Raw genomic sequence first — 72089 nt, forward strand, 5'->3', positions numbered from 1 at the left:
TATTGTCTCCTAATCTCAGGAGTGATGTTGAGCGGTGTTACTTATTATAGAAGTACAGTATATGTCTATGCTTATTGTCTCCTAATCTCAGGAGTGATATTGAGCGGTGTTACTTATTATAGAAGTACAGTATATGTCTATGCTTATTGTCTCCTAATCTCAGGAGTGATATTGAGCGGTGTTACTTATTATAGAAGTACAGTATATGTCTATGCTTATTGTCTCCTAATCTCAGGAGTGATATTGAGCGGTGTTACTTATTATAGAAGTACAGTGTATGTCTATGCTTATTGTCTCCTAATCTCAGGAGTGATATTGAGCAGTGTTACTTACTATAGAAGTACAGTATATGTCTATGCTTATTGTCTCCTAATCTCAGGAGTGATATTGAGCAGTGTTACTTATTATAGAAGTACAGTATATATCTATGCTTATTGTCTCCTAATCTCAGGAGTGATATTGAGCGGTGTTACTTACTATAGAAGTACAGTATATGTCTATGCTTATTGTCTCCTAATCTCAGGAGTGATGTTGAGCGGTGTTACTTATTATAGAAGTACAGTATATAGGCCCCATCACACTAAGCAACATCGCTAGCAACATCGCTGCTAACGAACAACTTTTGTGACGTTGCTAGCGATGCTGCTGTGTGTGACATCCAGCAACAACCTGGCCCCTGCTGTGAGGTCGTTGGTTGTTGCTGAATGTCCTGGGCCATTTTTTAGTTGTTGCTGTCCTGCTGTGAAGCACAGATCGCTGTGTGTGACAGCGAGACAGCAACAACTAAATGTGCAGGCAGCAGGAGCCGGCTTCTGCGGAGGCTGGTAACCAATGTAAACATCGGGTAACCAAGAAGCCCTGTCCTTGGTTACCCGATATTTACCTTTGTTACCAGCCTCCGCAGCTCTCACTGTCAGTGCCGGCTCCTGCTCTGTGCACATGTAGCTGCAGGACACATCGGGTTAATTAACCCGATGTGTGCTGTAACTAGGAGAGCAGGGAGCCAGCGCTAAGCATTGTGCGCTGCTCCCTGCTCTGTGCACATGTAGCTGCAGCACACATCGGGTAATTAACCCGATGTGTGCTGTAGCTAGGAGAGCAAGGAGCCAGCGCTAAGCAGTGTGCGCTGCTCCCTGCTCTGTGCACATTTAGCTGCAGCACACATCGGGTAATTAACCCGATGTGTGCTGTAACTAGAAGAGCAGGGAGCCAGCGCTCAGTGTGCGCTGCTCCCTGTTCTCTGCACGTGTAGCTCCGTGCACTGGTAACCAAGGTAAATATCGGGTTGGTTACCCGATATTTACCTTAGTTACCAAGCGCAGCATCTTCCACGCGGCGCTGGGGGCTGGTCACTGGTTGCTGGTGAGCTCACCAGCAACTCGTGTAGCCACGCTCCTGCGATCCCTGCCAGGTCAGGTTGCTGGTGGGATCGCTGGAGCGTCGCAGTGTGACATCTCACCAGCAACCTCCTAGCAACTTACCAGCGATCCCTATCGTTGTTGGGATCGCTGGTAAGTTGCTTAGTGTGACTGGACCTTATGTCTATGCTTATTGTCTCCTAATCTCAGGAGTGATATTGAGCGGTGTTACTTATTATAGAAGTACAGTATATGTCTATGCTTATTGTCTCCTAATCTCAGGAGTGATATTGAGCAGTGTTACTTATTATAGAAGTACAGTATATATCTATGCTTATTGTCTCCTAATCTCAGGAGTGATGTTGAGCGGTGTTACTTATTATAGAAGTACAGTATATGTCTATGCTTATTGTCTCCTAATCTCAGGAGTGATATTGAGCAGTGTTATTTATTATAGAAGTACAGTATATATCTATGCTTATTGTCTCCTAATCTCAGGAGTGATGTTGAGCAGTGTTACTTATTATAGAAGTACAGTATATGTCTATGCTTATTGTCTCCTAATCTCAGGAGTGATATTGAGCAGTGTTATTTATTATAGAAGTACAGTATATGTCTATGCTTATTGTCTCCTAATCTCAGGAGTGATATTGAGCAGTGTTACTTATTATAGAAGTACAGTATATATCTATGCTTATTGTCTCCTAATCTCAGGAGTGATGTTGAGCGGTGTTACTTATTATAGAAGTACAGTATATGTCTATGCTTAGTGTCTCCTAATCTCAGGAGTGATGTTGAGCAGTGTTACTTATTATAGAAGTACAGTATATGTCTATGCTTATTGTCTCCTAATCTCAGGAGTTATGTTGAGCAGTGTGGAGGGATAGAAACAGTTGCGCAGGTTTTCTGTTACCCTGAGAAATTTTTGAATAGTAAAAAGAAGCATCAAACGAATACGAGAGGATTCGCGTTACAGAACGGAGGAGATCGGGAAGACTGGAGTGCGCCATCACAAGTGGAAGAGGACATAAGCCGATGGGAGGCTGAAGGGTAAGTTATTTTATTTATAGTTAGGATTCTGGAATGATCTGCTATAATTTATTTATTACAATACTCCAAATAATATATGGTACATTATATCACTTTATGGTCCCAAAATACATTTCTTCAACATTTACCTGGAACATTACAGAGCTTTTCCCAGTAATATATATTGATGCCCTATCCATCAATGAACCCTATTTGATCAGCAGAGCAAAGAAAATGAATTGCAGTATTAAGCACAGACACTGATTAAGGGTTAAAAAGTGAAAAATATTATAAATAAAAATATTATAAATGATGTCTGTTAGAGTCGCCATTTCCTCATAGGTTAAAAAATACAACACATATGGCAACTTGGTAGCAAAACCCTTGACATGCCGCAATTCAGAGCAGAAGGACTTGGGGACCATAGATCTTGTGAGTGGCGATCATCTTACGTAACACGTCTGGTTATATTAACCCCTTCACGACCATGGACGGATCTTTCCGTCATGGATCGTGTCCCGGTAAGCCCCGCCCCCTGCCGCGGGCAGGCGGCGTGGATCGGCACACATATCAGCTGTTTTCAACAGCTGACATGTGTGCCTACATGTTCCGGGTGGAATCGCATTCCACCCGGAACATTAACCCCTTAGATCTCGCTGCCAAAGTCTGGCAGCGAGATCTATATGCGCGCGGCCATGTTTTTTACTTACCGCCGCCCCCTCCGGACGTCACGTGAGTGATCACGTGACGTTCGGTGGTTGCCATCGTAGCACAGGGTCATGTGATGACGCCTGCTGCTATGAAGTTTCACTTTCATTCTTCCTCGGCACGGAGCAGAGGAAAAAAGAAAGTGACTATTTCTGCTGTTTACAGCGGTATAGCTGTGATCAGCAGATAGCGATCAGCAATCGGATTGCTGATCGCTATAGCCCCCTAGGGTGACTAGTAAAATAAAATAAAAAAAGTAAAAAAAAAGTTTTAAAAAATTAAAAAAAAACAAAAAACCTAAAAGTTCAAATCACCCCCCTTTCCCCCCATTGAAAATTAAAGGGTTAAAAAATAAATAAATATACACATATTTGGTATCGCCGCGTTCAGAAATGCCCGATCTATCAAAATATAAAATCAATTAATCTGATTGGTAAACGGCGTAGTGGCAAAAAAATTCCAAACGCCAAAATTACGTTTTTTGGTCGCCTCAAGTTTTACGCAAAATGCAATAACAGGCGATCAAAACGTAGCATCTGCGCAAAAATGCTACCATTAGAAACATCAGCTCGAGACGCAAAAAATAAGCCGTCACTGAGCCATAGATCCCAAAAAAATAAGAACGCTACGTGTTTTGGAAAATGGCGCAAAACGCGCGCCACTTTTATTGGACAAACTTGTGAATTTTTTTTTAACCCCTTAGATACAAGTAAACCTATACATGTTTGGTGTCTACAAACTCGCACCGACCTCAGGCATCATACCCACACATCAGGTTTACCATATAGTGAACACCGTGAATAAAACATCCCAAAAACTATTGTGCCATCACACTTTTTTTGCAATTTTTCCACACTTGGAATTTTTTTGCTGCTTTCCAGTACACCATATGGTAAAACTTATGGTTTCATTTAAAAGTACAACTTGTCCCACAAAAAACAAGCCCTCATATGGCAAGATTGACGGAAAAATAAAAAAGTTACGGCTCTCGGAAGAAGGGGAGCAAAAAACAAAAACGCAAAAATGGAAAGTGCCCCGGGGCTGAAGGGGTTAAGACAAGAGCAAAAGCTAAGGAAGGACACATCTGTATTTTCAGCGGGCCAGACACTGACAGTTTGGGACCCTGTGCACAAAATGTGTTGGGCCCCTCTCCTTTTATAGTGACAAATATGTGTATATCTTTTTCATGTACTACATTTTGTCTACACTTATAGTGTCCTCTTTTGTTAGATATAAACTAAAATGATGGAAACATGGTAGAAAATGTTTTACTGGATGAGGCTGATAGATGGTCTTCTAGTCAAATAATGTTACATCAGCAGTCCTTTTATTTTATATCTAACAAGAAAGGACGCTATGTAATAAATAAAGGGTGCAATAAATAACAAAGATAATATTCTGCGTAAGTGATGGTGTTATATATAACAAGACATGATGCTATGTAATAAAGGGATAGCACTATATATACATTACATATATATATATATATATATATATATATATATATATAGATTACATTATATAATAAGGGATGGCACCATACATATATAACTATAGAGGATGCTGTGTAAAAAGGGACAGTTTTTATGTAACAAAAGATGATACTATGTAATAATGGGACGGTGCTATATTTTATATATATATATATATATATATATATATATATATATATATATATATATATATAAAAATAAATATATAATATACATTATATTATACAATAAAGGCTGTCACCATACATAATAGGGAGGATGCTGTGTAATAAGGGGCAGTTTTATAGATAACAAAAGATGATACTATGTAAAAGGGAGGGCACTATACATAATAACAGAGGATGTTATATAATAATAGTAATGATAATATAATATTTATTCACTTATATAGCGCTATTAATTCCACAGAGCTTTACATACATTGGCAGATGTAACATACCTGGCTTAATGAAGACGTGTGTCTGATGGGAAAACGTGTAGCCCTTATTCTTTTGGTAAATTCTTGTGCAGATATTACCTGCCTGTCTGTCACACTGAGCAGCACTTACATCACTGCTTTTTTACTTTAATTATTCAACTATTAATCAGTGAAAAGGATTAAAATTTGGGGAAGAGGGATAAACAGCCACCTATACAACAATGGGATCTATTTTGTATGTTTTTTTCTTAATATTAGTTTAAATAATTTTTCGGGAGGAATAATTGGAAATAGCCAGGAGGGGGGAATAAGAGCGCTTGTTACTTTCTCTGATTTCCATTTTTGTACGTTTAATTTTCTTATATTTAAATAAAGTTGTAATAAAAAAACAACCAACAATAGCAGCATTCCGATTATGTCACAATGGCTGGATGATATAGAACACTCCACCATCCAAAGTTCCTTTGAGGGTGTTTTAGGCGTTTGAGGAGAGAGGAGTGTTTTGAGTGTTTTCAGTGATTTTAGTGTTTTTAGTGTGTTGAGTGTGTTGTGTGTTGTGTGTTGCGTGTGTTGAGTGTTTTTAGTGTTGAGTGTGTTTTTTGTGTTCAGTGTTTTTAGTGTTGTTTGTTTTTGTGTGTTTTTTTGTGTTCAGTGTTTTTAGTGTTGAGTTTGTTTTTGTGTGTTTTTGTGTTTATTGTTCAGTGTTTTTAGTGTTGAGTTTGTTTTTGTGTTTAGTGTTCAGTGTTTTTAGTGTTGAGTTTGTTTTTGTGTGTTTAGTGTTCAGTGTTTTTAGTGTTGAGTTTGTTTTTGTGTGTTTAGTGTTCAGTGTTCAGTGTTTTTAGTGTTGAGTTTGTTTTTGTGTGTTTAGTGTTCAGTGTTTTTAGTGTTGAGTTTGTTTTTGTGTGTTGAGTCAGTTTTGTGAATATGTCCAGAAATAAGCGCTTTAAGCGTGTTATTGTTCTCTCTGACACCGAGGACAGCTGTGATGAGGTTGACTTCCATCAGGTAAGCGTAACTTTTATATTTTTAAATAATTAGAATACATGTGGGATATAAATCCCAGAAAAAGATGGTGGAGCCAAGAATATAGCTCCAGAGAGGGAATATTGGGGGATAGTTTAGATCATGTTTACAGAGTAAAGACTACCCTGATATTTCTGATATCTCCATGTACGAGTTATATTATAATATTGCATGAAAACATATAAATGTCACCACCGCCCCTATCCATATCCTAACAAGTTTCCTATACACCCGTCATACTCTGTACATAAAATTCGCACAGGCCAATGGGAACCACATTCATATAGGTGAATAAATGTGAGGCAGTGGAATATGGAATAAGATTATATATTGGAGACCTTCATGTTTATAGATTTTATTTGACACGTTTCCCATTTTTTCAGTCTCGTCCACGGAAGAAGCCAATACCGAGGTCTGCAGACCAGGATACCAACACTGGCTTCAATTCGGGCCCAACTCTGGATATACCAGGTACTGTGCTATGATCCATTAAAGGCTCTGGGGTACACAGATTACTTATAATAATATATTAATAATATACTAATAAGAGATTTATGTTGTTTCTCCCACAGATCGGATTTCTACACCTGATCCGGACAGTAACACCTGGTAAGACTCACATCTCCTCCATTACCAGATGTCTGATGGGGATTAGTGACTAATGTTGGCTCATATTCTGTTCCTTTTATTTCACAGCTCCGATGCCGTCATTACCATCAGTGACGATGAGGATTCTAATATTGGAGGGATTCCCCCATGTGATGGTAAGTGATCATCTCTAGATACAATCCAGGTTATAATGTAACAATGAGTTTTCTGTATGGTCACAGGTCAGTGTATAAATCTAACAATTAAAGGCAAATTATAAATAGGTCCGTGTCTTTATTTGGTCAGTTTTTAGCTTTTCCACACTTGTTTTTCCCCTCCTTCTTTGAGAGATACCTTTATACTCTATTTCCTCCCACATTGCCTTAGCAGTGCTTGTTTTTAGTCTGATGAGATGTTCTTATCAATGATATCATTCTTGTTACCATATAATGTACTGAAAAATAGGAAACAATTCCAAGTGAGGTGAAATTGCAAAAAATAAAAATAAAACACAATGTCAGATTTTTTTTGGGCAACCTGGGGTTTTGAGGACGTGCTCACTTCTGATGTTGTACTGAGAACATACATCATTATTAAGTATAGATTACTGAAGGAACAGGTGGGGTAAACGTCTGCGGAAACTCATGGGCCCTGTTGTGGTTGAATGCCATTATTATTTCATATCCTGGTCCCAGTGGAGGGTCCTGTGGTCTCTGATGGTCTGGTAAGTTACATATTCTGATCTGATCCCTTATGTATAGTCTTATTAGCTCTCTACGCTCCATATTTATAGACCCCTCTCTAATATGGACCTGCACAATGACATGTCTGATGTGAACTGTATAGAAATCATTTTCTCTCTTCCATATTTCTGTACAGATAATTTTCCATGTGATGGTGAGGAAAGCTATGCTGCACAGCATAGGTGAGTTATTCTGTACACATCTATCTCTATATAGTAAGAAATGTTCCCTGTAGATTTATAGATGATTCCTTTTCTTTCCAGGACACCGCTGTGTAACATCCCCGGCTGCTTCCTGGAGGATATTATATCTCCGAATTCCATATATGTTACCGACTTCGAGGTGACAAGGGAAGAGCTGGCGGAGCGGTTATTCCTCCATTACAACAGCACAGTCTTCGGTTATCAGGTATGTTATCACTTATATCTGGGGGATATATGACTTATCCATTATCTCCATCTACAAACAATCATGGGCCCCCTAACCCAATGTCACTGGACTGAAATTTAGTTATTGATTATCTCAGGTAAAACTCACTTAGTTTGGCAAATGCTTGATATCTGGATATTTTGGAATCAGTTTATGTTTATTTATGTTCTCACTTTTCAGAAGACCTCACGCCCCATGTAATGAGCCCAGTAGTGTAAATCACACATGAGAGTTGGGTACTTTGCTACATTGGGGTGAAAGAATTTCCAAACTTAATGTAATTTGTTTCTTCTTTTTTTAGCTCCCTAAGAACATGGCTTTCATGTGGAACAAGAGCCTAAAGACAACAGCTGGTGAATGCCTCCAAGGGATGAAGGATAACCAGCGTATGTCAGTAATTCTGCTGTCCAATAGAGTCCTGGATTCTGCCGGTAGGTGACACATCACTTCCATCCTGCAGCTTCGTAAGACCCTGTATACAGGGCAGAAGCTGCTACTTAGGATGTAATACATCTGATATACAATTCCTACATACTGTTCTAAGAAAAACTGAGTACACCCTCTTTGAATTCTATAGTTTTACATGTCAGTATAAAATAAAATCGAGTCAGGTCCTTAGAAAGTCTGAAAAGTAGGGAAATACAATCTCAGAAAAAAAACATGATAGCAAATATCGTGTCATTATTTATTAACAAAAAGTAGGCCGAAATGCAAAAACAGTGTGTGAAAAATTAAGTACACCCTTGCTGCTTTTTCAAGTTATTGCTGCTAAAGATTAAACTAAAAGCTAGTGGGGTGTACTTAATTTTTCACTCATTGCCTCTGTAGTAGTTTTTTGGTAAATAAATAATGACATAGTGTGACTTGCCATGGGTTGTTCATCTCAGGATGTTTTTACCTATTTTGAAGACCTCTTAAGGAGCATATATTTTATATTATGTCCTGATATGTAAAGCATTCCAGTAGGGTGTACTTAGATTTTCTCATCATGTATAATCTCTTTTATTTTAGAGCGACTACGATCCACAGTCGCACATGAAATGTGCCACGCGGCTTGTTGGATTATCGATGGGGAAGCGTTTGACAACCATGGCCCACTATGGCAGGCTTATGCAAAAAGGGTAAATGACATCCACCCTGAACTGCCAGAGGTGACAAGGTGTCACAATTACACCATCCACTACAACTACTACTACCAATGTAACCTATGTGATCACAAGTAAGTAGATTTTTTGACTTGTGAGACAATCACTATGGAGAGACGTCAGTGCGGTCCTGATGGTATAATGATTTTATACTTATATCAGAATTGACTGACGTCTAGCAGCTGTAGGGTTGAGGATGCTGCATATTATATTTTCTGTACTGCGACCAGTTCTTAATATAATGGTTTTCAATTTGTTAGTTTTTATATAATCCATGGTGTTAACCAACATTCATTCTAGTCTGATAACCAATATTCCTTCTCTCTTTACAGAATTGGACGTTACCAGAAAATAGCGGATGCTAAATCCTATTGCAGCCGCTGTGGAGGAAGATTACGCCAACTGTCCTCCAGCGAAACACGTAACGTGTAATATCTTACACAAGTACTGCAAACATTAAAATTGATGTTATGATATATTGTTGTCCGTGCTTTCTCTGTGTAGATAACTATATAATCTCCCATTACCACCTACCAGAAATCTCATGTCCTCACAAGATCTCCTCTCTTCCCTCCTCTTGTCTGCCCCTCACACATCATCTCTAGCATGGTACAAGGAGTCAGGCCCTATAGACTTGGTGACGGGAATTATCCTGTTTCTCCTTGTATGTGTTACGTCACCGCCGGAGTCTGTTCCAGCGACTTCTGCTGCGATCGCCAGGCGATGCCGTGTTCCTGCCGTGGATGTTGCTGGTGATGGGAGAGGAGTCGATGCTAGCGGCACCGGTGGGCGCAGGCTCCGATAATCCACTGGGCTGGGTTAGCTTGAAATCTGCAGTACCGCTGGCTGACTGTGGGTGGCATGTGTCTTCCAGCTGAAGTTGCCAGCGTTCAGCTACAGCCAATAGGAAGACACCACACCCTTCTTATTCCCCCTCCTGTCACATGACCGCTGCCAGAGATAGTTCTGATTTTCCTGGCTCCTGTTACGTCCTATTCTGTTTGGTGATTCCTGTGTGTTGACTTCTGCGTGCTTTCTGACTACCCTCCTGTCTACTGTTTTGTACCTCGCTGCCCGATCTGGATTTGACCTCTGCTACGTTTGCTGACTACGTCATTGCCTGCCGATTCTGTCCCTGTTCCGCAATTCCTGGTTTGACCCTGCCTGACTACTACTCTCATCGGACTGCAGCCTTCCACAGGTAGTGATCTCCAGTGCCCTGTGTAATTCCAAATCCCTGTATAGGGGTTAAAGGGTTTCAGGGTTCTGGCGGTCCTGCTTGGTGAGTGGCTTCCCTCTAGCCTCCCCTTTACAGCCCATCTGAGTCTGTGGATCCAGGCAGGCGTTACAGTATGGTTCACTTATATAGTGCTGGGCCGTCCACCTGATGGAATAGTATGGATGTAACAGACCGTAATCTGGCATGGTGCACTACACGTATCTGTGTGACCGGCTCCATTCACTAAAGCGGTAAATCTTGCTGCTAATATATATTTTATTTGAATCCCGCACAAATGGAAAGTTAATGGCCAACATTTCTACCAATAGATGTTCTTTATTAAGGGCATGTGTGCTGATTACAGTCGGACATGGGGAAGGTGGAGCATAAGAGAGGGGCTTTATATCATAAGGCTCCTCACCTATACACCACCTTCCTCATATCCTGGACTAAATATATATTTGCAGGAAGATTTACTGCTTTTTTTCTTCTTCATTGCTGATGTTTTCCATACAGTATTAAAGGACTATGGTCGCCTCCTCAAGCACGACTACCTCCATAGCGGTGTTTCCAGTTATTCTCTACTTCCCACCTAATACTAGCCTTACCCATGTACATGTGTAATTCAGGGCAGCCATACCTTACTGTTCGTAAGTATTTTGCTTCTGTGCAGCCCCAGTCTTTCATCATGGGGTCCCTGCATCCGGCAGTGCATTAGTAATGTGACCAGGTATTAGTAAGTATGACTTTTTTTCTGTCTACACACTTAATTCTTCTCAGTATTAAGCAATAAATTTAATATTAAAGGGGTGGTTCACTCATTTTTTTATCTTTTCCTATCAATTTAGCTTGCTATTTCAATTCTCTTTTTAATTACCTTGTGTTTTCAGTTGTGCTACTGATCGGCGCTATTTCCCCCGCTCAGTGCTGATCACATGACCCTGGGTGTCACGTCAACTTCTGGGCTCTGAAAGTTGATGTTACATCAGTAGCTCCACCAGCCACTCATCTTGAGTGACTGAGCTGTGGGCGGTTTCACCGCACGTCACAGCCCAGCATCAAGAGGAGGGTTTGCTTACCCATCCTGCACCTGTGTGCGGTGTAGGCCTGCGAATGTAATGCAATCCTGTTTCTCTCGCACCCATTCAAGTCTATGTACTCATATGGCAGTCAGACTTAGTACTAGTACCATAGGAATGATGAACATTGCTTCTCAGCTGGTCTGATGATGAACCCAGCTTGGTAATGCCATTAGTTTTTAATGAGGGTCTGTCTTTATCCGAAGCCTGGGGAATTATGGATAGAAGCCTTTGGGCTTTTGAGGCCGGTAAGCTGGTTTGTAACCAGAGGTAGTCATCTTTGAGCCGAGGAGAGCGGATGAAAGTACTGTCCTGGTTTATTAAGCATAAACAAGTTTATTATTGGTCTACAACAGTCGTCGTTATTGTCTGGTCGTGGATTTGCTCCTCCGTTTGATGGGCTGTTAGAGAACCTTAACATCTTTTCTATGGCTACAGTGTTTATAAGAATGTTTCATCTAACACAGTCTCTGATTTTCCTTGCCAGTGTTATAATACAACACTGGGGTATCTCACTATATCTGGTATATAAATATTATTAGTAGTCATGAATAAAAACAACCCATACAAAAAGAAATGCCTTTACCCCTGATGAAGCTATCCTAGTGACATGCGTTGGGTCAGGTTGTATGGTGCCCTCTCTGCCCCTGTGTCGTACATCTGCCATGCCATCACTGCTTTTTTAAAAGTGCTTCTCTTTAATGGGATTCTTCAGTTGATTGTGGGCGGTTTCCTAAATGCCATTTATTATATGTTGTTTGTCTTTAGATAGATTCCACCATATCTTTACTTGCATGGTTTTGATGTATTCACATTTGCATCCAATACTGTTGGTATTTACACTTATCTTTGTATGATATGCACTTTATGGGGATAGATTTGGGGACATTTGTTTTTATATCTATGTGTTTGTCCTTGTATGGGTTGTTTTTATTCATGACTACTAATAAAATGTATATATTTTATTTTTGGAGTGCTATCTTTCATTATTAGGAGCTGTGAGTTCTTTTCTTGCCTTGTGTTGTATGGATCTAAAACCAGGCAAGTTATTCTTTGATGGGAAACCTTAAGATGCGCTATATAGTTTCAGATGCTTGCAAATTGATCCTACTGTCCATATTTCTGATTTTACAGATTGATTAATACGTGTAACCTAGTTCTTGCCCGGGACTTGGCTCCTTTAGGGCTTCTGTACCCGCCCTGAGCTATTTATTGGGTATCGTTCCTATGGTACTGTCAGGACGGACGTCCTGGAAAATAGGAATTACACCTAATGGTAATTGGTAATTCAGTTTCCAGTAGTCCCTCGGGACAGCACCCTTATTTCCCTCCCCTTAGGGTTTATCTTGCAGATGAGTTTCTATTTGTCATTATAAACCATTATCCATCCTTCTGTAAGTACTTTAAAAAACACTGGAAGGTGGAGGTGGAGAGGGGCTTTTTAACCTATCTGTGATCCTGTCACTGTATGGGGTCAAGGGTGATTACCTCTTGTGGTGCTATCCTGAGGCACTACTGGAAACTGAATTACCAATTACCGATAGGTGTAATTCCTTATTTTTCTGATTATATTGGAAGGTTTATTGTGATTTATCTGGATGAAAGTCTAATTTTTTTGCATAACCTGAATTCACATTATGAACATTGCTGTTTTGTTTTACAAAGGCTTAGAGAAAATTCTTTGTTCACTAAGTTTGAAAAATGTACTTTTCTGCACAAGAAATATCTTTCCTAGGGTTCATTGTATTGGCTACAGGATTTCAAGGTTGATCCTGGGAAAGCACAGGCCTTAGGCGGGCTTTACACGTTGCAACATCGCTACCGATATATCGTCGGGGTCACGTCGTTAGTGACGCACATCCGGCGCCGGTAGCGACATCGCAATGTGTAAATCCTAGGTGTGACGATGATCGAGCGCAAAAGCGTAAAAAAATCATGGATCTGTGTCATGTCGTTCATTTCCATATCGTTACTGCTGCAGATACGATGTTGTTTGTCATTCCTGCAGCACCACACATCGCTGTGTGTGAAACTGCAGGAACGACAAACATCTCCTTACCTGCGTCCACCGCCAATGCGGAAGGAAGGAGGTAAGCGGGATGTTATGTCCCGCTCATCTCCGCCTCTCCGCTTCTATTGGCTGGCCGCTTAGTGACGTTGCGGTGACGTCCTTGAAGGAGGGATTGTTCGGCGGTCAAAGCGACGTCGCCGACCAGGTATATGCGTGTGAAGCTGCCATAGCGATAATGTTCGCTACAGCAGCAAGCACCAGATATCGCATGTATGACAGTGCCGGGTGCTATTGCGCTCGACATCGCTAGGAATTGCTAGCGATGTCGCAGCATGTAAAGCCCACCTTAATTGATTGGGTTCAACCTAGCAACCTGAAAGCTCTTCCCCTTGAGAAAGCATTTCAGCGAAACATGCGTCATGTTGCGTGGAGTACATCCAGATGGGTGAGTGGTGCACTATGCATTTTATTATAGGCTGTTAGTAGGTATCATGGAACTAATGTATTATTTTTCATATTCACAAGTAGCTCTTTTGCTGCTCACTTTCCTGATATTGCAGTTATATATGAACTGTTATAATTGATTTTTCCTAGTAAGAGTTTGATACCCCATTACAATTTGAAGCTATGTCAATCACTTTGACACGGATAATGTAAGCTGTATATTGTTACGGCCTTTCTTTCCCTTTTGGATTTTCACCACCTGGGGATTATATGTATATCCTCCTTATTTTTAACCTCTGGCTATATATTGTATGTATCATTTTTAATTCATTTTCACTAAATATATTATTTTATTTATTCTCATTTGGTTTTTCTCAGTTGCTCCTGCCACCAATGTTGTTGTTTTGTTGATCTTTGGAGCATTCCACCAAATATTATCTCTGGGGGTGCCTACCTCTACTGAGATAGCTCCTGATGATATTTATTCTTTATGGCTTGTGAATCTTATATTGACAATCTGAAAGAGTTGCAACATTTTCTGGGGTTTGCTAAATACTATAGAAAATGTATTCAGAGTTTTATTCAGATCTTTAATATTTTGTAAGAATGTTTTATGTCGTTCCTGTTCTTATTCAGCCCAACGTCCAGAAGCCGTCCATTGTGGAGACGGATGCTTCTGAAATCGGGGTAGATGTGGTATTGTCTTAAGGTCCTAATAGCTGCCATGTGCCTTTTTCTCAAAAAAAAATCTTGCCTGCTGAAAGAAATTATGATGTTAGGAATTGTGAGTTAAATGTTGTCAAATTAGTTTTTGAAGAATGGAGACATTTTTTGGAGGAAGCAGTTCATCAAGTCTCAGTACTGACTTAAAGGGAACCTGTCATCAGGAATTTGGCTTTCAACCTAAACGTTTCCCCCTCTGCAGCTCGTGGGCTGCATTCTAGGAAGGTTTTTGTACTTTTTGTGCCCCTTTTTAAACCAAAATAAACACTTTATAAACTTGTACCTTTCTGTTTGAAAATCTTGTTAATTTTCCATGGGGGCGGGCCGTGTGGCGTCCGTTGCTGTAGCTTACGCCGTCCCCCATGCTCCAAATCATGCCTCATAACGCCGCCCACTGCGCCGAGGTCCCGTGCACGCCGGGACACCTAGTGACGTGGTCGCAGGCACGAGAGTATGGGCGGTGCTGTGATTGCATCGCAAGTGCGCGCCCATACTCTCGTGTGCGCGCTCTCCCCTCTGTACGTCGCTCAGATCCTCTGCTTCTCCTGTGCTCCGCTCCTCCCATCTATTTCCTGCTGCAGGGTACGATGGGAAGGAGGTGACGTCGGGCCGGCGCAGAACGCTGGAGGCAGTGGGGGAGAGCGCGCACACGAGAGTATGGGCGCGCACTTGCGATGCATTCACAGCGCCGCCCATACTCTCGTGCCTGCGACCACGTCACTAGGTGTCCCGGCGTGCACGGGACCTCGGCGCAGTGGGCGGCGTTATGAGGCATGATTTGGAGCATGGGGGACGGCGTAAGCTACAGCAACGGACGCCACACGGCCCGCCCCCATGGAAAATTAACAAGATTTTCAAACAGAAAGGTACAAGTTTATAAAGTGTTTATTTTGGTTTAAAAAGGGGCACAAAAAGTACAAAAACCTTCCTAGAATGCAGCCCACGAGCTGCAGAGGGGGAAACGTTTAGGTTGAAAGCCAAATTCCTGATGACAGGTTCCCTTTAAACAAATTTAGCTTATATTGAATCAGCCAAATGATTGACTCCAAGACAGGCCAGATCTTCATTTTTTTCTAGATTTTATTTTTCTATCACATTCTAACCGAGGTTTAAGAACGTGAGGGCTGACGCTTTGTCATATGGTCTGGATTCTGTATCTCCTCCAGAACCTTCATCCTCCATTCTTCCTCAGGGTATTCTAGTTGCTATGGTATCCTCGGAGTTGGAAGCTGAGATCCGTGATGCCTAGTCATTAGCTCCTTCCACTACTCCCGGGTCCAAGTTATTTGTTCCAGTGTACCTGAGATTAAGTCTTTTGATGGAATTCCACTATTCTGTGTTGAGTGGCCACCATGGGTCACTGCTACACACAAGGCTATTGCTTAACTCTTTTGGTGGTCTTCCCTGCATCATGATGTTAAGGATTTTGTACTTGCTTGTGAAATTTGTGCATTCGTTAAAGTATGTCATAGTCAGCCGGCCAGTCAATTGGCTCCATTGCCCATTCCAGAAAGACTATGGACTCATTTGTCAAGGGATTTCATTACTGATTTATACACACAAAACACCATGGTTTAATTTAGTGTCCCACGGGTAAGACTCAGGAGAGAGATTAACCCCATCAGAGCTGGAGACAGCAATGAGGATGTGCTGCTACAGGATGATAAAAGGTAATATTGCTAGAATACCATAATAGATGTTTGTAAAGGCACATATTAGCAAGATTTATGAGAAAAAAAAATCAGTTTTGGAACTGGACAACTTCTTTAGTATAAAATAATTACAATATTGAGCAGATATCTCAGCCTATTGTTTCGGCCCTCAACAATAGTCCCATGTGGGCTGCTGCCTGTGACAGCAAGTAGCCAAGAAAGCAGCAATCAATACCGGCTTATGATCATGAAGGGGCAAGGCTTTTTTTCTGTTTTTTATTTTTTTTTTATCTCCTTATATTGAGCAGCGTTACTTATTATAGAAGTACAGTATATGTCTATGCTTATTGTCTCCTAATCTCAGGAGTGATATTGAGCAGCGTTACTTATTATAGAAGTACAGTATATGTCTCTGCTTAGTGTCTCCTAATCTCAGGAGTGATATTGAGTGGTGTTACTTATTATAGAAGTACAGTATATGTCTATGCTTATTGTCTCCTAATCTCAGGAGTGATATTGAGCGGTGTTACTTATAGAAGTACAGTATATGTCTATGCTTATTGTCTCCTAATCTCAGGAGTGATATTGAGCAGTGTTACTTATTATAGAAGTACAGTATATGTCTATGCTTATTGTCTCCTAATCTCAGGAGTGATATTGAGCAGTGTTACTTATTATAGAAGTACAGTATATATCTATGCTTATTGTCTCCTAATCTCAGGAGTGATATTGAGCAGTGTTACTTATTATAGAAGTACAGTATATATCTATGCTTATTGTCTCCTAATCTCAGGAGTGATATTGAGCGGTGTCAAGCTGGTGTCACACACAGCGACAACGACAACGACGTCGCTGCTACGTCACCATTTTCTGTGACGTTGCAGCGACGTCCCGTCGCTGTCGCTGTGTGTGACATCCAGCAACGACCTGGCTCCTGCTGTGAGGTCGCCGGTCGTTGCTGAATGTCCAGCTTCATTTTTTGGTCGTCACTCTCCCGCTGTGACACACACATCGCTGTGTGTGACAGCAAGAGAGCGACGAAATGAAGCGATCAGGAGCCGGCACTGGCAGCTGCGGTAAGCTGTAACCAGCGTAAACATCGGGTAACCAAGGGAAGACCTTTCCCTGGTTACCCGATGTTTACGCTGGTTACCAGCCTCCGCCGCCCTTGCTGCCAGTGCCGGCTCCTGCACTGTGACATGTGGCTGCAGTATGCATCGGGTAATTAACCCGATGTATACTGTAGCAAGGAGAGCAAGGAGCCAGCGCTAAGCAGTGCGCGCGGCTCCCTGCTCTCTGAACTGTGACATGTACCTGCAGCACACATCGGGTTAATTAACCCGATGTGTGCTGCAGGAGAGCAAGGAGCCAGCGCTAAGCGCGGCTCCCTGCTCTCTGAACTGTGACATGTAGCTGCAGCACACATCGGGTTAATTCACCCGATGTGTGCTGCAGGAGAGCAAGGAGCCAGCGCTAAGCGCGGCTCCCTGCTCTCTGAACATGTAGCACAGCGACCTTATGATCGCTGCTTCTGCTGTGTTTGACAGCTAAGCAGCGATCATAACAGCGACTTACAAGGTCGCTGTTACGTCACCGAAAATGGTGACGTAACAGCGACGTCGTTGTCGCTGTCGTTTAGTGTGAACCCAGCTTTACTTACTATAGAAGTACAGTATATGTCTATGCTTATTGTCTCCTAATCTCAGGAGTGATATTGAGCAGTGTTACTTATTATAGAAGTACAGTATATATCTATGCTTATTGTCTCCTAATCTCAGGAGTGATATTGAGCAGTGTTACTTATTATAGAAGTACAGTATATGTCTATGCTTATTGTCTCCTAATCTCAGGAGTGATATTGAGCAGTGTTACTTATTATAGAAGTACAGTATATATCTATGCTTATTGTCTCCTAATCTCAGGAGTGATGTTGAGCGGTGTTACTTATTATAGAAGTACAGTATATGTCTATGCTTATTGTCTCCTAATCTCAGGAGTGATATTGAGCGGTGTTACTTATTATAGAAGTACAGTGTATGTCTATGCTTATTGTCTCCTAATCTCAGGAGTGATATTGAGCAGTGTTACTTATTATAGAAGTACAGTATATATCTATGCTTATTGTCTCCTAATCTCAGGAGTGATATTGAGCAGTGTTACTTATTATAGAAGTACAGTATATATCTATGCTTATTGTCTCCTAATCTCAGGAGTGATATTGAGCGGTGTTACTTACTATAGAAGTACAGTATATGTCTATGCTTATTGTCTCCTAATCTCAGGAGTGATATTGAGCAGTGTTACTTATTATAGAAGTACAGTATATATCTATGCTTATTGTCTCCTAATCTCAGGAGTGATATTGAGCGGTGTTACTTACTATAGAAGTACAGTATATATCTATGCTTATTGTCTCCTAATCTCAGGAGTGATATTGAGCAGTGTTACTTATTATAGAAGTACAGTATATGTCTATGCTTATTGTCTCCTAATCTCAGGAGTGATATTGAGCAGTGTTACTTATTATAGAAGTACAGTATATATCTATGCTTATTGTCTCCTAATCTCAGGAGTGATGTTGAGCGGTGTTACTTATTATAGAAGTACAGTATATGTCTATGCTTATTGTCTCCTAATCTCAGGAGTGATATTGAGCGGTGTTACTTATTATAGAAGTACAGTGTATGTCTATGCTTATTGTCTCCTAATCTCAGGAGTGATATTGAGCAGTGTTACTTACTATAGAAGTACAGTATATGTCTATGCTTATTGTCTCCTAATCTCAGGAGTGATATTGAGCAGTGTTACTTATTATAGAAGTACAGTATATATCTATGCTTATTGTCTCCTAATCTCAGGAGTGATATTGAGCAGTGTTACTTATTATAGAAGTACAGTATATATCTATGCTTATTGTCTCCTAATCTCAGGAGTGATATTGAGCGGTGTTACTTACTATAGAAGTACAGTATATGTCTATGCTTATTGTCTCCTAATCTCAGGAGTGATATTGAGCAGTGTTACTTATTATAGAAGTACAGTATATATCTATGCTTATTGTCTCCTAATCTCAGGAGTGATATTGAGCGGTGTTACTTACTATAGAAGTACAGTATATGTCTATGCTTATTGTCTCCTAATCTCAGGAGTGATATTGAGCGGTGTTACTTATTATAGAAGTACAGTGTATGTCTATGCTTATTGTCTCCTAATCTCAGGAGTGATATTGAGCAGTGTTACTTACTATAGAAGTACAGTATATGTCTATGCTTATTGTCTCCTAATCTCAGGAGTGATATTGAGCAGTGTTATTTATTATAGAAGTACAGTATATATCTATGCTTATTGTCTCCTAATCTCAGGAGTGATGTTGAGCAGTGTTACTTATTATAGAAGTACAGTATATGTCTATGCTTATTGTCTCCTAATCTCAGGAGTGATATTGAGCAGTGTTATTTATTATAGAAGTACAGTATATGTCTATGCTTATTGTCTCCTAATCTCAGGAGTGATATTGAGCAGTGTTACTTATTATAGAAGTACAGTATATATCTATGCTTATTGTCTCCTAATCTCAGGAGTGATGTTGAGCGGTGTTACTTATTATAGAAGTACAGTATATGTCTATGCTTATTGTCTCCTAATCTCAGGAGTGATGTTGAGTGGTGTTACTTATCATAGAAGTACAGTATATGTCTATGCTTATTGTCTCCTAATCTCAGGAGTGATAGTGAGCGGTGTTACTTATTATAGAAGTACAGTATATGTCTATGCTTATTGTCTCCTAATCTCAGGAGTGATGTTGAGCAGTGATACTTATTATAGAAGTACAGTATATGTCTATGCTTAGTGTCTCCTAATCTCAGGAGTGATGTTGAGCAGTGTTACTTATTATAGAAGTACAGTATATGTCTATGCTTATTGTCTCCTAATCTCAGGAGTGATGTTGAGCAGTGTGGAGGGATAGAAACAGTTGCGCAGGTTTTCTGTTACCCTGAGAAATTTTTGAATAGTAAAAAGAAGCATCAAACGAATACGAGAGGATTCGCGTTACAGAACGGAGGAGATCGGGAAGACTGGAGTGCGCCATCACAAGTGGAAGAGGACATAAGCCGATGGGAGGCTGAAGGGTAAGTTATTTTATTTATAGTTAGGATTCTGGAATGATCTGCTATAATTTATTTATTACAATACTCCAAATAATATATGGTACATTATATCACTTTATGGTCCCAAAATACATTTCTTCAACATTTACCTGGAACATTACAGAGCTTTTCCCAGTAATATATATTGATGCCCTATCCATCAATGAACCCTATTTGATCAGCAGAGCAAAGAAAATGAATTGCAGTATTAAGCACAGACACTGATTAAGGGTTAAAAAGTGAAAAATATTATAAATAAAAATATTATAAATGATGTCTGTTAGAGTCGCCATTTCCTCATAGGTTAAAAAATACAACACATATGGCAACTTGGTAGCAAAACCCTTGACATGCCGCAATTCAGAGCAGAAGGACTTGGGGACCATAGATCTTGTGAGTGGCGATCATCTTACGTAACACGTCTGGTTATATTAACCCCTTCACGACCATGGACGGATCTTTCCGTCATGGATCGTGTCCCGGTAAGCCCCGCCCCCTGCCGCGGGCAGGCGGCGTGGATCGGCACACATATCAGCTGTTTTCAACAGCTGACATGTGTGCCTACATGTTCCGGGTGGAATCGCATTCCACCCGGAACATTAACCCCTTAGATCTCGCTGCCAAAGTCTGGCAGCGAGATCTATATGCGCGCGGCCATGTTTTTTACTTACCGCCGCCCCCTCCGGACGTCACGTGAGTGATCACGTGACGTTCGGTGGTTGCCATCGTAGCACAGGGTCATGTGATGACGCCTGCTGCTATGAAGTTTCACTTTCATTCTTCCTCGGCACGGAACAGAGGAAAAAAGAAAGTGGCTATTTCTGCTGTTTACAGCGGTATAGCTGTGATCAGCAGATAGCGATCAGCAATCGGATTGCTGATCGCTATAGCCCCCTAGGGTGACTAATAAAATAAAATAAAAAAAGTAAAAAAAAGTTTTAAAAAATTAAAAAAAAAACAAAAAACCTAAAAGTTCAAATCACCCCCCTTTCCCCCCATTGAAAATTAAAGGGTTAAAAAATAAATAAATATACACATATTTGGTATCGCCGCGTTCAGAAATGCCCGATCTATCAAAATATAAAATCAATTAATCTGATTGGTAAACGGCGTAGTGGCAAAAAAATTCCAAACGCCAAAATTACGTTTTTTGGTCGCCTCAAGTTTTACGCAAAATGCAATAACAGGCGATCAAAACGTAGCATCTGCGCAAAAATGCTACCATTAGAAACATCAGCTCGAGACGCAAAAAATAAGCCGTCACTGAGCCATAGATCCCAAAAAAATAAGAACGCTACGTGTTTTGGAAAATGGCGCAAAACGCGCGCCACTTTTATTGGACAAACTTGTGAATTTTTTTTTAACCCCTTAGATACAAGTAAACCTATACATGTTTGGTGTCTACAAACTCGCACCGACCTCAGGCATCATACCCACACATCAGGTTTACCATATAGTGAACACCGTGAATAAAACATCCCAAAAACTATTGTGCCATCACACTTTTTTTGCAATTTTTCCACACTTGGAATTTTTTTGCTGCTTTCCAGTACACCATATGGTAAAACTTATGGTTTCATTTAAAAGTACAACTTGTCCCACAAAAAACAAGCCCTCATATGGCAAGATTGACGGAAAAATAAAAAAGTTACGGCTCTCGGAAGAAGGGGAGCAAAAAACAAAAACGCAAAAATGGAAAGTGCCCCGGGGCTGAAGGGGTTAAGACAAGAGCAAAAGCTAAGGAAGGACACATCTGTATTTTCAGCGGGCCAGACACTGACAGTTTGGGACCCTGTGCACAAAATGTGTTGGGCCCCTCTCCTTTTATAGTGACAAATATGTGTATATCTTTTTCATGTACTACATTCTGTCTACACTTATAGTGTCCTCTTTTGTTAGATATAAACTAAAATGATGGAAACATGGTAGAAAATGTTTTACTGGATGAGGCTGATAGATGGTCTTCTAGTCAAATAATGTTACATCAGCAGTCCTTTTATTTTATATCTAACAAGAAAGGACGCTATGTAATAAATAAAGGGTGCAATAAATAACAAAGATAATATTCTGCGTAAGTGATGGTGTTATATATAACAAGACATGATGCTATGTAATAAAGGGATAGCACTATATATACATTACATATATATATATATATATATATATATATAGATTACATTATATAATAAGGGATGGCACCATACATATATAACTATAGAGGATGCTGTGTAAAAAGGGACAGTTTTTATGTAACAAAAGATGATACTATGTAATAATGGGACGGTGCTATATTTTATATATATATATATATATATATATAAAAATAAATATATAATATACATTATATTATACAATAAAGGCTGTCACCATACATAATAGGGAGGATGCTGTGTAATAAGGGGCAGTTTTATAGATAACAAAAGATGATACTATGTAAAAGGGAGGGCACTATACATAATAACAGAGGATGTTATATAATAATAGTAATGATAATATAATATTTATTCACTTATATAGCGCTATTAATTCCACAGAGCTTTACATACATTGGCAGATGTAACATACCTGGCTTAATGAAGACGTGTGTCTGATGGGAAAACGTGTAGCCCTTATTCTTTTGGTAAATTCTTGTGCAGATATTACCTGCCTGTCTGTCACACTGAGCAGCACTTACATCACTGCTTTTTTACTTTAATTATTCAACTATTAATCAGTGAAAAGGATTAAAATTTGGGGAAGAGGGATAAACAGCCACCTATACAACAATGGGATCTATTTTGTATGTTTTTTTCTTAATATTAGTTTAAATAATTTTTCGGGAGGAATAATTGGAAATAGCCAGGAGGGGGGAATAAGAGCGCTTGTTACTTTCTCTGATTTCCATTTTTGTACGTTTAATTTTTTTATATTTAAATAAAGTTGTAATAAAAAAACAACCAACAATAGCAGCATTCCGATTATGTCACAATGGCTGGATGATATAGAACACTCCACCATCCAAAGTTCCTTTGAGGGTGTTTTAGGCGTTTGAGGAGAGAGGAGTGTTTTGAGTGTTTTCAGTGATTTTAGTGTTTTTAGTGTGTTGAGTGTGTTGTGTGTTGTGTGTTGCGTGTGTTGAGTGTTTTTAGTGTTGAGTGTGTTTTTTGTGTTCAGTGTTTTTAGTGTTGTTTGTTTTTGTGTGTTTTTTTGTGTTCAGTGTTTTTAGTGTTGAGTTTGTTTTTGTGTGTTTTTGTGTTTATTGTTCAGTGTTTTTAGTGTTGAGTTTGTTTTTGTGTTTAGTGTTCAGTGTTTTTAGTGTTGAGTTTGTTTTTGTGTGTTTAGTGTTCAGTGTTTTTAGTGTTGAGTTTGTTTTTGTGTGTTTAGTGTTCAGTGTTCAGTGTTTTTAGTGTTGAGTTTGTTTTTGTGTGTTTAGTGTTCAGTGTTCAGTGTTTTTAGTGTTGAGTTTGTTTTTGTGTGTTTAGTGTTCAGTGTTTTTAGTGTTGAGTTTGTTTTTGTGTGTTGAGTCAGTTTTGTGAATATGTCCAGAAATAAGCGCTTTAAGCGTGTTATTGTTCTCTCTGACACCGAGGACAGCTGTGATGAGGTTGACTTCCATCAGGTAAGCGTAACTTTTATATTTTTAAATAATTAGAATACATGTGGGATATAAATCCCAGAAAAAGATGGTGGAGCCAAGAATATAGCTCCAGAGAGGGAATATTGGGGGATAGTTTAGATCATGTTTACAGAGTAAAGACTACCCTGATATTTCTGATATCTCCATGCACGAGTTATATTATAATATTGCATGAAAACATATAAATGTCACCACCGCCCCTATCCATATCCTAACAAGTTTCCTATACACCCGTCATACTCTGTACATAAAATTCGCACAGGCCAATGGGAACCACATTCATATAGGTGAATAAATGTGAGGCAGTGGAATATGGAATAAGATTATATATTGGAGACCTTCATGTTTATAGATTTTATTTGACACGTTTCCCATTTTTTCAGTCTCGTCCACGGAAGAAGCCAATACCGAGGTCTGCAGACCAGGATACCAACACTGGCTTCAATTCGGGCCCAACTCTGGATATACCAGGTACTGTGCTATGATCCATTAAAGGCTCAGGGGTACACAGATTACTTATAATAATATATTAATAATATACTAATAAGAGATTTATGTTGTTTCTCCCACAGATCGGATTTCTACACCTGATCCGGACAGTAACACCTGGTAAGACTCACATCTCCTCCATTACCAGATGTCTGATGGGGATTAGTGACTAATGTTGGCTCATATTCTGTTCCTTTTATTTCACAGCTCCGATGCCGTCATTACCATCAGTGACGATGAGGATTCTAATATTGGAGGGATTCCCCCATGTGATGGTAAGTGATCATCTCTAGATACAATCCAGGTTATAATGTAACAATGAGTTTTCTGTATGGTCACAGGTCAGTGTATAAATCTAACAATTAAAGGCAAATTATAAATAGGTCCGTGTCTTTATTTGGTCAGTTTTTAGCTTTTCCACACTTGTTTTTCCCCTCCTTCTTTGAGAGATACCTTTATACTCTATTTCCTCCCACATTGCCTTAGCAATGCTTGTTTTTAGTCTGATGAGATGTTCTTATCAATGATATCATTCTTGTTACCATATAATGTACTGAAAAATAGGAAACAATTCCAAGTGAGGTGAAATTGCAAAAAATAAAAATAAAACACAATGTCAGATTTTTTTTGGGCAACCTGGGGTTTTGAGGACGTGCTCACTTCTGATGTTGTACTGAGAACATACATCATTATTAAGTATAGATTACTGAAGGAACAGGTGGGGTAAACGTCTGCGGAAACTCATGGGCCCTGTTGTGGTTGAATGCCATTATTATTTCATATCCTGGTCCCAGTGGAGGGTCCTGTGGTCTCTGATGGTCTGGTAAGTTACATATTCTGATCTGATCCCTTATGTATAGTCTTATTAGCTCTCTACGCTCCATATTTATAGACCCCTCTCTAATATGGACCTGCACAATGACATGTCTGATGTGAACTGTATAGAAATCATTTTCTCTCTTCCATATTTCTGTACAGATAATTTTCCATGTGATGGTGAGGAAAGCTATGCTGCACAGCATAGGTGAGTTATTCTGTACACATCTATCTCTATATAGTAAGAAATGTTCCCTGTAGATTTATAGATGATTCCTTTTCTTTCCAGGACACCGCTGTGTAACATCCCCGGCTGCTTCCTGGAGGATATTATATCTCCGAATTCCATATATGTTACCGACTTCGAGGTGACAAGGGAAGAGCTGGTGGAGCGGTTATTCCTCCATTACAACAGCACAGTCTTCGGTTATCAGGTATGTTATCACTTATATCTGGGGGATATATGACTTATCCATTATCTCCATCTACAAACAATCATGGGCCCCCTAACCCAATGTCACTGGACTGAAATTTAGTTATTGATTATCTCAGGTAAAACTCACTTAGTTTGGCAAATGCTTGATATCTGGATATTTTGGAATCAGTTTATGTTTATTTATGTTCTCACTTTTCAGAAGACCTCACGCCCCATGTAATGAGCCCAGTAGTGTAAATCACACATGAGAGTTGGGTACTTTGTTACATTGGGGTGAAAGAATTTCCAAACTTAATGTAATTTGTTTCTTCTTTTTTTAGCTCCCTAAGAACATGGCTTTCATGTGGAACAAGAGCCTAAAGACAACAGCTGGTGAATGCCTCCAAGGGATGAAGGATAACCAGCGTATGTCAGTAATTCTGCTGTCCAATAGAGTCCTGGATTCTGCCGGTAGGTGACACATCACTTCCATCCTGCAGCTTCGTAAGACCCTGTATACAGGGCAGAAGCTGCTACTTAGGATGTAATACATCTGATATACAATTCCTACATACTGTTCTAAGAAAAACTGAGTACACCCTCTTTGAATTCTATAGTTTTACATGTCAGTATAAAATAAAATCGAGTCAGGTCCTTAGAAAGTCTGAAAAGTAGGGAAATACAATCTCAGAAAAAAAACATGATAGCAAATATCGTGTCATTATTTATTAACAAAAAGTAGGCCGAAATGCAAAAACAGTGTGTGAAAAATTAAGTACACCCTTGCTGCTTTTTCAAGTTATTGCTGCTAAAGATTAAACTAAAAGCTAGTGGGGTGTACTTAATTTTTCACTCATTGCCTCTGTAGTAGTTTTTTGGTAAATAAATAATGACATAGTGTGACTTGCCATGGGTTGTTCATCTCAGGATGTTTTTACCTATTTTGAAGACCTCTTAAGGAGCATATATTTTATATTATGTCCTGATATGTAAAGCATTCCAGTAGGGTGTACTTAGATTTTCTCATCATGTATAATCTCTTTTATTTTAGAGCGACTACGATCCACAGTCGCACATGAAATGTGCCACGCGGCTTGTTGGATTATCGATGGGGAAGCGTTTGACAACCATGGCCCACTATGGCAGGCTTATGCAAAAAGGGTAAATGACATCCACCCTGAACTGCCAGAGGTGACAAGGTGTCACAATTACACCATCCACTACAACTACTACTACCAATGTAACCTATGTGATCACAAGTAAGTAGATTTTTTGACTTGTGAGACAATCACTATGGAGAGACGTCAGTGCGGTCCTGATGGTATAATGATTTTATACTTATATCAGAATTGACTGACGTCTAGCAGCTGTAGGGTTGAGGATGCTGCATATTATATTTTCTGTACTGCGACCAGTTCTTAATATAATGGTTTTCAATTTGTTAGTTTTTATATAATCCATGGTGTTAACCAACATTCATTCTAGTCTGATAACCAATATTCCTTCTCTCTTTACAGAATTGGACGTTACCAGAAAATAGCGGATGCTAAATCCTATTGCAGCCGCTGTGGAGGAAGATTACGCCAACTGTCCTCCAGCGAAACACGTAACGTGTAATATCTTACACAAGTACTGCAAACATTAAAATTGATGTTATGATATATTGTTGTCCGTGCTTTCTCTGTGTAGATAACTATATAATCTCCCATTACCACCTACCAGAAATCTCATGTCCTCACAAGATCTCCTCTCTTCCCTCCTCTTGTCTGCCCCTCACACATCATCTCTAGCATGGTACAAGGAGTCAGGCCCTATAGACTTGGTGACGGGAATTATCCTGTTTCTCCTTGTATGTGTTACGTCACCGCCGGAGTCTACTCCAGCGACTTCTGCTGCGATCGCCAGGCGACGCCGTGTTCCTGCCGTGGATGTTGCTGGTGATGGGAGAAGAGTCGATGCTAGCGGCACCGGTGGGCGCAGGCTCCGATAATCCACTGGGCTGGGTTAGCTTGAAATCTGCAGTACCGCTGGCTGACTGTGGGTGGCATGTGTCTTCCAGCTGAAGTTGCCAGCGTTCAGCTACAGCCAATAGGAAGACACCACACCCTTCTTATTCCCCCTCCTGTCACATGACCACTGCCAGAGATAGTTCTGATTTTCCTGGCTCCTGTTACGTCCTATTCTGTTTGGTGATTCCTGTGTGTTGACTTCTGCGTGTTTTCTGACTACCCTCCTGTCTACTGTTTTGTACCACGCTGCCCGATCTGGATTTGACCTCTGCTACGTTTGCTGACTACGTCATTGCCTGCCGATTCTGTCCCTGTTCCGCAATTCCTGGTTTGACCCTGCCTGACTACTACTCTCATCGGACTACAGCCTTCCACAGGTAGTGATCGCCAGTGCCCTGTGTAGTTCAAAATCCCTGTATAGGGGTTAAAGGGTTTCAGGGTTCTGGCGGTCTGCTTGGTGAGTGGCTTCCCTCTAGCCTCCCCTTTACAGCCCATCTGAGTCTGTGGATCCAGGCAGGCGTTACAGTATGGTTCACTTATATAGTGCTGGGCCGTCCACCTGATGGAATAGTATGGATGTAACAGACTGTAATCTGGCATGGTGCACTACACGTATCTGTGTGACCGGCTCCATTCACTAAAGCGGTAAATCTTGCTGCTAATATAGATTTTATTTGGATCCCGCACAAATGGAAAGTTAATGGCCAACATTTCTACCAATAGATGTTCTTTATTAAGGGCATGTGTGCTGATTACAGTCGGACATGGGGAAGGTGGAGCATAAGAGAGGGGCTTTATATCATAAGGCTCCTCACCTATACACCACCTTCCTCATATCCTGGACTAAATATATATTTGCAGGAAGATTTACTGCTTTTTTCTTCTTCATTGCTGATGTTTTCCATACAGTATTAAAGGACTATGGTCGCCTCCTCAAGCACGACTACCTCCATAGCGGTGTTTCCAGTTATTCTCTACTTCCCACCTAATACTAGCCTTACCCATGTACATGTGTAATTCAGGGCAGCCATACCCCACCTTACTGTTCGTAAGTATTTTGCTTCTGTGCAGCCCCAGTCTTTCATCATGGGGTCCCTGCATCCGGCAGTGCATTAGTAATGTGACCAGGTATTAGTAAGTATGACTTTTTTTCTGTCTACACACTTAATTCTTCTCAGTATTAAGCAATACATTTAATATTAAAGGGGTGGGTCACTCATTTTTTTATCTTTTCCTATCAATTTAGCTTGCTATTTCAATTCTCTTTTTAATTACCTTGTGTTTTCAGTTGTGCTACTGATGGGCGCTATTTCCCCCGCTCAGTGCTGATCACATGACCCTGGGTGTCACGGCAACGTCCGGGCTCTGAAAGTTGATGTTACATCAGTAGCTCCACCAGCCACTCATCTTGAGTGACTGAGCTGTGGGCGGTTTCACCACACGTCACAGCCCAGCATCAAGAGGAGGGTTTGCTTACCCATCCTGCACCTGTGTGCGGTGTAGGCCTGCGCCATAGAGGAAAAGGATGAGCCTAGAATGTATGGGCTCCTTCCAGGTTAGTAGGCGTGACCAGCTAGCTGGAAACGTTGGGTTGCATTCAGAACATGCCCTTCTCATGTGATAGAGACGTGTTGAAGTGATGTCATACCTGGAAGTAGCCCATACACTCTAGCGTCTACCGAGAGGAGGGTTCCTTTGGCTGGAGTCAGGTGAATATCGGATCACACTGCCTGACAGGATTGAAGTCCGCCGAGCCATCCAGTGCAGTTTGGCAGCACAGGGGGATTAGGAACAGCACAACAGAAGGCCGAGCACTGCGACGTGGAGCCAAGCAAAGTGACATCGTGCAGAGCGACACAGGATAGGGCAGAATGATACTGGGCATAGTGAGAAAGGACAGAGAAGAGCGACACAGGGAAGAGCAGAGCGACACAGGGTAGAGCAGAGCGACACAGGGCAGAGCAGATTGACAGAGGACAGAGCAGAGTTACACATTGCAGGACAGAGCGACACAGGACAGGGCAGAGCGACACAGGACAGAGCAGAGCTACACATTGCAGGGCAGAGCAACACAGGACAGTGCAGAGCTACCCATTGGAGAGCAGAGCGACACAGGGCAGAGCAGAGCGACACAGGGCAGAGCGACACAGGGCAGAGCAACACAGGACAGAGAAACACAGGGCAGAGTGACACAGGACAAAGCGACACAGGGCAGAGTAGAGCCACAGATCAGGACAGAGTGACACACAGCAGAGCGACACAGGGCAGAGCAGAGCCACAGATCAGGACAGAGTGACACAGAGCAGAGTGACACAGGACAGTGCAGAGTGACACAGAACAAAGCAACACAAAACAGAGTAGAGCGAAACAGGGCTGAGGAGAGTGACAAAGTGCAGAGCAAAGTTACACGGGGCAGAGCAGAGAGACACAGCAGATCGACACAGAACAGAGTAACACTGGGCAGGGCAGAGCAGAGCGACACAGGGCAGAGCAGAGCGACACAGGGCGGAGGAGGGCAACACAGAGCAGGGTAGTGAGACACAGGGCAGGGCCACGCAACACAGGGCAGAGTGACACATGGTAAAATGACACACCACAGAGTAGAGCAACACAGAGCAGCATGACATAGGGCAGAACAGTTCAACACAGGGCAGGGCAACGCGACACAGGGCAGGGCAGCGAAACACAGGGCAGAGCAGTGTGACACAGGGCAGGGCAGCGTGACACAAGGCAGCGCGACTCAGAGCAGGTGGACATAGAGCAGTGAAGGGACACAGGGCAGAGAGACACAGAGCAGCAGTGCAGGGGGACAGAGCTGGGAACACATAGCAGCGCAGAAAACAGAACAGTGACTGTTCTTCCAACCAATGGGGAACGTTCCATTCAACATTGACTGGGACAGTGAGTATGGTATCATCATTGGACCCCCTTATTGGATTACGTCGTATCCAGATTAGGGATTTGCCAAGGAAATAAATTGGTGAATGAGGGTGTCTCTTTTCTTTATTTCTGTAACAATTCTCTTTTGATATGTTTCAGGTTCGCTTTTGGGTATTGTTGTGGGACATCACTATGCATTACATTGAACATTTTTTTTTTTTAAATTGTAATAAATTTGTTAACAAGGGCTGTAGTCGAGGTTTGTCCAAATAAAATTTATCTTTCTTTGTTCAACTACTGGAATAATAGTGGGTGGTATCTCAGACGCCCACCCATCTCTAATGCCACGGCTTGATGTCAGCTGGCAATTCACAGCTGGTATCAACCCCATATACTACCCCATTTGCCACTGCACCAGGGCAACTAAAAGAGCTGAGGCAAAGCACGAAGATTGGCACATCTAATGGATGCGTCAGTCCTGGGGCGGCTCTGGCCTGCTATTTTCTGGCTGGGGAGGGTCCAATAACCGTGGACATCCCTAGCCTGAGAATACCCAACCACAGCTATCGACTATACCTTGGCTGGTGATCCAATTTGGGGGGACCCCACATTTTTTGTTTGAAATTATTTATTTCATTTTAAATAAAATAACAATGTGGGGTGCCCTCTGTTTTGTATTACCAGCCAAGGTAGAGCTGCCAGCTGTGGTCTGCAGGCTACCACTGTCTACTTCCCCTTAGCTAGTTACCACATATAAGGGTGTCCCCATGTTGCAAAAATGTAACCAGTTCTTCTTTGTGTGATGGCTTGTGACTATCCATCTTCCTCTTGATTACATTCCAGTGGTTTTCAATGGGGTTCAGGTCTGGAGATTGGGCTGGCCATGACAGGGTTTTGATGTGGTGGTCCTTCATCCACACATTGATTGATCTAGCTGTGTGGCATGGCGCATTATTCTTTTCAGCTTTGCCCAACACCTGGTCGTCTAATTGTTAGACGTAAACGTGGAGGGGCGTACAAGCCACAGTGTCTTGCATACACTGTGAAATTTTATGGAGGATCAGTGATGATCTGGGGATGCTTCAGCAAGGCTGGTATTGGGCAGATTAAACTTTGCGAAGGACATATGAATCAAGCCGCATACAAGGTTATTCTGGAAAAACAGTACTTCGTTCTGCTAAGGCAATGTTCCCCAACTCTGAGGACTGTTTTTTCCAGCAGGACAATGTACTATGCCACAAAGGTAGGTCAATCAATGTGTGGATGAAGGACTACCACATCAAAACCCTGTCATGGCCAGCCCAAAACCAGACCTGAACCCCATTGACAACCTCTGGAATATAATCAAAAGAAAGATGGATAATCAGAAGCCTTCAAACAAAGAAGAACTGGTTAAATTTTTTCACCAGGAATGGCATAAGGCCACCCAAAAGCAGTGTGAAAGACTGGTGGAAAGCGTGCCAGGACGCATGAATGCTGTGATTAAAAATCATGGTTATTCCACAAAATATTGATTTGTCAACGCCTCCTGAGTTAAAACATTATTAGTATTGTTGTTTCCAAATGATAATATATATATATATACAGTACCGACCAAACGTTTGGACACACTTTCTCGTTCAAAGATTTTTCTTTATTTTCAGGACTCTGAAAATTGTAGATTCACATTGAAGGCATCAAAACTATGAATTAAAACATGTGGAATGAAATACTTAAAAAAGTGTGAAGCAACTGAAAATATGTCTTATATTCTAGGTTCTTCAAAATAGCCATCTTTTGCTTTGATTACTGCTTTGCACACTCTTGGCATTCTCTTGATGAGCTTTAAGAGGTATTCACCGGAAATGGTTTTCCAACAGTCTTGAAGGAGTTCCCAGAGATGCTTACCACTTGTTGGCCCTTATGCCTTCACTCTGTGGTCCAGCTCACCCCAAACCATCTCGAGTGAGTTGAGGTCTGGTTACTGTGGAGGCCAGGTCATCTGGCGTAGCACCCCATCACTCTCCTTCTTAGTCAAATAGTCCTTACACAGCCTGGAGCTGTGTTTGGGGTCATTGTCCTGTTGAAAAATAAATGATAGTCCAACTAAACGCAAACCGGATGGAATAGCATGCCACTGCAAGATGCTTTGGTAGGCATGCTGGTTCTGTATGACTTCAATTTTGAATAACTTCCCAACAGTGTCACTAGCAAAGCACCCCCACACCATCACACCTCCTCCTCCTCCATGCTTCACGGTGGGAACCAGGCATGTAGAGTCCATCCATTCACCTTTTCTACAAAGACACGGTGGTTAAATCCAAAGATCTCAAATTTGGACTCATCAGATCAAAGCACAGATTTCCACTGGTCTAATGTCCATTCCTTGTATTCTGTAGCCCAAACAAGTCTCTTCTGCTTGTTGCTTGTCCTTAGCAGTGGTTTCCTAGCAGCTATTTTACCATGAAGGCCTGCTGCACAAAGTCTCCTCTTAACAGTTGTTCTAGAGATGAGAATGTGTGTCCAAACTTTTGGTCTGTACTATATATATATATATTGTGAGACTGTGACCGGGGTTATCTATGACGGCCGGTATGTCTCGCCCCGGTTGTGCTCACTCCATGATAGAAAGTAAATCCACTCTAGGGTTAATGCCGTTTCCCTACAGGCTGAAGGAAGGGTTAAATGGAAACAGGAACAAGGGCAGGTGTGCCGGGTGTGAGGGAGTGAACACAACTCCGTGAGTTCTCTGCTGGAGAGGCACATGTATATTGGTGTGGATTCTTGTTTGGACATTAAACCGGGTGCTGTGAAACTTAATGCCTGGATCCCGTGTCTTCTGCTGCGCAGCCGACCGTGCTACCTCACATATGGTGGAGAATCGGCGGGCATCCCGGCCGGTGAGGGGTAGCTTCCTTTTCTGGTGACCCGGTAGCACATGTCCTGGATTCAAGCGGCTATACTACAGCCCAAACCCAGCGACGCCATGGAGGACATACTAAAGCATTTGGCTCAGGCTAATGCACAGCAGCAACAGACCAATGCACACCTGCTCCAATCCTTGAAATCGCACCAAGAACAGCTGGTTCAGGCCAATGCACGTCAGCAGCAAGCCTTACAATTGCAGGAACAAAGACATCAAGAACAGATGGTTCTCCTGGCCAAGTCGATCCTTGCTGGACCGGCAGCAACAACCCCGGGACCGGGTGATGACTGCAGCGTCCGGAAAGCGGTGAGACAAGCGTTGCAAAAGATGACCCCGGGGGATGATGTGGAAGCGTTCCTGGCGGTGTTTGAGCGGGTGGCCGAGCGGGAAAAGCTGCCGACCCCCCAGTGGGCTGAGGTATTGTCGCCCTATCTGACGGGGGAACCCCAAAAAGCGTACCTGGACCTCTGTACCGAGGACGCCATTGACTATGTGACCCTAAAAGCCGAAATACTGGCACGGTTGGGGGTGAATACCTATGTACGGGCTCAGCGGGTAAATCAGTGGTTCTATGAGGAAGCCAAACCCGTACGCTCCCAGGCCTATGACTTGTTGCATCTTGTAAAAAAATGGTTGCAGCCTGACACTCTGAGCCCGGCACAGATGGTGGAAAGGGTAGTAGTGGATCGTTTTGTGCGCACTTTACCCGTCACCGTTCAACGGTGGGTAGGACAGGGTGACCCGAGTACCCTGGACCAATTAGTGTCCCTGGTAGAGCGGCATGCGGCTACGCAAGACTTGATACGGGACACTGAGACTCTGCGTACCGCCCGTCGGTCCGGCCCCTCCAAGCCTAGGGCCAAGGACCCACCGCCGACAACGGTGCAGGAGTCCCCTACCGTCCCGCCTGAGGCCGCGGCCGCCAATCCTGAGGTCCGGAAGGTTCTGTACCCTAAACGACAACCCGTCAAGGGGGTTTCCGTCCCCATTAGATGTTGGCGGTGCCAGCGGGTGGGACATATGGAAGCCCAGTGTCCACTCACCACGGAGCCCATGGATTGTGGGGTTACCCGGCGGGGTTCAATGTATGCTCAGGTGGTGTGTACCGCTGACCTGGTCTCCCCAGAGACGGAGCCCCACTTGTGCCAAATACAGGTGAATGGATGTCCGGTTACAGGATTGTTGGATTCCGGAAGCTTAGTGACCCTTGTGCGATCCACCTTGAGGGCTAAAGTAAAGGCCACAGGACGTACCGTGGGGGTGGTTTGCATACATGGGGACCGCCGAGACTATCCCACGGGGATTGTCACCATCACAGCACCTTGCGGTCAGGTGCAACATGAGGTGGGACTTCTTAACACTCTTCCTTATGACGTGATCCTAGGAAGGGATCTGCCCTATTTTTGGACTTTATGGAAGGGACCCCCTAAGTCTCCTCAGATATTGGTCAGTCCGGGACCTGAGCCCTACAATCCTGAATCCGGGACACCTGCCGTAGGGGTCCCCATGATAGGGACAGAATGTGAACCCGATAGGTCGCCCCTAGAGGTATTGGCAGGAGAGGCTGAGACGGTCGAACCCATCCCGGAGTTGGAGGCGTCCCCGGATACGTTTGGGACTGCCCAACTCCAGGACCCTACATTAATACATGCCCGGAGTCGGGTGACAGTAATTGACGGGGTGGCACAGCTGCCCGGTGCTCAGGTAAGGTACCCCCATTTCGCTCTTAAGCAGGATTTACTCTACCGGGTAGATGAAATACGGGGCGTGGGGGTAGAGCAGTTGGTGGTACCCCAGCCGCATCGTCGGCGGGTCCTCGACTTGGCTCATAAACACCTGATGAGTGGCCACCTAGGGGTCAAGAAAACGCAGGAGCGAATATTGCAAAGGTTCTATTGGCCCGGAGTCTTTGGGGAGGTAAAACGGTTCTGCGAAACCTGCCCGGAGTGTCAGCTTACCGCACCCCTGACCCATTTTCGCAGTCCGTTGGTACCGTTACCCATTATAGAAGTCCCTTTTGAACGGATAGGGATGGATCTGGTGGGGCCCCTCGTAAAGTCCGCTCGAGGGCACCAACACATCCTAGTGATCGTTGACTATGCCACCCGGTATCCCGAGGCGATACCTCTCAGACATACTGCAGCAAAGCTTATAGCTCGGGAGTTGTTTGCTGTGTTCTGCCGGGTGGGGTTGCCCAAGGAGATCCTTACGGATCAGGGGACCCCATTCATGTCTAAAGTGACCAAAGAGCTATGCCGGCTACTCCAGATCAAGCAGTTGCGTACGTCTGTGTATCATCCTCAAACGGACGGTTTAGTTGAGCGTTTCAATAAAACCCTGAAAACCATGCTCAAAAGGGTAATTTCAAAAGACGGGAAAGACTGGGATATGATGCTTCCCTATTTGATGTTTGCCATCCGTGAGGTGCCACAGGCATCCACGGGGTTTTCGCCTTTTGAATTGTTATACGGGCGACATCCCCGGGGATTGTTGGACCTGGCAAAGGAAACATGGGAGCAAGAGCCCACCCCCTATAAAAGTGTGATTGAACACATTTTGGGTATGCAGAACCGCATAAGCGCGGTCATGCCAATTGTGAAGGAGCATTTACAGGAGGCTCAGGCCGCGCAAAGCGGCTGCTACAATAGACAAGCCACCGTGCGGACCTTTAAACCCGGGGATCGGGTGTTGGTATTAATCCCCACGGCGGAGAGTAAATTCCTGGCTCAGTGGCAAGGCCCCTACGTGATAAAGGAAAGAGTTGGGGTGGTTAACTATAAAGTATTGCAGCCCGGTAGGCGGAAACCTGAACAAATATACCATGTCAACCTATTAAAACCTTGGCAGGAACGGGAAAGCCTGATGGCTGTTTTTTCCCCATCTCCCTCCTCTTCGGGTCGTTCACCTCCGGCTCCAGCGACCTCTGGAGAGGACGAACCGGAAGTAAGGATTGGAGAAGCCCTCACCAAGACTCAGAGGCGAGAGGCCAGACGGTTGGTTCAGCAGAACCCCGATGTCTTCTCCGAGCTGCCCGGTAGGACCAGTCTGATACGACATGATATTGTCACCGAGCCCCACCTGAAGGTACGCCTGAAGTCATACCGGGTACCGGAGGCTCGACGACAAGCCATATCGGAGGAAGTAAAGACAATGTTACGCCTGGGGGTCATCGAAAAATCCCGGAGTGAATGGGCTAGTCCGATTGTCCTAATACCAAAACCCGATGGCTCCTTAAGGTTCTGCAATGACTTTAGGAGATTGAACGAAATATCCAAGTTCGATCTCTACCCCATGCCCAGAGTGGATGAGCTGATTGATAGGCTGGGACAGGCGCGGTATTTTACCACGCTTGACCTGACCAAGGGGTACTGGCAGGTGCCACTGACGGAGTCCGCCAAGGAGAAAACCGCTTTTGTTACGCCGGAGGGTCTCTTCCACTATGTTGTCTTGCCTTTTGGGTTACATGGCGCTCCGGCCACGTTCCAGAGGTTGATGGACTTAGTGCTGGAACCTCACCAGGCGTATGCATCAGCGTACCTTGATGACATCATTATTTACAGCTCCGATTGGCAGACCCACTTGGAACAGGTACAAGCGGTGGTGGACGCGCTTCGAACAGCCGGATTGACAGCCAATCCCAAGAAATGTGCGTTGGGACTCACGGAAGCCCGCTACTTGGGCTACGTGATAGGCCAAGGAGTGATTAAGCCCCAAATTAACAAGGTTGAGGCGATCCAGAAGTGGCCTAGACCCCTGACCACGAAGCAGGTTAGGGCCTTCCTGGGTATCGTGGGGTACTACAGGAGGTTTGTAAAGGATTTTGCGGGACTATCAGCCCCCTTGACGGACCTTCTCAAAGGCAAGAAGTCCGTCATGGTGCGCTGGACTCCGCAGGCCGAGGACTCCTTCCGGGCCCTGAAGGGGGTCCTGTGCGGACAGCCCGTTCTCGTACACCCTGATTTCCGGAAGGAGTTCATAGTACAGACTGACGCCTCAGAGGTCGGCCTGGGGGCAGTGTTGTCTCAGGTGGTACAGGGGGAGGAACACCCCGTCACCTTCTTAAGTAGGAAGCTCACCCCTCCCGAGCGGAATTATAGCGTAGTGGAGAAGGAGTGCCTGGCGATCAAGTGGGCCTTGGAGTCCCTACGCTATTACCTGCTGGGACGGCAGTTTCGCTTGGTGACGGATCACTCTCCACTGGTCTGGATGAGGTCCGCCAAGGAACGGAATGCCCGGGTTACCCGGTGGTTCCTTTCTCTGCAGAACTTCCGGTTTACGGTTGAACATAGGGCCGGTGGGTTGCAGGGCAACGCCGATGCCTTGTCCCGCGGGCCGTGTTTGCTGGCGGGAGTTCAACCCCGCACGCTTGAACTGAGGGGGGGTATGTGAGACTGTGACCGGGGTTATCTATGACGGCCGGTATGTCTCGCCCCGGTTGTGCTCACTCCATGATAGAAAGTAAATCCACTCTAGGGTTAATGCTGTTTCCCTACAGGCTGAAGGAAGGGTTAAATGGAAACAGGAACAAGGGCAGGTGTGCCGGGTGTGAGGGAGTGAACACAACTCCCTGAGTTCTCTGCTGGAGAGGCACATGTATATTGGTGTGGATTCTTGTTTGGACATTAAACCGTGTGCTGTGAAACTTAATGCCTGGATCCCGTGTCTTCTGCTGCGCAGCCGACCGTGCTACCTCACAATATATATATATATATACACATACACACACACACACACACACACACACACACACACACACACACACACACACACTACGAACGATATCAAAACGAGCAAAAGATAGCTGCTTTCTTCCCCTGGTTGTGCAGGGCTTGATGCTGATGTCTGAACCTGTGACACTGATGTGATCTCTCTCTCCTCAGCAGAAGTCAGTGCTTCAATAAGAACAGACACAGGAAAGAGGGCAGGGAGGAGTTTGGGTGGAGTTCTAAGTGGTTGTGGTAGATACAATACACATATGGATACAATGCAATGCAAAGAGGATCCTGGAAGTTGTAGTAATTTAGCACAGGAAGTCAGCAGAGAGATTAACCCCATCAGAGCTGGAGCCAGCAATGAGAATGTGCTTTGTAACAGAAAGAGGCAGAAGTGTGCGAACAAGAGGGATACACCAAAATATGTGAAAAAAGAACTGAACTGAACTCCTCAGTCTGACTGAACAATTGTGGGAAGATCAAATACATCCACCACCTGGTTAGACCCTGCGCTAAATCATTTAGAAAGGAAGTAGTGAGTAACAGAGTATCGCGGCATTCGCGGGACTACGAAAAGATGGCGGCCACCATGAGAGGAGACATATTTTCAAGAACAACATATCACAATCGCCTGAAGATAGGGAATGAAATTAACAGATATGTATAACGTAGAGGGCAATAAGGATCCTGTATTTAGAAACATGGTAGAGAAACAGGATAAACAAGAGGGTAAATTACATGTTATATGTTACATAATTCTCATTTTTCATTTTGTAGGGCTCCATATGAAAAAATATATACATATGTATGTATCCACATATCCGTATATATACACATACACAAGCCCCCCATAAGGTGTGCACACATATACACATCATCATGGGAGCGGTATATTCATAACTCTACCTAAGGTGGAACATATCCTGTTTCTCTACCATGTTTCTAAATACAGGATCCTTATTGCCCTCTACGTTATACATATCTGTTAAATTCATTCCCTATCTTCAGGCGATTGTGATATGTTGTTCTTGAAAATATGTCTCTTCTCATGGCGGCCACCTTCTTTTCGGAGTCCCGAAATTATCATTTGGAAACAACAATACTAATAATGTTTTAACTCAGGAGTAGAGATGAGCGAACCGGTCGCGGTTCAGCTCGAGGTCGGTTCGCCGAACGGAGCTCCCGTTCGAGTTCGGTTCGTCGGACGTTCGACGAACCGAACTCGAACCAATAGGCTATAATGGGAGGCAATCACAAACACATAAAAATGCATTATAAATGTACACATACAGTAAATAAACATTGCCATGACACTTACCGGTCCCCGCGATCCCTCCTGCACTCTGTCTCCTGCCGCTATTCCATCCGATGATCGCTGAATCCTCCCGGTGACCGGCACTGCCAGCAGAGAAGCAGGACCTATCGTGACGTCAAAATAGCCATGTGACCAGTCACGTGGCTATTATCTCATTGGCTACAGACTGGTCACATGACTATGACGCGTCATGTAGGACCTGCGAGTGCATCTCAACGGTACACGGTGCACATTTGTGTATCGCCGTGTACCGGCGATATGCTCTAGCACACGGTCGACTCCCCGTTCTGTTAGGGACCAAGCTGACACAGCCGGTCATTAACGGAGATCACCGTTGCCATAGCAACACAGTTAGCGGTGACTGTCACCGCTAACCGCGGCTCCGGGGAGCACCGTTGCTATGGTAACGCGTCTGTCAGCATTACCGCTGTTACCGCTTAGCAGCACTGATCACTCACGGAGTGAAGGCTGCACGCTGCTTCCCGATTGTAGTGAGGATTGTAGTGAGGATGAGGTGCCCCAGCCCATCAAGTGATGGGCTTGGGCACCTCATCCTCACTACAATCGTCACTACTACTACTACACTAGTGAGGATTGTAGTGAGGATGAGGTGCCCCAGCTCATCAAGTGATGGGCTGGGGCACCTCATCCTCACTACAATCGTCACTATTACTACAACTAGTGAGGATTGTAGTGAGGATGAGGTGCCCCAGCTCATCAAGTGATGGGCTGGGGCACCTCATCCTCACTACAATCGTCACTACTACTACACTAGTGAGGATTGTAGTGAGGATGAGGTGCCCCAGCTCATCAAGTGATGGGCTGGGGCACCTCATCCTCACTACAATCGTCACTACTACTACACTAGTGAGGATTGTAGTGAGGATGAGGTGCCCCAGCCCATCAAAGTGATGGGCTGGGGCACCTCATCCTCACTACAATCGTCACTACTACTACACTAGTGAGGATTGTAGTGAGGATGAGGGTGCCCCAGCCCATCACTTGATGAGCTGGGGCACCTCATCCTCACTACAATCGTCACTACTACTACACTAGTGAGGATTGTAGTGAGGATGAGGTGCCACCAGCCCATCAAAGTGATGGGCTGGGGCACCTCATCCTCACTACAATCCTCACTACAATCCTGAAGTGCAGTTTCTTCAAATTAATTTAAAGGCACTTGGAACGCTGAAATTGCTGCTTATAATTTAAGCCTCTATTAAAAACCTCTTATCAGCGCTGGTTTATTGGGGATTTATTGGGCTGACAGGGGGTAATAAAGATGGAGTCTCTAATGTGTCTGTGCATTTATTTCTATTAAAGTATTTTTTCTCTGTGTGGTGTCTTTTTTTAACCCTTTATTGGAGATTCTTAATGGCCGGGTGAAACGTGCCTGACATTAAGAATCTCTGGCTTAATACTGGCTAGTAAAACAAAGCCAGTATTAACTCATGATTACCCCAACAAGCCACCCGGCTCCAGGGCTGTTGGAAGAGTTGGATACAGCGCCAGATGATGGCGCTTCTATGAGAGCGCCATTTTCTGGGACGGCTGCGGACTGAAATTCGCAGCAGAGGCACCCAGAAACCTCGGGCTAACCTGTGCTGCGGATTCCAATCCCCAGCTGCCTAGTTGTACCTGGCTGGACACAAAAATGGGACGAAGCCCACGTCATTTGTTTTTTAATTATTTCATGAAATAAGTGAAATAATTAAAAAAAACGGGTTTCCCTATATTTTTGGGTTCCCAGCCGGGTACAAATAGGCAACTGGGGGTTGGAGGCAGCCCGTGGCTGCCTGCTGTACCTGGCTAGCATACAAAAATATGGCGAAGCCCACGTCATTTTTTTGGTGGGCAAAAAATCGTCTGCATACAGTCCTGGATGGAGTATGCTGAGCCTTGTAGTTCTGCAGCTGCTGTCTGCTCTTCTCCATACAGACAGACAGCAGCTGCAGAACTACAAGGCTCAGCATACTCCATCCAGGACTGTATGCAGAAGTTTTTTGCCCCCTGAAAAAATTATGTGGGCTTCGCCATATTTTTGTAATGCTAGCCAGGTACAGCAGGCAGGTACGGCTGCCCCCAACCCCCAGTTGCCTATTTGTACCCCGGCTGGGAACCAAAAATAAAGGGAAGCCCTTTTTTTATTATTTCATGAATTTCATGAAATAATTAGAAAACAAATGACGTAGGCTTCGCCCCATTTTTGTGTCCAACCAGGTACATCTAGGCAGCTGGGGATTGGAATCCGCAGCACAGGTTGGCCTGAGCTTTCTGGGCCCCACTGCTGCGAATTGCAGTCTGCAGCCGCCTCAGAAAATGGCATTTTCATAGAAGTGCCATCTTCTGGCGCTGTATCCAACTCTTCCAGCACCTGCCTGCTAGACCTGGCTAGCATACAAAAATATGGCGAAGCTCACGTCCTTTTTTTGTAGTTTTTTGGCAAAAAAAAATAAAAAATGCTTCCCTGGATTTTCCATTGCCAGTGAAGGTAACACCAAGCAGTGGGGGTTAGCAGCCAGTAGCTGCTTGGATTACCCTTAGCTAGCAATACAAAAAATGCAGCGGGAGCCCATATATATTTTTTTTTTAATTATTTATTTAAATAACTAAAAACAAAATGGGGCTTCCCTGTATTTTGATTGCTGGACATCACAGTGCTGTAAAAATAAATCTTTAAAAAAAATGACGTAGCGCTCCGCGGTATTTTTGATTCTCAGCGCAGATAAAGCAGACAGCTATGGGCTGCCACCCCCCATCTGCCTGCCGTTACCTTGGTTGGCAATCAAAATACAGGGAAGCCCATTAATTTTTTCTATTTAAAAAATAGTTAAAAAAAAAATGATGGCAGATGGCTGTAGCATGAAAACCACAGCTGGCAGCTTTACCGTGGTTGGGGATCCAATGTGGAGGTCCCCCCAGGCTCTTTTTTTGTAATTATTTTATAAATATTAATAATTACACAAAAAAAGTAGGGTCCCCCCAAATTGGATCACCAGCCAAAGTAAAGCGGACAGCTGTGGTCTGGTATTCTCAGGGTGGGAAGGTCCATAGTTATTGGGCCTTCACAGCCTAAAAATAGCAGGCCGCAGGCACCCCAGACGTGGCGCATCCACTAGATGCGCCAATCCTGGCGCTTCACCCCAGCTCATCCCGTGCCCTGGTGCAGTGGCAAACGGGGTAATAAATCGGGTTGATACTAGCTGTAAAGTCACCTGAGATCAAGCCCAGCAGTTTGTGATGTCATGGCGTCTATTAGATACCCAACATCATAAACTGTCAGTACTAACAAAAAAAAAAAAAAAAAAATCGACAAAAGAAATTTATTTGAAAAAACAGTCCCCAAAACATTTCCTCTTTCACCAATTTATTGTAAGAAAAAAAATAAAGGGGTCCCACGACGACTCTGGACTGTCTAGAATATGGGGGGGAGACACTCAGGGAACGTATCCCCCATTTTCTAGGAGTGCGGACCCTTCATGTGAGGAGTGTGGGTGCAATGAATCTGCACTCACTCTCCCCGGGGTCCACAGCAGCAGAGTCCATGTCGTAATGGTTGCTACCAAAGCTGCAATGCCCTGCTCATGAGGTAAGGGCATGCCTAATCAGGAGAACTACTGTAGAGGAAGCTCTGCTCACTGGTATATAGGTGCTCAGAGGTAATAATAGATAAAATTAGTGAGTAACCTCGGCACTCTAAATCTCCCAGACTAAGTCAGTAAGTCACAACGGATTGTAATGCAAAATCACTCTTTATTGGTCCGTATTAAGAAAAAAAAGTTTTTCATAAGCATATATGTTTTTGGCCAAAACAAGTTACAAATGATGTTTCGGCCTGAGCCTTCGTCAGATTGGACTTATCTGCATGTAATCCTGAAAAATGACAATAATCAGTATCACATAAGAGTGAGAGAACAATAGCATAAACTCGAACAATGTAGAGGTACAATTGGGATGCAGCAAAAAAATTGCAACACAGCAAGAAATGAAACACATGATACAAATGTCATAATACAGTACAAGGACAATATAGTAATGACAAATATGGGGTCAGAGTAGGCTTAGACAGCTCTGGTACGAAAGAGATGTCAATCATAAAGTAACATGTGCAGTAGGTGTAGAGCTACACTATGCATGGCAGAGCTAATGGGTAGACCGACCATAGAAAAAGAACGGAGAAAAAGAACGGAGAAAAAGTGGAGAAAAAGTGGAGAAAAAGTGGAGAAAAAGTGGAGAAAAAGTGAAGAAAAAGTGGAGAAAAAGTGGAGAAAAAGTGGAGAAAAAAATGGAGAAAAAGTGGAGAAAAAGTGGAGAAAAGGTGGAGAAGAAGTGGAGAAAAAGTGGAGAAAAAGTGGAGAAAAAGTGGAGAAAAAGTGGAGAAAAAGTGGAGAAAAAGTGGAGAAAAAATGGAGAAAAAGTGGAGAAAAAGTGGAGAAAAAGTGGAGAAAAAGTGGAGAAAAGGTGGAGAAAAGGTGGAGAAAAAGTGGAGAAAAAGTGGAGAAAAAGTGGAGAAAAAGGTGGAGAAGTGGAGAAGAAGTGGAGAAGTGTTTGTTCATGCCAGATGGGAGATAAATAATTTTTTACCGGCGCTGTCATTTACTGTAACATGATCATCGGTGTACGGTGTATACCTGTGATCACATGAGCGGGGACCGGAAAAACCGTCCTGAATCATGATCTCCAGGGTCTCAGCTAGCCCTGAAACCCCGGAGATTTTCTGACGCCGGGGGGCGTTATTCACTTATTTCTGCCTGCTTTTTATAAACGGCAGATCAGAATAAGGCTACATTAACACGACCGATCCATTTTTGCGGTCTGCAAAAAACAGTCTGTTTTTTTTCACAGGTGCATCCGTGTGGCATCCGTTTCCGTTCCGTAGACGGTCCGTATGTCATCCGTGTGCCTTCCGTTTTTTTTGTGTACTGCAAAAAAACTGAAGGAGGGTAAATGCATAAATTTACCCAGGATCCATAGCTTCATCCTACATGAGGCGGTCACATGTTCACTCCAGTGCCATTTTCTACTGCTTTTCACAGCGTAGAGCGCTCTGGTGATTTTCTTGTGCTTGTACCATATCAGTCTTTACTGTCATTACAATGGCAGAAAGACACATAATGTCCCACTCTCCTGCATTTTGTAATTTTGCACCCTTTGGTGCCTTTCATGTGGCACTAAGGGGTGCTTAGCTTTGTATTTAGCCAAAAAAAATGAAAAAAAAAAAAAATGAAGTAGGGTTCCCCCTAGTTTTGTAGCCAGCTAGGGTAAAGCAGACGGCTGCAGCCTGCAGACCACAGCTGGCAACCTCACCTTGGCTGGTAATCCAAAACTGAGGGCACCCCACGCTGTTATTTTAAATTAAATAAATAATTAAAAAAAAAAAAACACGTAGGGGTCCCCCCAAAATTGGATCACCAGCCAAGGTAAAGCAGACAGCTGGGGTCTGATATTCTCAGACTAGGGAGGTCCATGGTTATTGGACTCTCCCCAGCCTAAAAATAGCAGGCCGCAGCCGCCCCAGAAGTGGCGCATCCATTAGATGCGCCAATCCTGGTGCTTCGCCCCAGCTCATCCCGCGCCCTGGTGCGGTGACAAACGGGGTAATATATGGAGTTAATACCAGATGTGTAATGTCACCTGGCATCAAGCCCTGGGGTTGGTGAGGTCAGGCGTCTATCAGATACCCGACATCACCAACCCAGTCAGTAATAAAAAAAAATAGACGACAAACGCATTTTTATTTGAAAAAACACTCCCCAAAACATTCCCTCTTTAACCAATTTATTAGAAAGAAAAACAAATCCAGGTCTGGTGTAATCCAAGGGGTTGCCATGACGATCCACACTGTCCCAGTCAATGAAGAGCAGGATGTTCCCCATTGGCTGGGAGAGCAATGCAGTGACCTGAGCTAACATCAATGGGTCAGCCCAGGTCACTGCAGGGGATGACAAGTGCTGCTGTCAGCGAGGTACACTACCTGCGCTGATCTCCAGCACACTGACAGCACCTGTCACTGAGTTCAATGACCTTCACAGCCAAGTATCGCGAGAGGCCCGTGACGTCCCCGCTAGTCAGTCTCGGGTCGTAAGCGAGAGGTGATGTGACAAGCGGCGGCCATGGAGGACAGTGACAGCGCTGAGGTCGGGATGGCGGGACTTCATCACCACAGGTAAGCCGAGCGGGACCATGTGTGCAGAGTGTGTGTGTGTGTGTGTGTGTGTGTGTGTGTGTGTGTGTACATGCCGCGGGCAGGAGAGGGCGGAGCGAGCTGAGCGGGAAAGTGTGGGCTTCCTGCACGGAACTAGGATAAACATCAGGTTACTAACCAAAGCGCTTTGCTTGGATACCCGATGTTTATCTTGGTTACCAGCTTGTGGCAGGCTGCCAGCGATGGCTCCTGCACACTGTAGCTGTAAAAAGCCCTTTTTGCTGCTAGAACCGTTCTCGAACGTATCTAGAACTATCGAGCTTTTGCAAAAAAGCTCGAGTTCTAGTTCGATCTAGAACAGTCCCCAAAATCACTCGAGCCGCGAACTGGAGAACCACGAACCTAGAACCGCGCTCAACTCTACTCAGGAGGAGTTGACAAATCAATATTTTGTGGAATAACCATGATTTTTAATCACAGCATTCATGCGTCCTGGTACGCTTTCCACCAGTCTTTCACACTGCTTTTGGGTCGCCTTATGCCATTCCTGGTGAAAAAATTTAACCAGTTCTTCTTTGTTTGAAGGCTTCTGATTATCCATCTTCCTCTTGATTATATTCCAGAGGTTGTCAATGGGGTTCAGGTCTGGTATTGGGCTGGCCATGACAGGGTTTTGATGTGGTAGTCCTTCATCCACACATTGATTGACCTACCTGTGTGGCATAGTACATTGTCCTGCTGGAAAAAACAGTCCTCAGAGTTGGGGAACATTGCCTTAGCAGAACGAAGTACTGTTTTTCCAGAATAACCTTGTATGCGGCTTGATTCATATGTCCTTCGCAAAGTTTAATCTGCCCAATACCAGCCTTGCTGAAGCATCCCCAGATCATCACTGATCCTCCACAAAATTTCACAGTGTGCGCAAGACACTGTGGCTTGTACGCCCCTCCAGGTTTACGTCTAAGAATTAGACGACCAGGTGTTGGGCAAAGCTGAAAAGAATAATGCGCCATGCCACACAGCTAGATCAATCAATGTGTGGATGAAGGACTACCACATCAAAACCCTGTCATGGCCAGCCCAATCTCCAGACCTGAACCCCATTGAAAACCACTGGAATGTAATCAAGAGGAAGATGGATAGTCACAAGCCATCACACAATGAAGAACTGGTTACATTTTTGCAACATGGGGACACCCTTATAATTGGTAACCAGCTATGGGGAAGTAGACAGTGGCAGCCTGCAGACCACAGCTGGCAGCTCTACTTTGGCTGGTAATACAAAACAGAGGGCACCCCACACTGTTATTTTATTTAAAATGAAATAAATAATTTAAAACAAAAAATGTGGGGTCCCCCCAAATTGGATCACCAGCCAAGGTATAGTCGATAGCTGTGGTTGGGTATTCTCAGGGTAGGGATGTCCACGGTTATGGGACCCTCCCCAGCCAGAAAATAGCAGGCCAGAGCCGCCCCAGGACTGACGCATCCATTTGATGTGCCAATCTTCGTGTTTTGCCTCAGCCCTTTTAGTTGCCCTGGTGCAGTGGCAAATAGGGTAGTATATGGGGTTGATACCAGCTGTGAATTGCCAGCTGACATCAAGCCGTGGCATTAGAAATGGGTGGGCGTCTGAGATACCACGCACTACTATTCCAGTAGTTGAACAAAGAAACATAAATTTTATTTGGACAAACCTTGACTACAGCCCTCGTTAACAAATTTATTACAATTTAAAAATAAAAAATGTTCAATGTAATCTATAGTGATGTCCCACAACAATACCCAAAAGCGAACCTGAAACATATATCAAAAGAGAATTGTTACAGAAATAAAGAAAAGAGACACCCTCATTCACCAATTTATTTCCTTGGCAAATCCCTAATCTGGATACGACGTAATCCAATAAGGGGGTCCAATGATGATACCATACTCACTGTCCCAGTCAATGTTGAATGGAACGTTCCCCATTGGTTGGAAGAACAGTCACTGTTCTGTTTTCTGCGCTGCTATGTGTTCCCAGCTCTGTCCCCCTGCACTGCTGCTCTGTATCCCTCTGCCCTGTGTCCCTTCACTGCTCTATGTCCCCCTGCTCTGAGTCGCGCTGCCTTGTGTCGCGCTGCCCTGCCCTGTGTCACACTGCTCTGCCCTGTGTTTCACTGCCCTGCCCTGTGTCACGTTGCCCTGCCCTGTGTTGAACTGTTCTGCCCTATGTCATGCTGCTCTGTGTTGCTCTACTCTGCGCTGTGTCGTTTTACCATGTGTAACTCTGCCCTGTGTTGAGTGGCCCTGCCCTGTGTCTCACTACCCTGCTCCGTGTTGCGCTGCCCTGCCCTGTGTTGCCCTCCTCCGCCCTGTGTCGCTCTGCTCCGCCCTGTGTCGCTCTGCTCTGCCATGTGTTGCTCTGCCCAGTGTTACTCTGTTCTGTGTCGATCTGCTGTGTCTCTCTGCTCTGCCCCGTGTAACTTTGTTCTGCACTTTGTCACTCTGCTCTGCCCTGTGTTGCTCTACTCTGTTTTGTGTTGCTTTGTTCTGTGTCACTCTGCACTGTCCTGTGTCACTCTGCTCTGTGTCACTCTGTCCTGATCTGTGGCTCTGCTTTGCCGCGTGTCGCTCTGCCCTGAGTTGCTCTGTCCTGTGTCACTCTGCTCTGTGTCGCTCTGTCCTGATCTGTGGCTCTACTCTGCCCTGTGTCGCTTTGCCCTGTGTCACTCTGCCCTGTGTTTCTCTGTCCTGTGTTGCTCTGCTCTTCCCTGTGTCGCTCTGCCCTGTGTCGCTCTGCTCTGCCCTGTGTCGCTCTGCTCTCCAATGGGTAGCTCTGCACTGTCCTGTGTTGCTCTGCCCTGCAATGTGTAGCTCTGCTCTGTCGTGTGTCGCTCTGCCCTGTCCTGTGTCGCTCTGTCCTGCAATGTGCAACTCTGCTCTGTCCTCTGTCAATCTGCTCTGCCCTGTGTCGCTCTGCTCTACCCTGTGTCGCTCTGCTCTTCCCTGTGTCGCTCTTCTCTGTCCTTTCTCACTATGCCCAGTATCATTCTGCCCTATCCTGTGTCGCTCTGCACGATGTCACTTTGCTTGGCTCCACGTCGCAGTGCTCGGCCTTCTGTTGTGCTGTTCCTAATCCCCCTGTGCTGCCAAACTGCACTGGATGGCTCGGCGGACTTCAATCCTGTCAGGCAGTGTGATCCGATATTCACCTGACTCCAGCCAAAGGAACCCTCCTCTCGGTAGACGCTAGAGTGTATGGGCTACTTCCAGGTATGACATCACTTCAACACGTCTCTATCACATGATAAGGGCATGTTCTGAATGCAACCCGACGTTTCCAGCTAGCTGGTCACGCCTACTAACCTGGAAGGAGCCCATACATTCTAGGCTCATCCTTTTCCTCTATGGCGCAGGCCTACACCGCACACAGGTGCAGGATGGGTAAGCAAACCCTCCTCTTGATGCTGGGCTGTGACGTGCGGTGAAACCGCCCACAGCTCAGTCACTCAAGATGAGTGGCTGGTGGAGCTACTGATGTAACATCAACTTTCAGAGCCCGGAAGTTGCCATGACACCCAGGGTCATGTGATCAGCACTGAGCGGGGAAATAGCGCCCATCAGTAGCACAACTGAAAACACAAGGTAATTAAAAAGAGAATTGAAATAGCAAGCTAAATTGATAGGAAAAGATAAAAAAATGAGTGAACCACCCCTTTAAATCCCCAACAGAGTGAAATCATTTGATCAATTAAGAACATTTCCCCATACAGGGTACTAGTATACATACATTCATGGTGAGAGACAATTGCATACATAGGTTCATAAAAACTATAGTTCATACTAAAATGTGTATTAAAAATAATGATAAATCAATTTACTGCAGCTATAAAAGAAGTGTGTTACCCACAAAATGATATGTACATATTACCATATTGTCATTATAAAAAGTGCTAACAAGCAAAATGATGAATAAAAAAATGGATTAAAAATATGATTAGTGTAAAAAATGATAGGTATAATAAATTATTAATATAAATCCCCACTCCCTTCCCATAGGAGTTTGTATGCCTAATGGGAATAAATTATTGGTAAACTGATCAGTGGAAGAATTACGGAAGTTTCCCGTGGGAGAATAAAATTACATAACTTACATAACTAAATGTGAAACACCGGAGATATTGAATGAAATAATTCTCTTTTTTTTTTTTTTCCTTTCTTTTCTCCTATACAAATATACATACACATACATATATACACATACACATATACATATATACATATATATATATATATACATATATATATCATATATATATATATATATATATATATATATATATATATATATACATATATATACACACCATACAATAAAATGGGATACATGATAAAATTGGTGGAGCTAGGATCATGTGATAGACCATGACGAGCCGATCAATTGTAAATTGGGTGAAATTAAGAGGAACATTTGATTGGAATAAATATGGAAGAATTAAATAAATTACAATAGATTGATGACCAGGGGAATCAATATACATACAAGGGGGAATCTAGTGGTTTCAAAAAAAAAATTATCATTTGTTGATTCTCAAGTCTATTATATGATAATACTATTCTATTTCATTTTATTTAATTCGCTCTGTCATAATATTTAGACCTTCTGGATATAGGGTAGCTAATTTAAATATCCAGAAGGATTCCCGTTCCACTAGTTTCCAGTATCTGTCTATATCATCTGCCATAATTTGTTCAATGATCAACTGTTTTGAACGTGTCCCTATCTTTATTGTATTCGCATAAAAAATGTTTCGATAAACTATGGTAACTGTACCATGACGGATGTTATATCTATGACCGTTTAACCTATTGTGTAGCATTTGTGTTGTGCGACCTACGTATTGTAGGCCACAAGGGCATTCCAACAAATAAATCACGTAGGAGGTGGTACAAGTAAGATATTGTTTTATAAAAAATTCCTCCCCCGTAATGTTGGACTTGAATGATTGTATGCCCTGTTTTAAAGTTTCACAGCACAGACACCTAGATTGGCCACAACGATAATTACCTATTGGTTTACTATAGGTGGTCACTAGGTGGCTTTCATATCCAATATTTGTCTTTCCCTCCTCACAAATATTGGATATGAAAGCCACCTAGTGACCACCTATAGTGATTCCTACAAAAAGGTAAAGGAATTGGTGGGTAGATACTGGCACATCCTGAGAAGTGATAAAATCCTCTCAGGGATCTTACCTAATAAACCTAAGGTTGTATTTCGAAGAAGCAGAAATTTGAAAAATATGATTGCTCCCAGTAAAATACCGAATGATAAATCTGTTGTGCTGCAAAAGGGGTCAGATACCATGAAACCAATAGGTAATTATCGTTGTGGCCAATCTAGGTGTCTGTGCTGTGAAACTTTAAAACAGGGCATACAATCATTCAAGTCCAACATTACGGGGGAGGAATTTTTTATAAAACAATATCTTACTTGTACCACCTCCTACGTGATTTATTTGTTGGAATGCCCTTGTGGCCTACAATACGTAGGTCGCACAACACAAATGCTACACAATAGGTTAAACGGTCATAGATATAACATCCGTCATGGTACAGTTACCCATAGTTTATCGAAACATTTTTTATGCGAACACAATAAAGATAGGGACACGTTCAAAACAGTGATCATTGAACAAATTATGGCAGATGATATAGACAGATACTGGAAACTAGTGGAACGGGAATCCTTCTGGATATTTAAATTAGCTACCCTATATCCAGAAGGTCTAAATATTATGACAGAGCGAATTAAATAAAATGAAATAGAATAGTATTATCATATAATAGACTTGAGAATCAACAAATTGATAATTTATTTTTGAAACCACTAGATTCCCCCTTGTATGTATATTGATTCCCCTGGTCATCAATCTATTGTAATTTATTTAATTCTTCCATATTTATTCCAATCAAATGGTTCCTCTTAATTTTCACCCAATTTACAATTGATCGGCTCGTCATGGTCTATCACATGATCCTAGCTCCACCGATTTTTATCATGTATCCCATTTTATTGTATGGTGTGTATATATATATATATATATATATATATATATATATATATATATATATATATATATATATATATATATATATATATATATATATGTATATATGTATGTGTATATATGTATGTGTATGTATAGGAGAAAAGAAAGGAAAAAAAAAAAAAAAAAAAAAAAGAGGGAATTATTTAATTCAATATCTCCAGTCTTTCACATTTAGTTATGTAAATTATGTAATTGTATTCTCCCACGGGGAACTTCCGTAATTCTTCCACTGATCAGTTTACCAATAATTTATTCCCATTAGGCATACAAACTCCTATGGGAAGGGAGTGGGGATTTATATTAATAATTTTTTATACCTATCATTTTTTACACTAATCATATTTTTAATCCATTTTTTTATTTATTCATCATTTTGCTTGTTAGCACTTTTTATAATGACAATATGGTAATATAGTTAGAGGAGGGATACTCCAAAATACCATAACAAAAGTAGGGGTGGGCCCAGATTTTTCTGGAACCCAGCCCTATTAGCACAAACTCATTGACTTATTAGAAAAAGAGAATAAGAGTTTTTATAGTGCAAATAACAAATTTTTATTCGACAATGGTGGGGAAACAATCCAAACAGTCATTAAAAACATATAAAAACATTAATGACGGTTTACCCCTGCATAGGGCATGGTACAGAAATTAAGATGTAAATACATAAGGCATATAAATAGCACATACTCAATGGTGCAGAAATAACCCGTGGGTGTTATACCAACAGTCTGCAGTGGTCTGCACTTAACACCAGACTTCAAAGTATATATGTATAGGGCATGCAGATACAGCGCATTCATTTGTACAAAGACACTATATAAAGGCCATTTAGCATGCTGCCAGGCACTTAAAAGTCATGCTGCCAGACAAAATCACTGTAGTATAAAGTAGTATACTGTGATTAAATATAAATCCCCACTAAGAGCCTGCACACATAAATACCAGTGCCTGTAACGCCCGGTACCAGTCCAACCAAGTGAGGGGGGAAGCTCCGCCAGTAACTGAAGCCTCTGGAAGACCTACGTACGTTTCGATATTAAAGGTGATTAATCTTCATCAGGGAGGAGGCATGAAGTGACAACCTTCCCCAGTCACGGGCTTTTAAATATGCCATTGTGATTGCCGCGGACCCGGAAGTCTCGCTCGCGGCAATCACACCTGGGGCCGGACGAAAACGCGCGAGATGACGGCCATCACGTCATATTCACGCATGCGCGGGAGCGGGGACGCGTCACCAAGGCTCCCGCGCATGCGCGCGACGTACAGATGGCCCCAGCTGCGCGCGCCCGAACGGCACCAGATGCGATCGCACGGAGACAGCCGGACACCGCAGCAATGGTAAGTATAAATAAATCTCACTGAGCATAGAATAGTGCAACAACATTCATAAATTTAAGGAGAACAAAACCAAATCGTATAAGGGAGTCCATCTTTAGTTGTTCGTATAGATCAGGAGAAATGATGAATCTCACAAGGCAGACGTATGATCATTTTCTAGGTCCTATTAAAAAAGGACATACATAAATAAATAAGCCCGGACAATAGGGAGGGATGCACAAAAATTGAGGCAGATTAAAAACAGTTAAAAACATAAATAAAACGGACAAAGGATACAGGTGAGAGAGCAAATGGCTATTTCAGAATGAAAAGTAGGCAAAATCAATTGATAGATAGAATGCGAAATATATGTATAACATATATATAATATATTATGTGCATAGACATGACCATAAAAAACACACACAATCACAAAATCAAGTAAATCCCAGGAGGAAAGGCCACACAAGGTCAAGGAAATATCATGCCTACAGGAAAGGGGCATAGCTCACTGATTCATTTAGGCCCTTAGGAGCCAGTGTGTCCAGGGTCACTATCCACTTGGTCTCACACTGCGCCAAGCGTTTTTTAAGATCACCACCTCTGATCCCCCCCATTACCACATCAATCCCCCTAATCTTCAACTTTGAGGGGTCACAGGAGTGGTGTGATCTAAAATGCCTGGGCAGTGTTTTGAGTGTTGTCAGGTCCTCCTCCGTCTTGGCCGCAGCAATGTCCCTCACGTGCTCCCTGACCCTAATGCGGAGCTCCCTAGAGGTGAGTCCCACATAGGTCAGGGGGCACGTACATGTCGCAAAATACACCACATGTGTGGTTCCACACGTGATGTAGTGTTTGATGTTATAAGTTTTCTGCCCATTAGATGAGCAGAATGTATGACTACGAAGGACATTGCTGCACGCCACACAGTGGCCACAGGGAAAACAACTCTGTGGAGGACCATGAGAACCAAAAGGGTTGACTCGGGGTGGAACATAGTGGCTCTGGACCAACATGTCCCTCAAATTCCTTGCTCTCCTAGATGTCATAAGAGGATCCTGGGTAAGCACACTAGCCAGAGTTGGATCGGTCATCAAAACCGGCCAGTGTTTCTTCAAAATCTGGCGTATGGTCTCCCATTCCTGACTGTGTGTTCCAATGAACCGCACTGCAGTATCGCGTTCTGCCGATTTCTTTGGGGCGTCAGTAAGTAGTTGCAACCGGGGGGTCATTTTGGCCCGATTATAACCTGCCCTGATGCTTCTACCGCTGTACCCCCTCTCACGGAAACGCTCCCTGAGGTCAGCCGACTGGGCCTCAAAGCTATCATTAGAAGAGCAAATTCGCCTCATCCTCAGATATTGTCCGGTGGGAATGGCACGAATTGTTGATGGATTATGATCAGAAGTAGCATGTAGTAGAGCATTGACGGAAGTCGTCTTCCGAAAGACGTCCGTCTGGATCACTCCTCTCTGATCCACCTTGATCAAGATGTCGAGGAAGTCTATCCTATGTCTACTACTTTTATAAGTGAGCTTGATGTTAAAATCATTGATGTTTAATTGTCTCATAAATACATCCAGCTGCTCAGCTGTACCCTGCCACACAAACAAAACATCGTCTATATATCTAAGCCAACACTGCACATGGGCGCTAAGCCCGGAGCCCTCGTCCGCAAAAACCAGCCTCTCCCAGTAACCCAGAAAGAGGCCTGCGTACGAAGGCGCACAGGCCGCACCCATAGCAGTGCCGCGTTGCTGTAGATAATAGATGTCTTTGAAGACGAAGAAGTTGTGCGATAGTACAAACTCAAGCAGCTCGATGATCAGCTCGCTCAATTCGCCATTCCGACCCGACATCTCGAGAAAGAAACGAACAGCTCGTATTCCGTCCGTATGAGAAATACACGTATATAAGCTCTCAACGTCGGCCGTGACAAGGATCATATCCTCTTCCAGAGAGATGCCGTCAATGCGCCTGAGGACGTCCGTGGTGTCCCGGACATAAGAGGGTAACGTCTCAACCAAGGTTTTTAAATGATAGTCTATGAATCGACAAATGGGATCACATAAACCCTCTATGCCTGACACGATCGGACGGCCAGGCGGATTGACGGCATCTTTGTGGACTTTAGGCAGTATGTAAAATGTGGGGACTCTGGGATGTTTTTTACACAGTCCGTCAAACATTTTCTTATTGATCAGGCTGGTATCCAGAGCCCTACGAAGTATCGCAGTAAGTTCAGTGGAAAAAACAGTCAGGGGATTGGAGGGCAATTTCCTATAAGTACTCTTATCCCGGAGCTGTCTAAGAACCTCCTGTTCATACTTAGCGCAAGACAGCACCACAATGTTACCCCCCTTGTCAGCAGGTTTTATCACAATATCGTGAAAACCCTGCAATTCAATCAAAGCCTTCCTTTGAGAGTGAGTCAAATTGTCCCTTTTTCGATTAGTCAGGATTTTTTTAAAGTCCTCACTAACCATTTTGGTGAAGATCTCAATTGCAGGGCTAATAGACAGTGGGGGAAACTTAGTTGACTTAGGTAGGAGGGCATCTGGGAACGTACCTGTTGTCGGGATCTCCTGTTCCTGGAGTAAATCCTCAAGATTACGTATGGCCTCGCGTTCCACCAGGCTGTCGGACCCGTCATTCCGCTTATAAAAAAGTTTTTTAAGAATTAGTTTCCGTGAGAACAAGTTAAGGTCCTTCAAAGTTGAGAAAAGATGGAAAGTATTAGAGGGAGAAAAGGTCAAACCACGTGAGAGGACCTCCACCTGAGCCCCAGTGAGCACCCGTTGAGATAAATTGAGTACCTGGAGTTTATTCCCTTGACGTTTGTTCTTATTGTATGTCACGGGTGGCCGGTTTCGATGTTTAACACGTGCCCCAACGGTGTCTCCAAAGTCCGTGGAGCTCACTGAGGCCCCAGAGGAGGAACCACCCGCTGAGGTCATGGATACCAATGACGAGGATCTTGAACGGGGGTTCTTATTAGCAGTATCTCCCGTGCGTCCTCTGGTTGTGTTATTTCTCCATCTATATGCCCTCCGTAGGGTGTAGTCCTGAATATCCCTATTTAATTTCTTCAATTTGAAGGTCCTAATTTCCTGTTCCCATTTCTCCAACTCCTTATCAATCTCAGCGTAAAAACGGGTAACGACAGTTGGTGTACACGCCTCTGTTAGGTTTTTTTCTAATGCCTCTAATTCTGTTTCAATTGAGGTCAATGAGGTTGAATTGTGGTCCCACAGAAGACCCAGGAAGCCCCGAGAACATGTTTGTGCTAATTCTTCCCATTTTGTTTTGAAAGTTTCATCTTCCAAAGGGAAGGAGGGGAAGACCTGCACACGGAGACCCCTGGGCACTAGGTCTTTCTCCAAGTACTTGCCCAGAAATGCTTTATTCCACCAAAGTCTGGTGCGTTTCTTAAGTAAATCTTTATATTTGGTCATGATCGCCTCATCAGAATGAATGCCATTGCTCACATCACCTGTGACCCCACCAGTCTTAAGGACGTCGTCCAACTGTGACTGCCAGGTGCTATCCCTGGCCCTAAAGGTCATGGCGGCTGGAGATAACTCTGTAATAAACAGAACAAATATAGTTAGAGGAGGGATACTCCAAAATACCATAACAAAAGTAGGGGTGGGCCCAGATTTTTCTGGAACCCAGCCCTATTAGCACAAACTCATTGACTTATTAGAAAAAGAGAATAAGAGTTTTTATAGTGCAAATAACAAATTTTTATTCGACAATGGTGGGGAAACAATCCAAACAGTCATTAAAAACATATAAAAACATTAATGACGGTTTACCCCTGCATAGGGCATGGTACAGAAATTAAGATGTAAATACATAAGGCATATAAATAGCACGTACTCAATGGTGCAGAAATAACCCGTGGGTGTTATACCAACAGTCTGCAGTGGTCTGCACTTAACACCAGACTTCAAAGTATATATGTATAGGGCATGCAGATACAGCGCATTCATTTGTACAAAGACACTATATAAAGGCCATTTAGCATGCTGCCAGGCACTTAAAAGTCATGCTGCCAGACAAAATCACTGTAGTATAAAGTAGTATACTGTGATTAAATATAAATCCCCACTAAGAGCCTGCACACATAAATACCAGTGCCTGTAACGCCCGGTACCAGTCCAACCAAGTGAGGGGGGAAGCTCCGCCAGTAACTGAAGCCTCTGGAAGACCTACGTACGTTTCGATATTAAAGGTGATTAATCTTCATCATCCCACCGGACAATATCTGAGGATGAGGCGAATTTGCTCTTCTAATGATAGCTTTGAGGCCCAGTCGGCTGACCTCAGGGAGCGTTTCCGTGAGAGGGGGTACAGCGGTAGAAGCATCAGGGCAGGTTATAATCGGGCCAAAATGACCCCCCGGTTGCAACTACTTACTGACGCCCCAAAGAAATCGGCAGAACGCGATACCGCAGTGCGGTTCATTGGAACACACAGTCAGGAATGGGAGACCATACGCCAGATTTTGAAGAAACACTGGCCGGTTTTGATGACCGATCCAACTCTGGCTAGTGTGCTTACCCAGGATCCTCTTATGACATCTAGGAGAGCAAGGAATTTGAGGGACATGTTGGTCCAGAGCCACTATGTTCCACCCCGAGTCAACCCTTTTGGTTCTCATGGTCCTCCACAGGGTTGTTTTCCCTGTGGCCACTGTGTGGCGTGCAGCAATGTCCTTCGTAGTCATACATTCTGCTCATCTAATGGGCAGAAAACTTATAACATCAAACACTACATCACGTGTGGAACCACACATGTGGTGTATTTTGCGACATGTACGTGCCCCCTGACCTATGTGGGACTCACCTCTAGGGAGCTCCGCATTAGGGTCAGGGAGCACGTGAGGGACATTGCTGCGGCCAAGACGGAGGAGGACCTGACAACACTCAAAACACTGCCCAGGCATTTTAGATCACACCACTCCTGTGACCCCTCAAAGTTGAAGATTAGGGGGATTGATGTGGTAATGGGGGGGATCAGAGGTGGTGATCTTAAAAAACGCTTGGCGCAGTGTGAGACCAAGTGGATAGTGACCCTGGACACACTGGCTCCTAAGGGCCTAAATGAATCAGTGAGCTATGCCCCTTTCCTGTAGGCATGATATTTCCTTGACCTTGTGTGGCCTTTCCTCCTGGGATTTACTTGATTTTGTGATTGTGTGTGTTTTTTATGGTCATGTCTATGCACATAATATATTATATATATGTTATACATATATTTCGCATTCTATCAATCAATTGATTTTGCCTACTTTTAATTCTGAAATAGCCATTTGCTCTCTCACCTGTATCCTTTGTCCGTTTTATTTATGTTTTTAACTATTTTTAATCTGCCTCAATTTTTGTGCATCCCTCCCTATTGTCCGGGCTTATTTATTTATGTATGTCCTTTTTTAATAGGACCTAGAAAATGATCATACGTCTGCCTTGTGAGATTCATCATTTCTCCTGATCTATACGAACAACTAAAGATGGACTCCCTTATACGATTTGGTTTTGTTCTCCTTAAATTTATGAATGTTGTTGCACTATTCTATGCTCAGTGAGATTTATTTATACTTACCATTGCTGCGGTGTCCGGCTGTCTCCGTGCGATCGCATCTGGTGCCGTTCGGGCGCGCGCAGCTGGGGCCATCTGTACGTCGCGCGCATGCGCGGGAACCTTGGTGACGCGTCCCCGCTCCCGCGCATGCGCGAATATGACGTGATGGCCGTCATCTCGCGCGTTTTCGTCCGGCCCCAGGTGTGATTGCCGCGAGCGAGACTTCCGGGTCCGCGGCAATCACAATGGCATATTTAAAAGCCCGTGACTGGGGAAGGTTGTCACTTCATGCCTCCTCCCTGATGAAGATTAATCACCTTTAATATCGAAATGTACGTAGGTCTTCCAGAGGCTTCAGTTACTGGCGGAGCTTCCCCCCTCACTTGGTTGGACTGGTACCGGGGCGTTACAGGCACTGGTATTTATGTGTGCAGGCTCTTAGTGGGGATTTATATTTAATCACAGTATACTACTTTATACTACAGTGATTTTGTCTGGCAGCATGACTTTTAAGTGCCTGGCAGCATGCTAAATGGCCTTTATATAGTGTCTTTGTACAAATGAATGCGCTGTATCTGCATGCCCTATACATATATACTTTGAAGTTTGGTGTTAAGTGCAGACCACTGCAGACTGTTGGTATAACACCCACGGGTTATTTCTGCACCATTGAGTACGTGCTATTTATATGCCTTATGTATTTACATCTTAATTTCTGTACCATGCCCTATGCAGGGGTAAACCGTCATTAATGTTTTTATATGTTTTTAATGACTGTTTGGATTGTTTCCCCACCATTGTCGAATAAAAATTTGTTATTTGCACTATAAAAACTCTTATTCTCTTTTTCCAATATGGTAATATGTACATATAATTATGTTGGTAACACACTTCTTTTATAGCTGCAGTAAATTGATTTATCATTATTTTTAATACACATTTTAGTATGAACTATAGTTTTTATGAACCTATGTATGCAATTGTCTCTCACCATGAATGTATGTATACTAGTACCCTGTATGGGGAAATGTTCTTAATTGATCAAATGAGTTCACCCTGTTGGGGATTTAATCTAATTGTGGGAAAAGGTTTGAACCTTTTTTTTTTTTTTTTCTCCCAATTCATGTATATAAGATCCAATATCCTGCCTTTTTATTGCTACCTGAGGAAGGGGGAGGATGTACCCCCGTAACGCGTAGTGGCATATTAATCCTTAATAAATCTTCATCAATAATCTTATCACTACCTTCTTCTGAGCAGCGCGGCCGATACCGTGTTTTTTTTTTTGTTTTTTTTTGTTTGCTCTCCACTAAATTATCTCCCTTTGGGAGCTCACGGGGCTGCTGCAGCCAGATCAGGATCCTGCGATCCATTTGATGTGTATGCAAGGGGCTGGTGAATCACTGCTACCGGGATCATGGGACCTTCCATCTCGGAGGAAGAGCTGCTGTCAGACGCCGGTCTGGCGGCTTCACACTACATGTGGAAGTTCCGATCGTGTGAGCAGATTCCTGCGGGTCATAGAGGACGGGATCCCCGCTGATGAGGAGCGGTGAACCAGGATTCCCCCTTCAGCATCATACAGTGTTGTACCTGCTGTACAACACTATCAGGTGAGTGTGTATCTCACACCACTTAAATCTTGTGCTTTTAAGGTTCCACACAGGAGCGCCCTCTCCTTTTTCATTTCACTACAAAAGGGAAGGTGTGCTGAAGTTGAAAGTTATCCCAGAGTAAGACAAACAATAAAATACAAGAGCGGGTGTATATCGTTAAAGAATATGCCGCCTACTTACTAACAGCAAACATAACATAGGTGCAGAGTTAAGAACAAACATCAGAGAGAGGTATCCTAGTTGGTCTTCTACTGACTGGCAGAAACTAACAACAATATGGCTGGACCTCAAAATGAGAATATCACCAGTGGAAATACCAGAAGGGGAAACTATTTAAAGCTGCGCCCGAAAGGTGATAGGGCAAAAAAACGAGTAAATAAATACACCTGTTATCCATGCTTTAGCTCTATTAGGGTAACAGAAAATAAACATCAGAAGAAAAGGTGTATCTGCTGTGATCCGGTGGACAGAGAAGCCAATACACAGAGCACAGACACAAGGGTTCGAAACCAGATGCATGACAGTACTACCCCTTTCACGAGGGGTCAGTGGACCCACAGAAATCTCCAACTGCTGAGACATCTGACAGAACTCTCTCACTAGGTGATCCGCATGCAAATCTCTCGCATCAGCCCATTAATTAGCCTCTGGACCGAAACCCTTCCATTCAACGAGAAACTGCAGGCAACATCTGAATCCAAAACTTGTTCGACCTCATAGCCCTTGTACTCCATCAACTAAACCTCAATGATACCCTGAGAACCCAGTGTTCTCTCAAACTTTTTTAAGAAGAGAAGAACAGAAGGAATGATTAATCCTCCACGCAACTGGAAGTTGGAGCTTTGCCATCACAGGATTAATGGTTATAATTATTTATATGGACCATTAAATTTAGGAGTAAATTTACTTGATGGTATTTTTAGGTGGAGATTTTTTGAGGTTAGCCACTCAAAATCTCCTACCTTGACAGGAGAATCCCTACGTCTGTGGCTTGCAGTTCACTTGGTCCGATTGCAAGTTATCAAAAGACTTTTTTCAACTTCTCTCTAGACCTTAATTAAACGAGAAGTATATCTTTCCTCCTTAAGGACCGCTGGCTGCAAACCAGAAAAATTACAATAAACTGGATAAAACCCCCAGAACAACAAAAATGTGAGGTAGCAGTAGCAATAGAGGTGCGGTTATTGAGAGCGAACCCAGCCAGAGAAAGAAAATCAACCCAAACATCTTGATTAGAAAAAACAAAACATCTTAGATATTATTCTAATTCTTGGTTCATTCTCTTCATCTGACCATTAGGGTACCTTCACACTTTAGCGATGCAGCAGCGATCCGACCAGCGATCTGACCTGGTCAGGATCGCTGCTGCATCGCTACATGGTCGCTGGTGAGCTGTCAAACAGGCAGATCTCACCAGCGACCAGTGACCAGCCCCCAGCCAGCAGCGACGTGCAAGCGACGCTGCGCTTGCACGGAGTCGGCGTCTGGAAGCTCCGGACACTGGTAACTAACCTTACCTTAGTTACCAGCTCACACCGCTTAGCTTAGCGTGTTCAGGGAGCAGGAGCCGGCACTGGCAGCATGAGAGCTGCGGAGGCTGGTAACGAAGGTAAATATCGGGTAACCACCTTGGTTACCCGATGTTTACCTTGGTTACAGCTTACCGCAGGCTGTCAGACGCCAGCTCCTGCTCCCTTCACATTCAGGATTGTTGCTCTCTCGCTGTCACACACAGCGATGTGTGCTTATCAGCGGGAGAGTAACAATAAAAAAACGAACCAGGCCTGTGTGTAACGAGCAGCGACCTCACAGCAGGGGCCAGATCGCTGCTCAGTGTCACACACAGCGAGATCGCTAATGAGGTCACAAAAAACGTGACTCAGCAGCGATCTCAGTAGCGATCTCGCTGTGTGTGAAGTACCCCTTAGTCTCAGTATGATAACCTGAAGAGAAAACAAGCTTAATTCCTAACCTTGAGCAAAATCTAAGCTAAAAGCCAGCTATAAACTCAACCCCTCTATCAGAAATAATGTTTTTAGGAACACCATGTAACTTAACAACGTGAGAGACAATGTAGCTTAAAGGGAATGTATCGTCAGAAAAAAAAAAAATCAATAACTGAAAAAATGTAATGTAATAATATTTTAATGTTTTGTTTAAATATAATTTTTTTTTTAATTGAGCAAAATATAAAAAAATTAAAAAGTTTGATATTTTCCACTGTTAAACACTAGGGGGAGCAGCTTCTGAAATCCTACAGAAATCCAACTGTAGAAAAAGCTCACATTACAGCTGCAGTAAAGTGGGCGGAGTCTGCTCTCCTGTGTGTGATGGCACGCTTCCCCCTCCCAATCTGAGTGTTTACAACAGATAACAGAGAATGACATGTAGGGATATAGTGCAGAGCCATTTTGTTGGTGACCAGAAATGTCTAAAGTGTGACCAAGGACAGCAGGAGTATCACCCAGGACAGGATTAGATACACAGCTTAGCAGACAGTATCACCCAGGACAGGATTAGATACACGGCTCAGCAAACAGTATCACACAGGATAGGATTAGATACAAAGCTCAGCAGACAGTATCACCCAGGACAGGATTAGATACACAGCTCTGACTGAATAGGATAACTGAAGTGAGCACTAATATATATATTATGAGTGGAAGCCAAAAATTACATACTATATACGGATAAGGCTGCACATCAAACTTAGATAATAGTATAATGCCTCAAGCATATGGACAAATATTTTTTCCCCTTTCGGCCATGTTTTTTCCATCTCCTATATAAGAAAGTCCTTAGTTACCCCTCTCCACCCATAGCAGTTTTTAATTGCAATGAGATGACACACAGTTAGGGTCACAGAGCTAGGGACCCCAATATAGAGATATGCCTTGACGAGGCCTTGGGGCTCAGTTACATTGATCAATGCGATTGCTAAATATCTCCTTTTTCCTAATATTCATGGCAGGTATGCAATTCATTATTCACATGTTCAAATTAGCAAGTAGCATTTTTCATTGTATATTCCAATATTTGTCCATATGCTTGAGGCATTATACTATTATCTAAGTTTGATGTGCAGCCTTATCCGTATATAGATACACAGCCCTGCAGACAGTATCACACGATAGGATTAGATACTCGGCTCAGCAGACAGTATCACACAGGATAGGATTAGATACACAGCCGTGCAGACAGTATCACACAGGATAGGATTAGATACACAGCCGTGCAGACAGTATCACACAGGATAGGATTAGATACACGGCTCAGCAGACAGTATCAAACAGGAGAGGATTAGATACACAGCCGTGCAGACAGTATCACACAGGATAGAATTAGATACACGGCTCAGCAGACAGTATCACACAGGAGAGGATTAGATACACAGCCGTGAACACAGTATCACACAGGATAGGATTAGATACACAGCCATGCAGACAGTATCACACAGGATAGGATTAGATACACAGCCGTGCAGACAGTATCACACGATAGGATTAGATACACGGCTCAGCAGACAGTATCAAACAGGATAGGATTAGATACACAGCCGTGAACACAGTATCACACAGGATAGGATTAGATACACAGCCGTGCAGACAGTATCACACAGGATAGGATTAGATACACAGCCCTGCAGATAGTATCACACAGGAGAGGATTAGATACACAGCCGTGAACACAGTATCACACAGGATAGGATTAGATACACAGCCGTGCAGACAGTATCACACGGGATAGGATTAGATACACGGCTCAGCAGACAGTATCACACAGGAGAGGATTAGATACACAGCCGTGCAGACAGTATCACACAATATAGGATTAGATACACGGCTCAGCAGACAGTATCACACAGGAGAGGATTAGATACACAGCCCTGCAGACAGTATCACACAGGAGAGGATTAGATACACAGCCGTGAACACAGTATCACACAGGATAGGATTAGATACACAGCCGTGCAGACAGTATCACACAGGATAGGATTAGATACACGGCTCAGCAGACAGTATCACACAGGAGAGGATTAGATACACAGCCGTGCAGACAGTATCACACAGGATAGGATTAGATACACAGCCGTGCAGACAGTATTACACAGGATAGGATTAGATACACAGCCGTGCAGATAGTATCACACAGGATAGTATTAGATACACAGCCGTGCAGACAGTATTACACAGGAGAGGATTAGATACACAGCCGTGCAGACAGTATCAGCGGTAGTAGCGGCGGTACTCACATGCAGTGGCACACACAGCAGCGGCGTCGGGCAGAGTGGTGGCTGGGGAAAGCGGAGGGAGGGGGTGTCATCGGAGATGGTAACGGCAGGGGGGAGGGGCGGCGGTAGCAGTAGCGGGGGCTGGGGAGAGCGGAGGGATGGGGTGTCATCGGAGACAGTAATGAGGGGAGGGGAGGGTAGGCGGCCCGTACTCACATATCCCGGCGGTTGACAGGGGTATAGTGGAGCAAACAGCATACGCTATGAGCTCTACAATGATGGCGCTGATCTCCTCCCTCTGATGTGATCTGGACAGCCCAGGGGGCGTGTCCAGGTCACAGCAGACGCCCACTGTAACGTAAATTATGGGGTCGGATCCCGACCACTGTTCTCTATGCACAGGGACTGCCATAAAGGAGTGAGTAACTGTCATTACACACACAGCAAATCCAGTATGGCCCCCAGTGCCTCCAGTAAATTTAGAATTAAATAAAAACTAAATAAGCTGCGATGTTAATTTTGTATTAAAAATACTTGATTTCATAATCACTATTTTTAATACAAAAATAAAAAAAACCTGATACATTCCCTTTAACTCTTAGCCTATTTTGATGGAGGAACCAAGTGAATTATCTGAAACGGTCCACTACCACCTATACAACAGTATTACCACTGGAATGAGGCAAATCCGTGACATAATGCATTGACAAATGAGTCCAAGGTTGAAAAGTAACCTTGTTAATTAAGCAAAAGAAACCCTGCTAGGGTATACTGAGAGGATTTAGACCAGGAGCAAACTCTGCACTTCCGGACATAATAGTCAACATCCTTTCAAAGCACTCTGCCATCAACAGGACCTGGAAATAGCTCCAGTGCCAGAGGAACCATGATATCTGTCCATTAGAGTCATGCACTTCATTAAGAAGGTCAGTATGACGTGAGGATGGCACAAACAGTTTGTCAGGTGACCAGCCCTCCGATGCAACAACATAAGACTCCACAATGCGCTGACTGAGATTAATCCGCAGAGCACCCATCACCACTCCTTCACTAAAACTTTTGACTGTACTTTTGGCCCCCAATTTTGTAACTAAACTAAAGGGCACTTTACACGCAGCGATATCGCTATCGATATCGCTAGCGAGCGTACCCACCCCCGTTGGTTGTGCGTCACGGGCAAATCGCTGCTCGTGGCACACAACATCGCTAACACCTGTCACACTACTTACCTGCCTAGCGACGTCGCTGTTGCCGGCAAACCGCCTCCATTCTAAGGGAGCGGTTCATACGGCGTCACTGTGGCGTCACTAAGCGGGCGCCCAATAGAAGCGGAGGGGCGGAGATGAGCGGGACGAACATCCCGCCCACCTCCTTCCTTCCTCATTGTGGGTGGCCGCAGGTAAGGTGATGTTCCTCGTTCCTGCGGTGTCACACGTAGCGATGTGTGCTGCCGCAGGAACGACGAACAACATCGTACCTGCAGCAGCAACGATAATCGGGAATGGAACGATGCGTCAACGATTAGGTAAGTAATTTTGATCGTTAACGGTTGTTTGTGCGTTTCACACGCAACAACGTCGCTAACGAGGCCGGATGTGCATCACAAATTCCGTGACCCCAACGACATCTCGTTAGCGATGTCGTTGCGTGTAAAGCGGCCTTAAGTGACAAAGCATCAGTCTTCACAGTCTTAGCATCAGGGAGATATGTCACAGAAAATGCAAACCGTGCAAAAGAAAAAAAAAAATGAGGGCTCACCGGCCTGACTAGTATTCAAGCATTTAGCGGCGTCGATATACAGTTAATATTTGCAATCGGTAAAGACTGTTACTTTATGTCTTCCACCCTCCTACCAATGCCTCCATTCCTTGAAAGCTCCCGATTGCCTATATCAAAATTGGACTCCACTTGTGGAATTTCTGAGAAAAAAAAGCACAGGGATGAAAGTACAGTTGTGTTCAAAATAATAGCAATATGTACATTTGATTTAAGCCCAAAATCTTTACAATAGTTTTTATTTCCATGCATTGGGGAACATTGCACTCTGTTTTCTAAATCAAGTCATGCAGAGAAATGTATATAATTTTTTTAACTACTTCACAGAAAATATAAAAAAATTAACATTGGGCTGTTCCAAAAAATAGTAGCATCTGTCTTTACATACTCAAAATCTGTCCTCTTTTTATTTAGGCTTTAGCATTCCTGTGAATCACTAACCTAATATTTAGTTTTATAACCACAGTTTTTTAGAAGTGCTTTACATCTATGTTGCTAAAAGGTGCTTTACACGCTGCGACATCGCTAGCGATAGCTAGCGATGTCGTGCGTGATAGCACCCGCCCACGTTGCTGTTTCATCATGGGGGTGATCGCTGCCGTAGCAAACAATATCGCTACGGCAGCGTCACACGCACATACCTGCTTAGCGACGTCTCTGGAGACACCAAACAATCTCTCCTTTAAGCGGGCGTTTCGTTCTGCGTCACAGCGGTGTCACTAAGCGGGTCACTAAGTGACCCAATAGCAGAGGAGGGGCTGAGATGAACGGCCAGAACATGCTGCCCACCTCCTTCCATCCTCATTGCTAGTGGACGCAGGTAAGGAGATGTTCGTCGTTCCTGCGGTGTCACACATAGCGATGTGTGATGCCGCAGGAACGACGAACAACCAGCAGCATGCACCACCAACGACATTATGAAAAGAAGCGACTTGTCAATGATCAACGATTTTTGATGTTTTTGAGATCGTTGATCGTCGCTTTTTTTAGTCACACACAACGATATCGCTAACGGCGCCGGATGTGCGTCACGAACACCGTGACCCCGACGATATATTGTTAGCGATATCGTTGTGTGTAAAGTACCCTATAGAGTCAACCAACTTCGGGCACCTGTCACCTGTTATTCCAGCCCAGGATGCTTTGACTACATCCCACAATTTATTTGCATTTGTTGGCTTTGCCTCAGAAACGGCATATTTTAGGTCACCCCACAAGTGTTCTATCAGAACACTTTTCTGGTCCGGGGATTGGGTTGGCCACTCCATAATCTCAATTTTGTTGGACTGGAACCAAGATTTTGCTTGTTTACTAGTGAGTTTAGGGTCATTGTCATCTTGCCTTACGCTGAAGAGGGCATTTCCTCTTCAGCATAAGGCAACATGACCCATTCAAGTATTTTGATATATGCAAACGGGTGAATGATGTATGTGATAAATAGGCCCAAACTCACCTTCTACCAGATCCCAGTATGTGAACTGAGAGCAAAGAAAAGGCAAACTCCTCTCAGAGTTTCACCATGACATGTCAGTGGGCTTCATACAGCCTGATCAAAATGTTAAACCAAGAACCTCATGTTCAGGTATTTAAATTTTGCCTAGCAGCTTTAGATCAACTTGTGATTTTTGGATGTGTGGCCATGTCTTTTTCTACTACTATGTTGCAATGCGTGGTGTATTCCCTCTGTTTGTTTTTCTTGGATCATATCTCCTCCCATTTAGCACAGGTGTTTTTAATTAGCAGGAGTCTGCAAGAGGGGTTTGCCTTTTCTTTGCTCTCAGTTCACATACCGGGAGCTGGTGTAAAGTGAGTTATTCAGCTCATTTTACAAGGTGTTTGTGCTCTGTGGTGACCATTGTTGTGGTGATTTTGTGTCTGTGGCACGGTGTGGCCTGGAGTCTTGGGGGACTCAGCCTTGCAGTTTGGGCGCTGTGAGGTAGCAGGTTACCTGCCTTGCTGGTGCATTATCACTGTGGCAGTGTTTTGTGCACAGTGTTGCATCTTTAAGGCACAGATTAGGGATCCACTCAGAGGTTCGCCATGATGTGGCAGTGGGCTTCATACAGTCTGATTAGAATGTTAAATCAAGAACCTCATGTTCAGATATATAAATTTTGCCTAGTGGCCTTAGATCAACTTATGATTTTTGGATGTGCGGCCATGTCTTTTATACTACTATGTTGCAATTTATTCACCGAAAAGAACATAAATTCAAAGAAAAAAATAAAAATAACTCGCCAGAAAAAAGCCACCAGCCAACTCAGGTCACCCCTCTGGGGTGTCTGTCCTGTGTGCTAGTGCACTTTAATAGTGCTGGGCAGCCCGCCTGATTTAATAGAAGAGCGCCATCAATAGGCTGTGAGCCGCACACTGTGCATTGCATATATCTGTTTGACTGATGCCCTATGTAAAACCTCATTAGTGTGCATGTTCAATACCAGCAGCCACCTCCTTCATGAGTTGGTAGGTTGAGAGTGGCTGTCTCATCAGTATTCTGCACCTGTGTTACCCATACCTTTTATCATGGGGGGCTGGATGCATCCCGCAAGTGCATTTGCCATTTTGACCTGAGTTGGCTGGTGGCTTTTTTCTGGTGAGGTTTTTTTTATTTTTTTCTATGTTGCAATATATATTTATTACACTTTGGTGCCCACTACTTTCTTAACAAAGTGTTGCGCGTAGCAGTGTGTGTGTGTGGGATATTATAGAGGGGCAGTGTGTGTGGGAGAGATATTATACAGAGGGGCAGTGTGTGTATGGGAAATTATACAGAGAGGCAGTTTATGTGGGGGGATATTATACAGAGGGGCAGTGTGTGTATGGGGGGATATTATACAGAGGGGCAGTGTGTGTATGGGGAGATATATAGAGGGGCAGTGTGTGTATGGGGATATTATACAGAAGAGCAGTATGTGTGGGGGGATATTATACAGAGAGGCAGTGTGTGTGGGGATATATTATACAGAGGGGCAGTGTGTGTATGGGGGGATATTATACAGAGGGGCAGTGTGTGTATGGGGGGATATTATACAGAGGGGCAGTGTGTGTATGGGGAGATATATAGAGGGGCAGTGTGTGTATGGGGATATTATACAGAAGAGCAGTATGTGTGGGGGGATATTATACAGAGAGGCAGTGTGTGTGGGGGATATATTATACAGAGGGGCAGTGTGTGTGTGGGGGGGATATTATACAGAGGGGCAGTGTATGTGGGGAGATATTATACATAGGGCAATGTGGGAGAGATATTTCGGAGAGGGGCGATGTAGAGGGTGTATTGTCTAGCAGGTATATTATGGAGAGGTGCTGTATAGGGGGTGTTTTATTAACTTTCTGAGGGAAAACTTCATTTTCTGGTACAACTTCAGGGGTGCTAACATTTTTGGCAATGACTGTATATGGCTATGTGCGCACAGTGCGTTTTTCGCGGCGTTTTTGCGCGTTTTTCGGGTGCGTTTTTGGCCTCAAAACTGCATGACTTTGCTTCCCCAGCAAAGTCTATGAGTTTTCAATTTTGCTGTCCGCACACAACTGTTTTTTTAAGCTGCGTTTTTGAGCTTGAAAAAAAAAATGGACATGTCAATTCTTTCCTGCGTTTTCCCCCCATGCAATGCATTGGAAAAACGCAGCAAAACGCAGAGATCAAAACGCAGCCAAAAACGCACCAAATCGCGGTAAAAACGCATTCGTTTTTGACGCGTTTTTTCGACGCAGGTGCGTTTTTGTGCGTTTTTAGCAGCCAAAAACGCACAAACGCAGCGTCAAAAAGACGCAGTGTGCGAGCCTAGCCTAAATGTGTGTTTCCAACAGTAGCAGTCAGACTGTGGAAGGTTTGAGGAGTGGAGCCTGAGCTGGTGTGGAGCCTGGGCAGAGTCTCAAGGGGGGCCAAACATTTTTCTAGTATGGGGTCTGAAATTGCTAGTGGCAGCCCTGCACAAATAACTTGCTAAACATGCTCCCTATTCTTCCCACGAGAACCTGAGTAAATCAAGATATCATCCAAGTATACCACTACAAATCTACCCAATAGAGAAGAAAGGATATAATTTGTTAAGTTTTGGAACACTGGTCAAACAGAATGCTATGACCAAATTTTCAAAGTGACCCACAGGTAAATCCAAACGCATGACATCAGGAAGGTGAAAATGGCTCTGGTATGAAAGAGTTAATATAATAACTGTAGTGAACCTAGATTGTACCTCTAATTTTGAAAACACAAGGAGGTTTTTCTTATGGATGCCGCATTACAGTTGTTTTCCTACCCAATAAGATTATGGTAATACGGATGCATCTAATGGCTCTACGTGGACTGCCTATCATTTATAGCTCTGCAAACCTCTTTGCATGGGTTATTTGTGTCCAGTTTTATAACAAAGAACTTACCTTCACTTTAATCCTGCTTGTGATTATAATTTCTGCTGAAAAGTGATCTACAGAATGTAGAAGCTACAGGTGCATCAATAAATTACAATATCAAAAAGTTAATTTATTTCAGTAATTTAATACAAAATTGAAAATGCATATATTATATAGAGGCATTACATACAGAGTGATCTATTTTATGTGTTTATTTCTGTTAATGTTGATGATTAGTGCTTACAGCCAGTGAAAACCCATATGTCATTATCTCACAAAATTAGAATAATTAAAACAAAACACCTGCAAAAGCTTCCCAAGTGTTTAAAATAATCCCTTAGTCTGGTTCAGTAGGCTACACAATCATGGGGAAGACTGCTGAATTGACAGATGTCAAGAAGGCAGTCATTGACACACTCCACAAGGAGGGTAAGCCACAAAAAGTCATTGCTAAAAAAGTTAGCTGTTCACAGAGTGCTGTATCCAAGCATATTAATGGAAAATATAGTGGAAGGAAGAAGTGTGGTAAAAAAAAAAGGTGCACAAGCAACAGGGATAACCACAGCCTTGATAGGATTGTTAAGAAAAGGCCATTCAAAAATTTGGGGGAGACTCACAAGGAGTGGACTGCTGCTGGAGTCAGTGCTTCAAGAGCCACCACACACAGATGTATCCAGGACATGGGCTACACAACTGTCGCATTCCTTGTGTCAAGCCACTCATGACCAACAGACAACGCCAGAAGCGTCTTACCTGTGTAATGATCGTAGGTCCAAAGAGAATCCAGTGAGTCACAAAACGAGACAGAGGCAGAAATAGACAAGGGTTTCTTTACTAGGTTGAGAATAAGAGTACGATCCAGAATAAATTATGATTGACTTAAGAACCCCTCAAAGCACCACAAAACTGAAATTAACACACTCAGCTTTTAGCCGGAATCAATGCGCCGATCTCACAGTTCCCGGGGTAATCCTCAGGAACCGGGAATAAATTTACCTACTCACCAGGTTGAACAAAGAAAAACAATTAACTATAAAAGCAAGAGGTGTAAATCCAATGGGGGCACTCTGAGGGAACCTCTGAGATGGCGCACTGAGTATAACTTATCACCACTAATAACAAAGCCATACATTTTACCAACGTCTGTTTTACACTGAACAAAGGGATACCCGGGTATCTTAAAGCTACGGTACCATTAATCTCCACGGAAGTGTCACACAGGCCTGTGGTCCGAGTTCACTGTATATAAATTCCAAAGAAGGAAGAAAAAGGAAACACATAAATGTTCTTCTTGCTCTAAGGATGTCTTCACCTTGATCCTGCCATGCAGGGACCACAGACTTAGTCGATATTATCTAATTACTCCACACAGAACATGGTCTCAACCCCACAGCTCTGTAGTAATCCTCAGACAGAAAACAGGCTTCCTCAGTCCAGAGAACTGCCCTCCCCTCAGGAAATTGGAGCTCCTTTCTCTCACACAACGCGGTCCAATTCCTTTAGCACTGCTCCTGGTTCTTGTGCCGTCACCGATCAGGAGTTGTGTAAACTCTGCTGCGTCACACAGCTGCCTCCCTCAGCCAACCGGGCTCAGCAC

At 43.5% G+C, this 72089-nt stretch overlaps 2 protein-coding genes across 2 annotated transcripts; both read left to right on the plus strand.

Annotated features, from left to right (window-relative positions):
- The first annotated feature begins 5488 nt into the window (after positions 1-5488).
- On the plus strand, positions 5489-23241 carry LOC142302386 (uncharacterized). The gene is made up of 11 exons (XM_075343441.1): positions 5489-6011; positions 6413-6500; positions 6602-6638; positions 6726-6793; positions 7497-7542; positions 7624-7768; positions 8091-8220; positions 8801-9008; positions 9267-9362; positions 20001-20192; positions 23130-23241. Exons 1-11 carry the CDS (start codon positions 5931-5933, stop codon positions 23239-23241), a joined length of 1203 nt encoding a protein of 400 aa, XP_075199556.1. The 5' UTR covers positions 5489-5930.
- Positions 23237-30641, plus strand: LOC142302388 (germ cell nuclear acidic protein-like). The gene is made up of 10 exons (XM_075343442.1): positions 23237-23808; positions 24210-24297; positions 24399-24435; positions 24523-24590; positions 25294-25339; positions 25421-25565; positions 25888-26017; positions 26598-26805; positions 27064-27152; positions 30595-30641. The coding sequence occupies exons 1-10, from the start codon at positions 23728-23730 to the stop codon at positions 30639-30641; spliced, it is 939 nt and encodes a 312-aa protein (XP_075199557.1). The 5' UTR covers positions 23237-23727.
- Positions 30642-72089: the final 41448 nt, after the last annotated feature.

Source organism: Anomaloglossus baeobatrachus, chromosome 4 (genome assembly GCF_048569485.1).
Source record: "Anomaloglossus baeobatrachus isolate aAnoBae1 chromosome 4, aAnoBae1.hap1, whole genome shotgun sequence".
NCBI lineage: Eukaryota > Metazoa > Chordata > Amphibia > Anura > Aromobatidae > Anomaloglossus > Anomaloglossus baeobatrachus.

Coding starts and splice junctions, on each gene's coding strand:
- LOC142302386 (XM_075343441.1), top strand. CDS start 5,931: ATGTCCAGAAATAAGCGCTTTAAGCGTGTTATTGTTCTCTCTGACACC. Junction 6,501..6,601: donor CCCAACTCTGGATATACCAG/GTACTGTGCTAT, acceptor TTTCTCCCACAG/ATCGGATTTCTACACCTGAT. Junction 9,009..9,266: donor TGTAACCTATGTGATCACAA/GTAAGTAGATTT, acceptor CTCTCTTTACAG/AATTGGACGTTACCAGAAAA.
- LOC142302388 (XM_075343442.1), top strand. CDS start 23,728: ATGTCCAGAAATAAGCGCTTTAAGCGTGTTATTGTTCTCTCTGACACC. Junction 24,436..24,522: donor GATCCGGACAGTAACACCTG/GTAAGACTCACA, acceptor TTTATTTCACAG/CTCCGATGCCGTCATTACCA. Junction 25,340..25,420: donor AGCTATGCTGCACAGCATAG/GTGAGTTATTCT, acceptor TTTTCTTTCCAG/GACACCGCTGTGTAACATCC.